Source organism: Rosa chinensis, chromosome 5 (genome assembly GCF_002994745.2).
Source record: "Rosa chinensis cultivar Old Blush chromosome 5, RchiOBHm-V2, whole genome shotgun sequence".
NCBI lineage: Eukaryota > Viridiplantae > Streptophyta > Magnoliopsida > Rosales > Rosaceae > Rosa > Rosa chinensis.
Window position 1 is genome coordinate 77,403,031 of NC_037092.1, and position 55,289 is coordinate 77,458,319.

General features: G+C 38.1%; 7 protein-coding genes and 1 long non-coding RNA gene across 12 annotated transcripts; 4 read left to right on the forward strand and 4 right to left on the reverse strand.

The window, feature by feature from the left end:
* The first annotated feature begins 4,858 nt into the window (after window positions 1-4,858).
* LOC112168185 lies at window positions 4,859-6,847 on the forward strand. The gene is made up of 2 exons (XR_005800919.1): window positions 4,859-5,167; window positions 6,090-6,847. It is a non-coding gene; the product is annotated as an uncharacterized LOC112168185 (long non-coding RNA).
* A 1,426-nt stretch (window positions 6,848-8,273) lies between these two features.
* Window positions 8,274-11,792, forward strand: LOC112164116 (cation/H(+) antiporter 24). Of its 3 annotated transcripts, XM_040507110.1 has the most exons (4): window positions 8,274-8,655; window positions 8,729-9,536; window positions 9,645-9,736; window positions 10,397-11,792. In XM_040507110.1, the coding sequence occupies exons 1-4, from the start codon at window positions 8,332-8,334 to the stop codon at window positions 11,585-11,587; spliced, it is 2,415 nt and encodes an 804-aa protein (XP_040363044.1). In that variant the 5' UTR covers window positions 8,274-8,331; the 3' UTR covers window positions 11,588-11,792. The 3 variants fall into 3 exon arrangements, with proteins under 3 accessions (XP_040363044.1, XP_024156124.1, XP_040363045.1); XM_024300356.2 differs by having other exon boundaries at window positions 8,729-9,736; XM_040507111.1 differs by having other exon boundaries at window positions 8,398-8,527; window positions 8,729-9,736.
* A 3,112-nt stretch (window positions 11,793-14,904) lies between these two features.
* LOC112201611 (SWR1 complex subunit 6) lies at window positions 14,905-16,423 on the forward strand. Of its 2 annotated transcripts, XM_040506738.1 has the most exons (6): window positions 14,905-14,920; window positions 15,004-15,041; window positions 15,162-15,296; window positions 15,376-15,478; window positions 15,870-15,976; window positions 16,063-16,423. In XM_040506738.1, exons 3-6 carry the CDS (start codon window positions 15,192-15,194, stop codon window positions 16,264-16,266), a joined length of 519 nt encoding a protein of 172 aa, XP_040362672.1. In that variant the 5' UTR covers window positions 14,905-14,920; window positions 15,004-15,041; window positions 15,162-15,191; the 3' UTR covers window positions 16,267-16,423. The 2 variants fall into 2 exon arrangements, with proteins under 2 accessions (XP_040362672.1, XP_024198283.1); XM_024342515.2 differs by having other exon boundaries at window positions 14,918-15,041.
* A 349-nt stretch (window positions 16,424-16,772) lies between these two features.
* On the reverse strand, window positions 16,773-19,542 carry LOC112201609 (laccase-3). Its single transcript, XM_024342514.2, has 6 exons — window positions 19,110-19,542; window positions 18,850-19,001; window positions 18,522-18,766; window positions 18,254-18,382; window positions 17,217-18,176; window positions 16,773-17,129 (listed from the first exon to the last, which is right to left on the reverse strand). The coding sequence occupies exons 1-6, from the start codon at window positions 19,227-19,229 to the stop codon at window positions 16,999-17,001; spliced, it is 1,737 nt and encodes a 578-aa protein (XP_024198282.1). The 5' UTR covers window positions 19,230-19,542; the 3' UTR covers window positions 16,773-16,998.
* A 1,217-nt stretch (window positions 19,543-20,759) lies between these two features.
* Window positions 20,760-30,869, reverse strand: LOC112164962 (N-terminal acetyltransferase B complex auxiliary subunit NAA25). 2 transcript variants are annotated; one of them, XM_024301332.2, is made up of 19 exons: window positions 30,591-30,869; window positions 30,338-30,494; window positions 30,138-30,256; window positions 29,963-30,037; window positions 28,013-28,106; window positions 27,758-27,876; window positions 26,689-26,759; window positions 25,978-26,119; window positions 25,629-25,804; window positions 25,017-25,219; window positions 24,436-24,566; window positions 24,202-24,278; window positions 23,903-23,977; window positions 23,539-23,731; window positions 23,045-23,164; window positions 22,799-22,937; window positions 22,387-22,427; window positions 21,978-22,232; window positions 20,760-21,807 (listed from the first exon to the last, which is right to left on the reverse strand). In XM_024301332.2, the coding sequence occupies exons 1-19, from the start codon at window positions 30,735-30,737 to the stop codon at window positions 21,136-21,138; spliced, it is 3,006 nt and encodes a 1,001-aa protein (XP_024157100.1). In that variant the 5' UTR covers window positions 30,738-30,869; the 3' UTR covers window positions 20,760-21,135. The 2 variants fall into 2 exon arrangements, with proteins under 2 accessions (XP_024157100.1, XP_040362355.1); XM_040506421.1 differs by lacking the exons at window positions 28,013-28,106; window positions 30,338-30,494; window positions 30,591-30,869 and having other exon boundaries at window positions 30,138-30,171.
* An 8,296-nt stretch (window positions 30,870-39,165) lies between these two features.
* Window positions 39,166-43,550, forward strand: LOC112202616 (sorting nexin 2B). Its single transcript, XM_024343617.2, has 5 exons — window positions 39,166-40,556; window positions 40,647-40,856; window positions 41,057-41,317; window positions 42,047-42,133; window positions 43,013-43,550. The coding sequence occupies exons 1-5, from the start codon at window positions 39,465-39,467 to the stop codon at window positions 43,091-43,093; spliced, it is 1,731 nt and encodes a 576-aa protein (XP_024199385.1). The 5' UTR covers window positions 39,166-39,464; the 3' UTR covers window positions 43,094-43,550.
* Window positions 43,551-44,094: 544 nt separating this feature from the next.
* LOC112202617 (PRA1 family protein B3) lies at window positions 44,095-45,073 on the reverse strand. Its single transcript, XM_024343618.2, has one exon. It carries the CDS (start codon window positions 44,955-44,957, stop codon window positions 44,316-44,318), a length of 642 nt encoding a protein of 213 aa, XP_024199386.1. The 5' UTR covers window positions 44,958-45,073; the 3' UTR covers window positions 44,095-44,315.
* Window positions 45,074-48,913: 3,840 nt separating this feature from the next.
* On the reverse strand, window positions 48,914-49,513 carry LOC112164117 (uncharacterized mitochondrial protein AtMg00810-like). The gene has a single exon (XM_024300357.1). It carries the CDS (start codon window positions 49,511-49,513, stop codon window positions 48,914-48,916), a length of 600 nt encoding a protein of 199 aa, XP_024156125.1.
* Between the last annotated feature and the right edge of the window lie 5,776 nt (window positions 49,514-55,289).

A 55,289-nucleotide genomic window follows, 5' to 3' on the forward strand; every position in this document is an offset into this window, starting at 1 on the left:
CCGTGTCTGCAGCGTTCTAAAAGTCCACCCTCTAATCTCCCAACGCTGGGATCCTAAAATCTTCCTACTTTTTATGCCTCCATTTGTAATGAGCATAAATAATCTAATTTAGAAAATTTTGACTGCCATTTGTCAAAAAGTGAAGTTTGAAGTCTACTTCAAGGAAGACACTAAGATTCAATAATAGCATTATATTTGTTTATATTATAAATTCTCATGACTTTCATTGGCAAATGAGCTGGGATTGTGTTGCTCAAGACTGGCAAATTAGAGATATGAGTAGGTGATCGATGTCATTCAAATTCTTTTGATAAATATGGGATTTATATGGCCTTTAATTTCAGTTTTCTGACTTTTTTATGTGTTTAGTAGTTGCAACTAAAGTTATTAGGATCGTTGATTACTCACGTGACATGCGTACCAGATTGTCCGATCTCAATCGTAGTGCGTCCGCGAACGGGATCGCTATTCAAACAATGAAGCAACATGTATTAAAGATTGCTCTTTGGTGTTATTGAAGAAAATCGCTGTCCTCTACGGTTAGACTGCCTTCGTCTTCCACTTCGTAGAATGGTGATCATGCTTATCAACTTGCCATTGTTTATCTAATTTGACAATCAGTTCTTCACGTCTCTACTTTTTGGTTTTTCAAATTTTGAAGGCACCAGCTGCCTCTCTTTAATTCATTGCTCGGTAAACTCTTTTTAATTGTTATTATTTGCCAAACCAAAAATTCCTTTTAAATGGTTTTATTTACATTAAAAACTTCCTTATTTGTAATGATCTATTTATTTCTTCAAAACAAAAAATAATTTTAAGGATGTATTTATAAAATTAGACAAAATTAAATTTAGAAGTCTACCCCTATCGTACCGCGTACGTAAGTAGCTAGCGTACTACATGTACCCTTATCTAAACGACCCGCGATCCAGGTAACACTGGTTGCAACTTCCAACTCTTTTTTAACTATAGATTATCAATTTTTATAAATTGCGCAAGAGTATCATTAATACTATCGATCGATAAAGACATAATCGCATATGGTCGATAAATCAATTTTGTACTATTACAATCTACGTACTTATACTACTGTCGATAGACGCATGGTTACTACCAGTCTACTACTAATCCTAACAATTTATTAGTCTTTTATTCACTATAATTTTATGATATTTTACGGTCTATGATAGCATGTAAATCTCAACACTTTACAGTTCCCCACCTAATGAATGGAAAGTTAGTTGTATGAATAAACCAACAGAGAAAAGGATCAATTAAAGTAGTATCATGCATAGATTTGGTTTTATAAGAGAAGGTCAGTAAGTCTGTAAGTGGTCAGAAAAACAGCGAGGAGGAAGAAGAAGATCGAACCAAAACCAGGACCAGTACACGAAGGTATAGCTAGGTAGGTCGATCCTGATCTCTGAAAAGGAATAAATTTAAAAACAATAATGGTGAAAGACACAGTCACACAGATCATTGTTTCAGGTATAATTGAATGCCAATTGAATTCAGTAGATGCAGTTCGGTCAGGGCTCCAGTAATTAATCCACAGAGAGTTTTGAAAAGTAACTAAATATTTGAAAAACAAAACCTACATGCTATTCATGTATGTATGCCCAGCTAGCTAGCTGCCTGGGTTTTCTGAGGCAAGAGAGTATGGGGGGCCTGATCGATCAGTCTTCTGCAAACCACTGTACTGCTGCATTATATACTGATAAAGAAAAAGTAAAAGCTAATCAGAGAAGGTGGGAATGGAGGTCTAACCTAGTCTCTAAAAGAGAGCCGAAGAGAGGGCATGGCCGGGTGGTGCCAGTGCCCCGATGCAGTTATGTGAAGGTACATCTTATTCAGAATATAAATTTGTACTCGATAGGATAAAAAAAAAAAGTTATCCCACATTGGAAAAATATGATCTTCCAATACGTGAAGATTCAATCAATATTAGGAAACAAAGGTTCTTCCTTTAATAATAGTACATATAGATGTTGAACACGTTGGGATGCTCGAACTCATTTTGTGATGCCCCAGTTGCGCACGCGTACAAGTACTCGATCTCCAAATACCAAAGCACCCCACGAAGGGAAATAGATTGTGGTGTCTTCTCATTTCTGGGTTCCTCTGCACCAATCTGCTCCCCTGTTCTCTCAAGATTAATACAATTTCACAGTGCTGAAAATGAGTACTATTTGATAGATATTGACTATAAAAGCACATACATAAGAGTTGATGTTATTTCGGTCTTTTCAGTGGAGCATGCTCGACCAGATATAGTCATATAGTCATTAATTTCCATTCCGGCCAGTAGCTCGTTATAGTGTGTCTGTTATATATATTGCTTGTCCGTCATAAAATGGTAAACGCAGGAAAAGAGAAATAAAACAGATATAATCATTACTTTCCATTACGTTTTCTATCACATAATAACTGAGCAACACAATAATTACTCGTCCATCAGTCAAACTCAGGAAAGTGAGGTGATTACAAGCTTAATGAGTTTTTAATATTTCAGGCATAAATGTACTTCTGTAGGTCACAGAACAAGGAAGTCAATCCATCAGTCTGTTGTGTTATTTCACTAGCCTAATCAAACAGATTTGATTAAAATGGAATGAAAGTTATTAGTGGTTTGAGTTGCCGACTCTGTTGAGATAGTTAAGTCATGATGATCGCGTTTGACGGATATACAGCGGGCCGGTTGGAAAATCTTCTCACAAGTGATGTTGGGATAGTGAAGAGCATTCGTTTGACCCTTTGATACAATGGTTGACCCACTCACACATTTAACCAATACCTTTTTCGATCAATAACTAAATTAATTTTTGGTTCCAAACTAAATTAATACATAAGCTATCATTCTTACAAATCAATTTAACATCAATGAGCATTCTTTTGATCCTTTGATTCTGATAACGCTCCAGAATGGATTATGGATGTGTTACGATATGACTGTAGTTATCTCTATTAAGTTTATTCTATAAAATTATTTCTTTGATTTAAAAAAAAAAAATTAACATCAATAAGTGAAGATACATTGATTTTCAGGTTATTAACTCCATCCCAATTTTATTGTGAATTTTATATTTTTATTTATATTGTTATTCTGACAAAACACTTTAGCGAGAAAACACTACTCGATGTATTATCGATAAGAAAAACACAATTTTCATCACACTTTCACAAATACAAATTTCTTATGCTAATTTCTATCTCATCCATATCACTTTACCTTTTGAAATTTTTCGGACTTCAAAATAATTAGAATGAAAAATTGTCCGCCCAATTGAGCACTGTAATACCTATAAAGATCTTACTCTTAGTAGCTAACTCTTCTTCTAGCTCCGCAAAAATAGGGGAGAACGAGGGTTTAAGAAAAACAAAAGTAGCGGTGTGGCCTGTCCGGCGGCGCCCTCTCACTGACGGTGGCTTTTAGCCTCGTCGGCTCTTGAGGGGTGCGGCTGGACGGGTTGGTGATTGGTTTGCGACAGGTGGTTGTTGGATTCTTAGGATGCTGTGGAACGCTTTTCCTCTCTCTCAGATGGTTGCGATGGTTAATCGGGGCCTTGCTATATGTGCCAAGGGGCTCAACGCTAGCGGAAGACAACGTAGTAGATATGGGTACCATATGTTGTCCGGCGTGTGGTGGTGGGCTGGAAAGATAATGATGGAGCTGCAAGGTTTGGCCCGCTTTTGGGGAAAGATTTCGACACAGCTTCGGACCTTTTGTGGCGGTGCCCGGAAAGCCGGAGTCGACTTTGACGGATATGAAAAGGGTTTGTAGCAGTCCTTTACGTTTATTTATTAGGTTTTTAGTTTTTGGGTTTTAGTTAGGTCTAATAAGTCCCTCCTCAATTGAGTGAGGGTTTGGTTGTCTTGGATTCGTAGTTGTGCCATTGATATGGTGTATTTCCTGAGGACGATTTGGTTCAATTCTAGTTTACTTTTGTTGTCAACTTGCCGACGAGCAATCCTTTACACGTAGTCTGGTACTTTTTGGACGCGATGTTGAAGTGAACGACGTTTTCTTTGCTATTGACTACTGGGTATTATTGGGACTTTCGAGATTGGAAAGGGGTGTTTTGTGGTTAGATTTTGGGCCCATTGGCCTAATGATTTATGTAACCATAGTTTCTTGAGGTATTGGCTTATGTCTCCCGTGTATGCTTTCTGGTTGATTGAATGAAGTATTTAACTTTTTCTTATAAAAAAAAAAAAAAAAAAAAACCTCTAAAGATCTCTATGTTTCTCCTTCTTATAAAAAGAAAGATATAAAACTAGAGAAATCAATAATTTTTGAGTGACCATTAGTAGATCTCGATAAGCATTTTTGCTATCCCAACAAAAAATATAGTGATTCGTATGAGGTGATGGTATTAGCTAGGACTTGCCAAATTGCTACCTCCGTCAAAAAAAGACAAAAACGAAAAAAAAAGGTTGAAGGCATAGATTGGGCAAAGTTGCAATAGTGGAGAAATCAAAGGCCATTTTGCATTTACAATATTATACCAAAAAATCTCAGTCCAATGTACGTCCATATATCCCACTTTCGTCGATCGACTGCCGTTTAAATTCCCCGAGTAATTCGTAGTCGGCCGCGTATAAAGTGAGCAGCACATAAAGCAGTTTATGTTCAAAGCAAACAAATTAATGACAAAAGAAAAATCACATATTTACAATATACTAAAGAATAATTAAACCGTCCCTCCACACAAAATCCATGGTTTTACTTTTACCAAGTCCAAGCCGTTCCCTGCAGCTAGAGAACCAGTGAAATAATTAATATATGTCCCACTTCCCTCCTCCTATAAATACACCCTCTTTCCTTACTTTTCTTGCTCACCCACCATTTCAAAATTAACCTTTGGCCTCATTCATACACTACTATACAGCTACCGATCTGTTAGCAGTCAGCTGCTTGCTTAGGTTTAATTTTGATCTTGAAGGAGCTAGCCTTTGATTTTGTTTATATCAGAGTAGGGTAGAATCTGTAAAGCTCAGGAGGGATAGCGCCATGAAGAACAAAGGGTCTTAATTGTAATTTGTTATTCATTGGCGCTATCCATCCTGGGTTTCATCGCTTCTTCTTACTATCTCATTCTCATCGCAGCTGGTGCAGTATTCTCTCAACTCCTGGAAACCCGATCTAGCTTCGTTGTCTGCAGTTCAAGTAAATACTATACTACTTGTTTGCTTATTTAGTTGATTTGCAGTTTGATCTTTTACTTCAACACGTGTTCATGTTCTTCGGTCATCTTCATGACTAGCTAGCTATAAATTAAGCTGCGCGTTATTGAGTAAATTTATTCTCTCATTTCTCTGTAACTTTTAATGAAGGAAAGTGTAGTAGCTTTTGATTCTGAGATTCTTTGGATCATCTTTTTGCCGGGAAAAATGTTTGGGATTCTGGGATTAAGCTATTCTTTTTCGTGCTGGATGATTCTCAGTTCCATGGAATTATTGATTTTTAGCTGATATATAGCAGATTTAACTGTTAGTTAGTTTTCCTTTGAAATATTTGGTATATCATCTTATTGATTTATGTTTTTCGTTAGAAACCCTAGTGATCGATCTGTGGAGTAAACCTTGTAATTCAAAAATTGAAATTTAATAGTAGTGTGCTGAATATTTTCACTGAGGTTTATTAATTCAACAACTTTAATTCTCTTTCGTCCCTATGTAACTTTGCTGTTCTGCTTTAGCTAGATTGCTGGTTTATTTGTTCTTTCTTTAGGGGTTTGTCCCTTGTTTCCCTTTTGGGTTGGTTGTTCTATTTAGAACTTTGCTCTTGTTGCTTCCCAGTTTGTTTTTTGCTTTCTGGGCGTTCTCCTAAATAATTTTATATTAACAAAAAGAAAAAAAGAAACTCTAATTTCTCTTTTGGAGTACTTTTCCAATGTTGGACCGATTATGCTTTTGGGGACTACGAACTAGCTTACTCTGATTCCTAAAACCCGAGTTAGCTAGTCATCTTCTACATAAGATCAAGCTAGCTAGCCTTGTGAATCATGACGAGCTAGCTAGTGAGAATAGCTAGCAGGCTAGGGTTTCATGCTTTGATCGATGACTGAAACTTTTTGATGTTGTTGCAGGCTTCGCCGCTTTTTCAATAATGAAGTTTGGAGAGGTCAGTCACTGTGGACGTTGACTAGTTTCCAACCCCCTTCAGCTCACGGTCTCGTCAGTCATCGCTTTCTTTTCTAAAATTCTTTTAACTTCCTCATTATCATCTTCATCATTCTCTCTCCCTTTAAAAACGTCTAAATCCTTTTATTTAATGCTTGGTCATTATTATAAGGTAGAATTAACCATCTCAGTCTCGAAGATGATGATGCCAATCGAAGTTTAGAGATGGGAAATTTAACAGATTAATGTAATGCGTCTCTCTGTTCTATACGCAATATGAGTCATCTGGTTGGCCATTACAGATTTACAAGCAACGGGTACAGCTGGGATGGATTGTTTTTGGGTCACGGAGAGAAACTTGATCTAACTTTAGGGTACAAAGTGTGTCTTGTTATTTGGGGACAAAGGAACCAACTTACCCGATAACTTATTTGAGATCCCCAACTATGGCATAGACAATGATGTTGAGATCTTCATCTTGGAAGAAGAAGATATGTATAATGTGCTTCAACAGCAACCCCCACCTATGTTTGCCTCTTTATAGTTCCCTTACCTCGGCCTCTAAACTATGCATATGTTTATTTAACTTCCATGTGTATAGGCTGGCTCTAAAAATTTGCATTTGTTTTCATTCAAAGCGATATCCAATTTAATTGTAATCCGATATACCATTAGACAGTCATATATATGCATACATTTAATGAAGTATACAAATTCAATCTAATTCAATTTGAGTTATAAAGCGAGTGTAAGAGCAAGTTTGTTATAATTAGCGCTAGAAGCCACTGATAAGATTAAAATCATTGGTACGCATTTGAAAACATATCCTTAATTGCCTAAATTGAAGTGTAGACCAAAAATACCATAGTAGAGATGAAAATGTAATCAAAACTATATTGGATTGGATCAGTATCTAGCGAGTTTAACTACCTAAGCCGGACATGCAAACCAATTCAAGTTTCAAACTTTAACATCTAACTCTAGGGTTGTAATAATTAAAATTGGATTTGTTTAGCCACATTTTGTTAGGATCTCGCATACACAGACTTGACTTTCATCGTCACCATAAAATGTAATTATCTGGCTAAACCAATAGACCTTCTCTAAACAAGGTGGTAAAAGAGTAGAAACGAGAGTGGTGGTCCAATATAAAGAGCACATTGGAAGATGTACATAAAATAGAACATTAAACATGTCAGGTACTGAATTTCCTTCTTTAATTTTGTACCCTGACAATTCACAAATACAGCCATAACCTAATTTAATTCCTTGGATTCGTCTTCGCACGCGGGTTTGCCAGTATGTGAGACAGAGGCTTTATGACTATGATACTACGAGCCCTTCAATATGACAAAATGTTCGCTGGGAATTAATGGATGAACTTGTTATATATGCGCTTCATTCCATTCAAATGGACTGATTTCAAATGTAGAGATTTTAGTTAACTTAATTAGCTTGTGTAAACTACTCTTTCGACTATGTCAAGAATTGTGTTAGAAGAAGAGAAAAAGAGGGAAAGATCATGTAGTGTATTCTCGTTGCAACAGTTTATCGATTAGGTTTTGAAAATTCTGTACTTATTCGGTTATTTGATCCCACTCATATAGCTTAATGACGTTAATTAATTTTTTGTAGAATTTCTTTAAAAAAAAAAAAATCGTAGAGATCACATGTACAGAATATAATAGGAAAAAAAAAAATTTGGATCATGCGAACACGTATTTTGTTATGAAAAACAAAACAAAAGGAAGATTGCTATTATCCCTCGATCAATCCCTTTACAACAATTTCAAATATATGGTGTGTATTTAGTGATATTACATACATTGCGTCTAATGTTTATCCAGTACGTATAACCCAATACAAATTATCAATCCTACATATCCAAAAATGATCTTAACTCTATTCTTTTTGCTCAAAGCAAAAAGACTTTATACGTAAGTTTCTACGCTGTATTGAAATTAATATTGTATTCATTTAAAGAAAAAAATATTGTGTTCAAGTTTTAGGGACAACGGTTATCGACAATTGTATCAGCAACCTCACAAAAAATTGAAAGAAATTATGAAAAGCGGTGAGCCAAACAACAGATCCATATGGACCAAATCCCCTTTTAACGCAAATCCACAACCCCCTTATAGCCTCCCTACTCTCTTTCTATCATAGTTTTTTTTTGCATGGTTAGGGTTGCAGGTCCTACTATTTTGCATGGTTAGGGAATTCCCACTGTACCGTCCCCCGGAGCCCCGCTCTTGGGACCAAAACTACTCTAATGTATTTCAAGCCACGGTGAAAGCTCAGGCCGCCCCCGGCGGCAGCAAGCTTGGTTTCAACAATGTCTACCCCGCAGCTTTAATCAAATGCAGACCAGCTGCAGGGTCACATCCCTTGGCCTTATATATTGGTGAGAGCCCCTTGAAAACTCCCTTCACACTCGTGTTGCTAGAGATTTTATTGGTCATCTTCGCCACTCGCATTGTTCGTTTTCTTCTCAAGCCTCTCAGACAACCTAGAATTGTCTCGGAAATCATTGTAAGTTGTCTCTTGAATATGTTATAAGTTTCTATGACTATCTTGACCAACTTAGTTTGTATCATTTCACTAGGGTGGTATATTCATCGGACCGTCGATATTAGGCCGGAGCAAGAAGTTTACCGCCGTTGTGTTCCCGGAAAATTCCCAATTTATACTTCGAAATATCGGATTAATGGGGTTCATGTATTTCGTTTTTCTCTCCGGAGTGAAAATGGATTTCTCCGTGGTAGCAAAAACAAAGAAGAAACAGATTGCCATATCCATTCTTGGAGTGCTGGTCCCTATAATAATGGTAACAATTGTTGGATTGATTTTTCGCAAGTCAATGGACAAAGAGCTAGCAAAACTCTCAACAATCGGTGGGATTGCTGCGACTTTGGCCCTGCCATTGTTCCCTGTCCTCTACCCCATCCTAAAAGAACTCAATCTCCTTAGCTCGGATATCGGACGGCTTGCGCTGTCCATATCGGTGATTAGCGACGTGGTCGGTATCACCTTTATGGTTGTCTTCGAGGCAACTAAGCAAGGGGAGGGGAAGCCCATAGCCGTGTTGTGGTACGTGATTTCTTTGGTATTTATTCTGGCATTCACTGTACTTGTGGTGAGAAAAGCAATGCAGAAAATTATTGATCACACCCCGGATGGTCAATCCGTTGACCAAGCTTATGTGGTGGGGATTTTGCTGCTGGTTATGGTGATGGGCTTTTTCACTGACATGTTCGGTGTGGCCATTGGTAATGGGCCTTTTTGGTTGGGCCTAGCGATTCCAGATGGGCCCCCGCTCGGTTCGACACTGGTGGAGAGGAGTGAGACGTTAGTAATGGAGATTTTGATGCCATTTTCATTTGCTCTTATAGGTCTTTTCATTGATGTTCAAGGTATGATTATGATTGGTTGGGAGGGGATGGCACCATTGTTTGCTATGGTTGTTACTGGTTATGTGTCTAAATTCATAGCTACTTTTGCTACTTCTATGTTTTTTGAAGTGCCATTCCGAGATAGTGCTGTGCTTAGCCTTGTTATGAGCCTAAAAGGTCAAGTGGAGCTTCTGCTTTTCGCCCATTGGATGGACAAAAAGGTAAGAACCTTTACGCGACCGTAAATACGTTGGGGTGTTATAATTTACCCACTCTTTATATTTTCTTGATGGTTGGGAGTGGTAGACCGGCCAACTCTACACAATTGTAGATTAGCTTATGTATGAGATTATCTACCGTTGTATAGAGTTGGTCAATTAATATATTAGTATACTCAACCATTGCCAAAAATCTGAGTTTTAATACACCAACTTACTTAAGGAATACCCTTTAACTAGTTCCAACACTCACTGATGATATTGATGATAACATCTCTTTCCAAGTTTGTTCGTGAGCCGGAGATACTCTCAATGATATAGAATATACATATAGTATATAATCTATGAAGTGATCTGCGTAGTGGTATTTATAAAGTTACAAGTTACCGTTTGTCTTGTAAATATTAGGATTTTATTTTTTATTTTTTATTTTTTTATTAATTTTTTTCACTTAACTCCACCCTTTGATGTGGCTCAAACACATGTCCTTCCAAATAGGAAGGCATTGTCGCACCCCACCAAACGCTCTCACCCAGAATATTAGGATTTGAAAGTAAGAATGGGATTATCCTTTCTGTTTGCTTCAGAAAATGTGACCCCTAGTTCTATAACTTTTCCTCATCGAAACTAATCAGATGCCATCTCTTTTGCTTATACATACAGATGGTACAGATACCAGGATTCACGATGCTTGTGCTACTAATAACAATAGTGACTGCATTAGCCACACCCTTGATCAGCATCCTCTATGATCCAACAAGGCCATATATGGTTCACAAAAGAAGAACAATCCAGAACACCCCAACCACAGACGCAGAACTTCGAATAGTTCTCGTCATATACGATGAAGATAGCACAGCTCCCCTCATCAATCTTCTTGAAGTCTCCAATCCAACAACAAGCACCCCATTCTCAATCTTTGCGATTCGCCTCATCGAGCTTGTTGGCCGTGCTTCTCCTGTGTTTATAGACCATCAAAAGCAAGAAGACGAGGCTGAGTTGAAATACGCAGTGTCTCAAAACATCCACAATGCCTTGAAATTGTATCAAGAAAGCAAAGGTGACTATGTCAAGCTTTTTAATTTCACAGCCATAGCGCCAAACAAAACAATGTACCAAGACATTTGCGAGCTAGCACTTTTGAAAAGAGCCACACTTATGATCTTACCTTTTCACAAGGAATGTCTGGACACTCTTGGAGGTACATTGACAGAAATGGTGACAAGTGGGATTAGAAGTGTCAACGCAAATGTTATAGCACATTCGCCTTGCTCGGTTGCTGTTCTAGTTGATAAGGGTCACCTCAGACATCCACTAATGGCATTCCGAAACTCCGAGCTACACTTTGTGGTGTTGTTTTTGGGTGGCGCTGACGCGAGGGAGGCTTTGTGTTTTGCTGATAGGATGGTTGGGAATCCTAACGTGTCCTTAACCGTGATTCGGTTTCTTTCATACAATTTCGAAGGGGATAATGAGATGGAGAAGAAAATGGATGATGGGGTTGTCACATGGTTTTGGGTTAAGAATGAGAGGAATGATAGGGTTTCTTATAGAGAGGTGGTAGTGAAGAATGGGGCAGAAACAGTAGGAGCAATTCGAGCTTTGAATTATGGGGAGGATAATACTTGTGATGTTTGGATTATGGGGAGGAAACAAGGGATCAATCCTGTTCTTCTGGAAGGGTTATCAAATTGGAGTGAGAATGAAGAATTGGGTATAATTGGGGACTTTGTTTCCTCTGATGATTTTGGTGGCACTGCTTCTGTTTTAGTTGTACAGCAGCAAATGTTGAGAGGTCAAGGGACAGGTAAAGCTGGAATGGAAAAGCTTACAGCTGGCCTAAATCTATGTTAGAGATGGTGAATAATATAATGGTAGCTATTCAAGTCCATGGTGTGTATAGATCTCAAGATTCAGATGATGAATAGAGTTTAGGGTTTAACTTCAGTGTGTATAGTGATTTTGTTCATATCTAATACCTCCATATGTAAATTATGTATTCATTTGTACAGTGATTCTAACTTCAACCGAAAACATAAGCGACCATACATCCTCTTAATGCCTTGGAATGATACACACTCTCTAAACACCATCATGTATATACAATCACATATGACAAATCTCTCAATCGATTTACTCTCACTTCTTATGTAGGAGGTAATTGCCAACAATTCGGTGTCGTCTAGAATTACCTATACTAAAACTCTACTTCTTATGAACAATAACGTCTATATTGATTTACTATTTTACCCATATTTGTTGTTTTATTACGACTATGTCATTTAACCTTTAATAGTAAACAGTAATATTTGTGTTATTTTACTATTTTTGCCAATCCTCTAAGATCCACCACCCGCTACAATATATGCACATAATTTCGGCCTTAATCTATAACTCACACACCATTCAAATAGTGTGTTGACAATTTCTAGTTTGTACTAAAAACCATTTCCTTGATGTTGATAAAGGTTAGTGCACAAAGATATTTGACCATGGATCCTGAAGCCTAAAAACACTTTCAAATATACCTAGAGATCGATGAGGTTATTTTCCAGGGCTTTACACAATTTAATATATCTAGAGTATCTGTTAACCCAAAATCTTGAATTTCATTTTCAATCTAATGAATAGTATTATTTTTGTTCGATGTGAGTACTTTGATAGTAAAATAACAAACCACCCTTGCCCAAATTCTTAAGTTATCTGGCCATCGTCAACTTGAAAATGATTTTGCACGTGTGGACATGCTACGCGGTCACTTTCTGAATCGCGCATGTGTCATTTGAAATTCACATGTGCCATAAGCTTCGAAAAAATACACGAACCTACGGAACACTGAAATATTGAATCAATAGTTTTACGAATTTTCTTACTTTTTGACTTTGAAAAAATCCTAAAAATAGAGATTTAAGTATTCAGTCAATTAAAACACATTACAAATATCATACTTAGACAATGTTGAGATTAAGAAACAAAGACAATTTCATGAAAAATGAGGCTTTTAATGGTTTGAAACATTAATAGGTGTTACGAGGGCACCTGCGAAATGCAATGGCATGTTAATACATGTTAAACTTGTGAACAATATTTCTTCTTGAAACCTCAAACAAATTTTTTATTTTTATTTTATGAATTTAATTTTTTTTTACTTTAGAAAAGTCGTCAAAAAAATGTACATTTTCAGTTCCGTTAGAGACGTGTTCAAAAACCATCATTTAAATGTGAAAAAAATTTGATGAGAAAATAGCAACATCCGATTTTAGCCATAAATCGTGTGCTATAGTCCACAGTTCTGGGTCAAAAATCATGGTCATAGATACCAATAGTTGAGATCACGTTACATAACATCTAGTATCATTACATTAGGTGCACTGTAGAATTTTCGATCATTTTTTTTTCCTAATGTAGTCTATAGCTATCTAAGGGCAATATTCGAAAGGGTAGGGCTAGCTATTTCCATCCCACCAAATACTTTGTTCACCATATAATTAAATTTTTATCTTAAAACTTTCAATTTCACCCTCAAATAATTTAGATAAAAAAAGAAGATATCACCATTGAAAATGTGAAACTGGAAAAAAATACTAATAATAATAATTAAGCATACCATCGTGCTGCAATCTCATGCCTTCTAGTTTATTTTTACTCTTTCAGTCTTTTTCCTCTTCTCTATCTTTTCCCTTCATCAACTACTGTGACATAGAATCACATGAAGTAGAACAAAATAATACTAACCAACAATTCTTTTTACTTGTTTCTATAGCATGAAAATTTCATCTAACTAATTGTTTGGTAGGCTAGCGATGAAGAAGCTGAGATGATAGTTTTTTTTTTTTTTTTTGGGTACAGAAAGTTAAGATGATAAAATGAATGTTTATCGGGTAAAGTTTTATTTATCGATAAAATTGATTTCTTATTTTCATTTTTTTTTTTGTTAATAATTGTAGTTAAGAAACGAGTGTTAACAATAGTTCTTATTTTCTGAGAGGGCAAAATTTGAAGCAACTCTAGAAACCCTAGAGTCTGAGTAGAGAGAGAGAGAGAGGCAGCGACAGATTTTGTCAAATCTGGCTGAGATGAGGATTCTCGTTGTTGAGGGTGTTCAAGGCAAGGCTCCAGAAGACCTGGTGCGCATCGGGGAGTTTGGTGTGGTTGCTTTTGTCCTCGGACTCAATTCGAAGGTCCAGGCGGTCGAGTGTTGTCTGGGCAGAGAGACGTGGTTGAGGAGCCGGCAGGCCGAACTCAAGCAGGCTCTTTGTGGCTCTGATTGATGTCGTTGTGATGTGGTGGAGGACTGGCTGGCCGTTGGAGGGCCTGACGACGGCAGAGACGGTTGAGCAGCAAAGGTTCAGGGCTTCTGCTTTGTAGGTTTGGGTTTGGGCTTGGGCCTCCGAGTTTGGACTCAAACTCTGACCGCTGGGTTCAAGGGCCTACAAGGAGGGTGTCTTGCCACCTTTTTTTTTTTTTTTTTGAGTGGAAGACGTCAATAGAACCAACACACACACCCATGCAGTGTATCCCAGCATAGCCAGACTAATCACTGCACCGCAGACGCACGAACCATTGGGTGTTTTAACTAACCCAGGTCCCTCAAATCTGCTGGCCACCTTCATTTCTTACTTAGTGATGGGTGTGGGCCTGGCCTGAGAGGTGGACCTTCTTGGGCATTTGGGTCAACATATGGTCCATGACTAATCATTTCCGGATCAATACTGCTATGGGAGTTGTTAATTATCTGGAATAAGATTGTTGTTCATTTTCAAGCGGCTTATGGATAAGGACTTGCTCCTATTTATTTGCTAAGAAGTGGCTCTGTGTTAGTACAGCAATTGCGCGCCTAGCTAATGATGATGCTAGTCAATGATTTTGTCCTAAAAGACACTCTGTTGTTTTTTATCTATGGATTCACTTTTCAAATTAAGCAAGCTCAAATTGACTTGTAATGAGTTTACTTTACTTAAATAGAAGTTTGGTTGTTTCTGTTTCTAAGTGTATGTTAGACTGTAAATTTTTGGTTGATCATCTAATGCAATGAACCTTTATTTAAAAAAAAAATATTGTAGTTTAGAACAACTTTGAAATTTCAAAAAAAAAAGGTTTAGTTACAGAGTAACACGATGGAAATAGCCGACTCATGGAATATATTTGTGAATCAAATTTTGGATGCGGGGCGTGCTAATCTAGTCTATCTGACCAAAGAAAAAACAAAAAAACTAGAACAGAAGCCGAAACAAACCTTCGCTGCCTTTGCCACGGCCCTGTTCAGCTTCAGCCTGCTGTGTTCTTAGAACTCGGCTGGGAATTTGAGGTGAGCCACTCACAGTCAGAGCTCTGAACTAAGCTGACCCAGAAAGGTTGCTACTTTCATCTCCATCCTTCGAATCCCAGTGTTAACGTCATTCCCTTTTCTATTCAAATTCGCTAAAAGGAGACACCTTTACCTCTATCTACACCCGCCATGGACGATGACGTGTCCGCCCCCTTCCGCCGATCCTCGAGTCGGAATCGTAAGGTCGCGTCGAAAATGGCTGCTGCCCTTATGAGCACTGATAACCGCACCCAGGTAAATTTTTTAGTTTCATAAAAAAGCAATTTTTTTTTTTCTTTCTCCTTTAGTTTATTGGATTATGTGGATGGTTTAGGCTGCCCTTGCTAGGCTTGAAGCTTTGGAAAACGACAATGCTGGGTTGGAAACTGTGGAGGTTAATGACGACGATGAAGCTTCTCTTGATGATGAGGATCAAGGTTTGTGTACAACAATGTGTTTCATTTTTTTGGAATAGATTTTTAGGCCCTGTTGGTTCTTTTGGGATGTATATGATTTTGCAGTCCATGATTTCAAGATGTGTTTTTGAAGCTTCTTGGTTGTTGGGTTATGCTAATGTGCTTATTAGCTGTGCTGGGAAATGGTATGTGAGAAAATGAGAGGTTTCTGATTGACCCCCTTGTTGTGTTTTGAGATTCGTTCACTAAGTGGCTGCCTAAGGCAAATGTAGATTAGTCGGGGTGGGATTTACTGATGTGTTCTGTTCGAATTTGGTTGAGGCGGATAGCCAAGCAGTTATGGCAGTACTGCTGCAATTGTTGGTGATGTTGGAAGGAAAAGGAATAATAATAATATGAACTCCTGGTGCAGGATATATACAAAAGAAGCAGCCTAAGGGCACCAAGCGTAAAACCCGGCAGGCTAAAGCTCTTGAGGCCAGGAAGGCACCCAGAACATTCCTTGAGCTTTTACATGAGGTAATGAGCAAATGCGACCTGTATATTGCTTTGGATATTTGAATTGCCTCTATAGCTTTTCTTACATAAGTTTTCCCATAAAACAGGCAAATCTTGAATCTTTGCCACCTCATGTCCCCTCCTATCTGAAAGCAGCAGTGGGACCTCCAAGCTCTACCTCCCGCCGCCATTTCTGCACTGTTTGTGGTTCGGCTGCCAACTATACATGTGTGAGGTGTGGTATGCGCTTCTGTTCGTGTCGTTGCCAGAATATACACAATGATACTCGTTGTCAGAAATTTGTTGCCTGATCGGTTAGTGTCTTGAACCATCAAATTTTTCTAATTTTAGTGAAACTGGATGCTGGCTGGCTAGATAAATCTTGTTTCTGTAAATTTTCTTAACTTTTGTATTTAGTTTGCCCAAGAAGTAGGTGTATCCATCATTTATCCAAATTATATTTTAATGTGAATGGTACTGAAGAAAGATGAAAGAAACGTGTTTGTCCAATTGTGATTATGAGTTTAACTGCAATCGAAGAAATTGCATCTCGTTACCCAGCACCATATGCTGCTGCATCATCTTGACACCTTCTCATATCATATGCTTGATTCATACTCCATATTTTGGCTACTCCAACAACTTTTAGCAAGTTTTTTTATTTATTTATTTATATATTTTTTATCTGTGCTTCTACTTGACTATGGAAGCCGAGTCATCATTGTTTTCATCCCACATTGGGAGCTGAAATTGCCATAGTCTGACCATGTGCTAGCTATATTGAGCTGATATTTGTTTCTTTCGTGTTTTGAGGTATCAACTCTGTGATATGCAAATTACGTCAAATCTGATATTCTTTTCTTTGAACTTGAAAACAATTCATACACATGATAACTTAGCTCCTTGCTAGAGCACTTTCAATCCTAGGAATGACATCAACTTCACCCAAACCAATACTTAGTAAAACTAAGATTGCAAGACGATAGTGAATCTTGCAATTCCAACTACTAAACACAAACAACTACTGATGTTTTGTTGATAACTTAACATCGGGGTAGATCTGCTGGGGGTGGTATGACAGACTGCAGTGGTCCATTTCCATTCTCTACTAGAAAAGCCATTGCGAAACCCAAGACGAGATGTGCATCCAAGTGACAGTGCATCAGCCAGACACCTATTTTGATCATCAAGTCAATAATATCAAAATAGTGAATCTGATATTGAAGAAGAAAGCTTATTATTTGAAATTTGGAATAATTACCTGGATTATCAGCCACAAATCGAATAGCTACCCATCCACCTGGATTTGTTCCAATGGTGTTCCTCTGTGGTGGGTCAATGAGGTTAAATTTGGCTGGATCTGTTCTGGGGTTGAAGTTGCCAAATCCTGATCCAACCACATAGAAATGGTACCCATGAAGATGCATAGGATGGTCCTCAGTTGTGACAATACTTGTGTCCTGCAACACAATTTGTACACTAGAACCGTACTTCAACTTGTAGAGCTTAGTTCCACGACTAGGTGTCCATAGGCCCCGGCTCACATTACCAGTATAATCAAATTGCACTGGAGGAACTGGTGGAAAGTCTGTGGTGAAGACACCAGGTATACCATTATAGTAGGCTTGCATTAAGGAGGTGGTTCTTGGGAATACAAAAGAAACATTGTTCATGCTAGCTGTAAAGCGGGTATTGTTTGGTCCTTGACACCGAGGGCTGTTAGGAACTGTACAGTTAATTAGTCCCAAACCTACAATGAAAAATAGGTTATCGTCGATCTGTGTAGGGATTTGGACCCGGGAAGGGCTCTTTATCTGAACATTATATGCAGTTGCGGTTGCTGTGTCATTGAAGGCCGGTAATGATGGCAGTACTGGTGCTGAAAATTTCCCTTTCTTTGAATCACAAGCAGCAGCAGACTTGTATTCAAGGATGGCAGTGGTGGTGGTGTTGTCGAAGGGTGCATTTTGAGCAGTCTGATAGACACGTGCAGCAGCATAGTAGTGAGCAGGGGGCTGATCAGCCGTGAGGAGGACATCTGTAGTTTGGCCAGGTCCTATCATAATGAGTCTGGTTGTGAAAGGTTTGGTGTAGGCTGCATCAGCACTCACAACAGTCAATCTATGGTTGGCAATGGCGAAGAACAGTTCTTGATTGAGTGCAGAGTTGATGATTCTCAGGAGAATTGTCTCGCCGGATTCCACTGGAATTCTCACAGTTTCTGCATTGTATAATTTTTGTTATATCATCCACTGGATGTTACAATCTAGTAAAGCAAAGTACAGAGTAATGGCAAACCTTGTTTGGAGCATCTATAGAGATCACCAGGCTGACCATTTATGGTATATGCATCAGAGGCATTGGGTGCTCCTCCTGTGAATTGTGCCAGCCTCTGGACATCTAGTGGGTTCCTATCCCACCATTCACCTGTATTATAAGGAAGAGTTTTAGTTACCATAAAACACCATGGTATTAGTTGGGAACCAAAATCGTAGGAAATCATTCTGTGCATGTAGTTTTACTCAAAAACAAAGAGGGAAGCTTGAAAGGGTTTTTGGGATATCACCGAGAAGAAGGGGAAATTCTTTCTTGGGCATTGAGAAGGGGTATGGAGAACCCAATCTAGGATAGATAATGAGGGCTCCATAGACAGTGGCTCTAAGCCATTGGCTGTGTGCATGCCACCACAAAGTGCCTTCTTGGTCTTGAATTGTGAAGCGGTATGTGTAAGTGGCTCCTGGCTGGATGGGACACTGTGTGATATATTCAGGTCCATCTGCCCATGGATTTCTTAGCTGCCTTACTCCATGCCTGAAAGGAAAGTTGTTAGCACAATGAAGATGACTGTATAACTGCATTCTATTTGTGAAGGTTTATTGTATTATGATAAGTACCAGTGGATGGTGACATTGTATTTTGCTCTGTTTGTAACTTTGATAGCAAGAGAATCTCCATTTCTGACTTCCAAATTTGGTCCTGGGAATTGGCCATTGACTGTGATTATGGTGTGGGTTCTGCACAGCCTCTTCACTGGCTTTGCTTCAACCTATTTCAATCCACACAAAAAGGAAAACCAAATGTTTATAACCAAGTCCATGTTATTCTGGGATTATAAAAGGAAGGCATGATGAACTGAGAATAGAAGAAGACATACAACAAATTCATGGTAGTGAGTTTCAGCAGCGGCAAAAGAAGCTAGGAGAGTCAAGAAGGTGAGAAGGCAAAGGAAGAGGCAAGAGCTCGATGGTTTGAGAGTAAAGCTGGAAGCCTCCATTGCTTTCTGAGCTCTTTGTTGAATGAAGTTTACAGTAGTTGTGTGTTAGTAGACTAAGAGAGCAGCTATATATACATTCTGGATTAAGCGGGAAATGGAACAATTATAGTTTAATTTTAGTTCATTTTGAGATACTGCCTATGTAAATTAGGTTTCGAGTCAACAGGGATGCTATTTTCTTTTCTCATAGAACATATTAGTCCAACCATAAAGGGAATTTGGTGCACCCACTTGTTTGAGCAAATGGAGGTGTTGTGCTTTATATTGTTAGAGGGAACTGGTATTCCCACTTCTTTTACATCCAAGTTTGTGACCCATAAGGGTCATTAGTGTTTGTAGTGCCTTGTCTTATTAAGATTGTTCTATATCTTCAAGTCTTGACCAAATTTACCAAAGGATAGAGATTTGGTCAACTCAGTGAGCAATTGAAAAACTCAAAAGGTAAATAAATAGGATGAATGTGACATGTACTGCATTCGAAATCACAATACTAGTAGAGATGTCATCCATAATAATGCGTTCAATACTTCTGTCACTCCTGATTTCCATGGTTTTAGATGATAATCACTAGTGTATTTCAAGATCTCCCATGAGTAATTTACAAGACTTACCAGCATTTGTCATGCGGTTAAGACCAAGCCATTTTTCAGAGTTTAAGGTCACTTTCAAAATTTGTTATTTCCACATTCCGTTGTAGAACGGGTAAAAGTGGGGATAAAATTTTGGTTTGGTTTGGTAGGGGGAAAGAGTAGGAAGTATATCTTTCTGCTTTAGTTGACTATTTTTCCGTTATTATGATGCAACAAATACCACCTAAGCTTCGATGGATAGATGACCTTAATTCTTAGGGAATAAACATATCCTCCCACATCAACGCCACCATATCTACCAATTCCTTTCTCTTTTTCTTGTGTAAACTATTGAAGAATTTTCACTTTATTAGTTAGTACAACACAGCTTTGAACAGCGACTCCATCTTCGGCCGGTGGCTGTGCCTCATGGGGCTTTGGTTTGTGATCGATGGATAGGGTTTGCACTCGGCAAGTTTCGCCACCCGATACTTGTTACATAAGCATCGTCAGAATCTCCCTTACATGCTGTATAAATAAGAACAGTTGGTTAACCAAAGAAAGATAAACAAAGTACATTAGTAGATTGATTCAGTTGGCTAAGTTTGAACAGCTTCACCAATATGAAAACTACGTGCTGTGTTGTCAAAATGTAGTATTGTTTAAAACATGAATCAGGCACTGATTAGCATAAGAGTACTTAAGTAGAATATAATATTTGGAACGAAGCTGGTTTGACAGGTCTACTGTCCAAACTTTCATTCTAACAAGATGATCCATCAATGGTACTTGCAGCCAATTGTTAAGGTGCTTCTAATGAATTAGGTGGCCTGCCAACCGACTCACAGAAATGAAATCGATCATAATTTTTTGGTTCCTATTTTGAAGCTCAAAAACACGATCCCTAATCCACTTTATCTCATTCGAATTCTAGTGTATTATGAAGAATATACTAGGCAGATGCAAGCAAAAACTGGAATTCAATTAGCAAGAAAATGGGATGATACACTGCAAATACAGAAGTTACAAGCCTGTGTAACGATGAAACACACCGAGGAGAAAGTAAAGAGAAGTGATAGCTATGGTACAAAACAAAATTTAAGGCAAAAACTGCAAACAAAGCAGCAGCCAAGCGTAACAAACCCCCCGCCTGCATAAAATGGCAAGGAAAGTCCCCAGATAATGGGGGCAAAAAAACAAAACAAATAAAAAAAAAAATCAGTGACTGAGAAGAACAAATCAATCTTCTCTTGGGATGCTGGAACACAGATATTGGGTGAGACGCTACGTTGGAAGTACAGAACCAGTACAAGCAGCCCCAACTTCAGAATCACTCTTTAGGCTTGAGCTATCTGCTGTTTCAGTGCTTGAAACAACTTTGATTTCGAATCACAAATTCGGAGAAACTCGGACAGTACTGTACACTTCCCAGCAACTATCTTCCTTGCAACATCAACATGACTCCAAGACTTCAATGATTGGGAAATTCTCTCACCAAGCTCTGTGTCATGTATTGATGAGGTAAAAGTTTCTATAATCTGGAAAACCTGTCCAGGTCCCTCGATCTGTTCTTTCTTCCGCAAAGAGGAAAGTAGAGTCTCCATATTTTCATCCTCTGGCCTGTTGATCTGTTCTTTTAACCATTTCCTAACCTTTTCTAGAGTATTGCATAAAGACAAGACTGAATCACGGATACGAGACAAACAGGACTGATCTGCAAATCCAGTTTTCTTCTTCTTCTTTCCCGATGGGAAACATGAACGAACACAAGATTGAATTACAAGACCATGCCAGGCCAACGATTCTGTAACTAACTGTACCAAAATTGGAAGATCAACCCAAGGAGAGGTAATTAGAGTCTCCATGGAGCTAACTTTATCTGAAACATACTTCTCCAATATAGAATCCGCACAACGGCCATTTGCCAGCCCAATCTCATGGGAACTCAAGTTCCATGCATTCAGAAACACAGAAAAGTTTATCCAGTCAATCAAGTCCGAACCAAAGACCTGAAAAAAATGCTAACGTTATTATTCCCCATACCCTTGCCTATAGTGGTTTTTACCGAATTACGGACATGCATGTGGTCCAATTCTTCCAAGATTCATTTATAGTAAACCTTCACAAAGTACAAAGAAATGTAAGCAAATGTGTAGTCAGATCGGTGGTGCAGTAATACCTCAAAAGACTTTTGGCCACCAGAAACTCCCAAGACCATTTCTATTGCATCAGTGAATGAATATCCCAACATCTTTGCATATCGCTCAAGCAAAATCTTCAGCTCTGAGGGGATTTTAGGGTCAGACACTGACCCATTGACTTCCAGATTTTCCTTGAGTGAAGTTGAAGCACTCTGTATGGACAGATAAATCATCCGAGGAAGAAGAGATTTCCTCTCAATTATGCTCCGTACATTTGCCTCCCTTTCTGTCATCTAAATTTGTTACCAGAAGAGAAGAAAATGTATAGTTAGAGGCAATGAAAAAGTTAACAGAAAGACGTAGTGTTCTTAGTACAGAGTAACTTCGTGGAATCATCCAACATATGGAATTATTGTTATTGCGAGGATACAAGAAGAAATTTTGTACCGAGTTCTCTCTGGGATAGTATGATACTCCTTCATAAGGACCTGACAAAATTCATAACTTACAAATTAGCTCAGGAAACTATTAGCGCAAACATGGTAGGATGCACACAAAATAACATAATCTGAAGTAAAAAACTTCAAAATGATAGAAACTAATGCAGAGGTTGAACAAAAATCTGAAATAAAATTTTAGATTTGGAGAGATAATAATTGCCCCACAAGAATTTGGAATATGATCAGTCTTTAACACCACAGATAAACAAACTTTTTGAACATTGCCTTAACATGCCATGCAATATTGTTGGTCATATTTTTTTTCTAGCAAGGTGAAAATAACTTGCAGCTGAAGTAATAGCTATGGTTTACAGTTTAGGTTTGGAAAAAAAAAAAAACACATTTGCGTGTTTACTGACCTAAAAGATAGTTTCTCTCTGAAGTTGGTGCCCACCAGGGACGTGACTGCAAATCTTCATTGAAGGTCAGAGACTTGGATCCAATCTCATTAGAGAGTTCAACAAAGTGAATACCACATTTCAAGCTTTCAAGAACCGCCTACAAGAAATCAAGATATACTATTAAACCAGAAATAAAATAATTCAACAGTAATCTGTCCAATCAAAGCAAAAGCATCAACTGCAAAATATAGAATCACAGATTACCTCCTCCTCTTCAATGTTAACTGCATTCTGCTTTAACTGAAGAATGGGTCCTTCAACCCTCGCCACTAGATACTGATTAGAATGTTGTAGTCGCTCTTTAAACTGGACAAATTCAATTACCTGCAATAAAGAAAAGTCATAATTATATTAGTCATTGCAAGCAAGACAAGCACTCCCTCCCTATGAGTGTGTGAGACAATTAAAACTTCTGAAACCTTGTTGACCGCATAATATATGACCTGAGTTTTAACAACTGTATCAAGTGCAAAAACGGACTCAACACATACATATATGTGTTTATATGTAATACGTGTCTCCAGGATGGAAGGATCAACAAAAGAAAGTATGTGCAACATATAAAGGAACGATAACAGATATTTATCAAATAAAAGAAAGCACATTTCAAGTGTACCTGGAATTATGTGTTGCGAGTAATTAATGATCACAGTGACTATAAAATGAAGATACGCACATTAACATAAATTATAACGTACTTTTGAGTAATTTCTATGGCGATAGGCAAGAAACGTAAGATCCGCTGATTCTCTCAAATGGTCATCCATAAACTTGAGATAATCCTTTAGCAGATTATTTATATCTACCCAGAGGGGAGACACCAGCATCTGGGGTAAAATGTGGTGTGACACAGTTTCCATCAAGATATTTTTAACATCAAGTGATTTGAACCTAAACAGGAAACAGAAGAAAAGGTAAGGCACCAATATAAATTTAGGAAATGCAACAAAAAAGATAAAAGGTCAGTTGTAGCTACTAATCAGCAATTGATTCTCTTGACATACTTGAATCAATAAGACAATTTACTATTGCTCAATGAAATCAAGTGTTATAATTATTTACCATTCATATGCTAGAGAAAGGGCACCCAGGTGGGAATACAAATGCAGCAACAAGATCTTGTACTGCCATACATGTCTGCCAAGCAAAGTGTATTAACCAATGTTACAAAGAGAATAGAATAAAATCACTAATCCGATCTATATGTTGCTTAGATTGAGCTTATAGTTCTTAAGTATCTAAAACAACAAGGAATCATTACTGATAACTTCATAATGCTTGCACAAACTTTTATCTATTAAAACAAAACCATGCATAGGCAAAGAATAACATTACAAAAAAGAAAAAGGCAAAGCCATCACCTTCGTATAGTCAAGCCAAACTCCAACAACATGATTGCCTCAACAAAGTAGCCAACATTCCTGGTGCGCCAGTATAACTATACCAAAAGGCAATATTAGTCTTGGACTGGCATAAATAAAATTATATTTATCAATTGAAAAGTAAAAACTTGCAGACTGAAAATGGGTTTACATACAAACACAGCCAAGAAAAAATGCCATGTACATGCAACAGAGTAAACTCGATACACATACCTGAATCAATACATTGCAAGCTAGTGATAGCAGCTCTTCCCCATGCATACTCTCTTGAGAATCCAAGTCCTTTGAAAGTGGTAGGTTTTTACAGTACATCTCCACCATCTGCACAACAGAGCCCTCAAGTTCTGAGGAATAAGAGCTGAAGTTAATACAGTATATATCAAATAGACGGCTCATTAGCATAGTTTACTGTCATCCCAAGAAAGAGGCAAAGGCAATAGCTCCATGACCACAAAAAAGGGAAGAAACAATAATAAAGGACAAAGTTAAGACCGTCCGCAGAGAAAATGAAAATTTACTGAAGAGCATAGAGCATTAAATGAAAATGATCATGATTATGAAAATAGAACCTCAACACCAGCTACCTGTTTCACAATTGTTATATCTAGGTCATATACGATATCAATTAATTAAATTTTACTAGGCATATCCACAATGTCAATATATCAGGGGAGTCTTTTTTTCTACATATGTATAAAACAATAAATTAATCAAGCAAGGATAGCACTTGAAGCAACATTAGCATCATAAGATGGAGTTGAAGATATCTAACAAACGCAAGAGTCGAGACTCACCAACAACAGTAAGCTTGGACATGTTTCCGATCAGTTCTTGAATTTTAAAGAGTGTTATTGACTGCCCAAGTACTTTTGCTGGCACAGCTGAAATGGAGGCAGAACTTTCCCTTAACTTCCCCAAGAGTTCTGCCTTCTTATCAGGAGTTAAGACTTCAAGAAACATCTCAACATCAGAAGTGAAGCAGGCCAAGTGACCAAACCTGTGTTTGTGAAAATAAATCAAATACTAAAAATGGAACTGTAGACTGTAATTACATTTGTGATTTCTAAAAAATGCATGATTTTGGCACTCCACTTCTAAGTAGTTAAAAGTGGAGTGCAAGTGTTAAAATATGTGGAAATGTGGACTGCCAAAATCACTCCCTTTTGACAAAAAGCAAAGGTATTGATCATCATAAATTAGGTTATAGTAAAAATCCAAAAAACTAAAGCTATATAAATCCAATAGCTTAGTTAAATTTGATCATTATAAAAAGCCATAATGGGCAACGGAAGAGATAGTAATAAATGAGTAGTTTATTCACATGATAAAAGGAAAAACTTTACTCAACAAAAACTTTATTCCATCAGAAAAGAAAGAACAAAGAGAATGTGGGAGTGGTAATGTACCCAAAAAAATACTGGATTAGAGCCTCCATTAACTTGCCATCATCCCCCTTGCCATGTAAGCACTTTCTCCTTTCAATTTCAATATTTGCCAAGTATGGACACCTTGCAAAATTATTGCCAGTATTTCCTTGTAACTTTTGTACAAATTCCGATGCATTTGACATACGAGAATCAAACTGCATTTCAATTGAAAAACAAATCAAATTCTTAACAAAAGCAAATTTCTGATATGCACATGATAACAAGGAAACACAGAAAGCCAGTGCAACTAAAGTGTGAACATGCACAGCTTCAATTTTCAGTGGTAGAGAAAAACAATAAAAAATCTGAAAGCAACTGTAATTTCTACCACTTCATCTGTCAAGTTTGAAATCTTGCACTCGACAAATTTCGGAGGATGAATTGGATCTGTTATGGCCCTATTGCACCAATTGCTGTCATCCTCCAGCAAACATCCTAGATAATGTAGGAAACATTCCCAATCATCAGGACTGCCACATGAAAGAAACAATATGAAAGTTTGAGATCAGTAAATGCTAATAAAATGATTAGAAATAGACATCAAGGATCCGGATGGAAGCAATCAATAATTGAATCACTTAGGAAACCAGCAGATAACTAAATATATAAGTCAATATCCTGATGCAGTACAAAATGCCAGTAAATACTGAAGCAGTACCTACTGATGCAGTAACAAATGTCGGTTAATGAGGTAAAGCATCTTATCTATGACCACTAACAAAGAAAGTATAAAATACTGGAGAATAAGGAATGGGAGGTACCATCTGGTATGCCTTCCATGCATACATAGCATCACTAACCGGAAAGGAAGGCATAGAAATCCAAATCAAGCAGTTTTAATAAAGCAAAAAAAACGCAAACTATACAATCCAGTCTGCACAATATCGACACCCTCCATATAGGCCAATTCAAGGCAGTCAAGACTCGAGAATTAGAGTCCCATATCAGATATCCCACACTTGGGGAAGCAAAAGTTGCTGCTCTATGGAATACTAAGGAGAAGATTATGTTTACTACAGAGAAAGGTTTCCAAGCATACCATAGTTCGAGAATTTTTTGAAATATTATGGCAGCAGCAGCGTAGTCACCCACCCGAGCAAGCAGCCTCCCCTGTCAACTTAAAGTGAAAGTGGACAAGTTGATGAGAAGAAAACATGTGAAGGCAGCAACTATAAGATTTAAAAATTATGACAAATTGAACAAGCTCAAACATAGTAATTAATTACAAGCAATGTTATTCATACTTCATAGTATCCAATAAAATATATTTTTATATATATCATATTTCACACGTAGAAACTGTGCAAGACAAAATCCTCACGAAACAAAGCACGATATGAACTTCTATAAATTATAATGGGAATTTAGGGTTCATGTGTATGTAAATGTAAAGAAGCTATTTCTTTATAGAACACTTAATAAGTATACTAGATTATTCGTTTTGTAAAGAACCAAGTTTGATATTTCAAGTTTTATATGTATCTAAAACTATGTTCATTCCAAGTATTCAAAGTTTCAAACATACTTTCCTAATGAAAAATGCATCAATGTAGTAATTACAGAGTTGCTGCCTTACAAGCTTGTTTCCTAATGATCTCTTGCTTGGAAGTTGAAGGAGAAGGAAAATAGGAAAAGGGATACAAAGATATGTACTTTTTTAGTTACAAGATTAGCATCCAATAAACATTTGAATAATTTGTTTATATTGATACTGCATAGATATCAAAAGCTTTGCATGAGTCTTGTAGAGTACGATGGTCGATACAACAAATCACACCATGCTTCTGAAACTAATCTTCCAGAGCAAAATAAATTCAAATTTACTTATATATGTGTGTGTGTGTATTCTAAGTATGCTTATTAGTCTTTTCTCCGACCTTAGTGAAGGACATCCATATCTGTCCTACCTTTCTTCTTTCACTTTGAATGCTCTTTTTAAAAAACATTAAACTGATAACAACAATAATAAATGACTATGGTGTGTTCTTTCAAAAAAAAAAAAAATGACTGGTGTGTGAACATATTTGTTTTTACAGTACATAAGTATTTAGATTCAAGTACAAGCTATTGATTACCATTTAAATTAACGTTGAAGCTTCAGAAAGTACCTGTATGCGTAGCTTATCAACTTCAACTAGTAAAAGCGATCCTAATTTACCAGAGAGAATCTCCAAAGCATCCCCATACTTTGCTTGTTGTTCCAATATGGAAATATAGACCATGAGAGCTGAGGCATATTACAAGCTCTTAGAACATCAATAAATTTTTTAACTGAGCTTTTATACATTATTTAATAATATACAACAGAACAAAAGTACTGTTCGAGATGGGCAATGGTTTATAGTGAAAGAAAAAATGTACACCTTCAGGCTCATGCAAACTATGAGAGGCAACATGCTTCTTCACTAAGCCTTCTGCTAAGAGTAGCAGCTTTTCTCCTCCGTTTCCACAAAACACCTATACGAATTTCAAGCCCCATAAAAATAAGCTAGTGCATAACAATTTTTTTCCTCTTTCCCTTTGCTTAACAAGAACCATTCTGATGTATATCTGATAAGAATTCCACTAGAAACTGATTTTTTTTTTTTTAACAAAACAAAAAAAATTATGTTCCTTGCTAGAAAAGTTTTGTTTTACTGATATTTCTTCTCATGTCTATTTTAATTAAAAATTATACCAGATATTAACACTGATATAATACCTCGGTGAAAGGCCACCAACAATTGCAGGCACAACAAATTATAACTTATAGCATGCCAACTCCAACTAGATAAGGTGAAATGAGTGAACAGTTAATGACTGACGAATAGAAACCCTACAATTAGATACCTTTATCAATTTTAATACCATAGTTAATCACCAAAACAGACCTCATACTCATTCACTAGAGACCATGTTTTCTATCCTGTTATAACCAGGGACGCAGCTTTCCAAACCTGAAAACAGACTAGTTAACCTCTTCAACCATCAAGAAGTTTTATCTCAGCTTTAGAAGCAACTGAACTGCACGTAGAGTATCCCAGTAAAAAGAAAGGTTTTTATTTGAAAAGTCTATACATAATATAAAATTGTTCTCCCTTTCTGTCTTCCAAATGTCATAACTAATATGAAATCCAGTAATTGTATTTGAAAATGAAAGTTTAACCATAGTTATGTTATCAGAATCTCACTATGTCGTCCAAACACCTTAAAAACTTAATTAGTCATGCCCGTTTTGGGTTGAAACGTCAGTACGTATGGCACTGGTTGATTTGGTGCCAGCTAAAATCTTAACAGTTTCTGTCAAAGTAGAATCGAAGTGCCCCTCGTTGATCACCCGTGAGCAAATAACTTGCAACTTCTACCACATTTTAGATGACATGATAGTATGTTACAAGTCATAAGAACTAAACCAACAAAACATGTACAGATGGAACAGATTGAGGCCTATAATTTATTAGTTGGTTCTATAACTTATCGGTTGGTTCCATGAAGCTCTGACTGTTATTTACTCATTCAAAGTTTGCTTTCACCAGGGGCAAAACCATAATTAATCAGGCACAATGGGGTCCAGACCCCTCCCATAAGTACTTGATCAACTGATATGGCTTAAAAATTTATTGAACTTTGCCTTAATTCAATCGTTTCCCCCTACTTCCATAACCAATAGGCAAATCATCTTGTCAGCACATAATGATGAACACTTGTGCTCAAAATACAAGTTGGTTTTTGGTCAATTTGTTATGGAATCTGATTGGTCTCCCAACAAAATTTAATACTAATCAATGTGCATTACCAATTTATAATATGGAATTATTGCCTAGAAATAGAAGGTTTCATAGAAAAACTACAATTGTTAGGGAAAAAGTATCATAGTTTACAGAATAAATCTATTATTTCTCTTATCATTAACATTACTGGGTTTGTGATTCAAATTCATTAATTTGAAAATGAAAATGTCTCCTATAATTTTTATTTTTTGATCAAATGTCTTCTATATAAGATTTTTAAAAGAAAAAAAATATTGCCGGAAATTTAATTAGAATACTATAACATTGTGACTTGGACCCCCCAAGTGTCAAATTCTAGTTCCGCCCCTAGCTTTCACATTTTTAGTAAACCTGAAATCACTATAAAAAAAAAAAAGTAATATTTTTAGCCTATTTAGGCAACGGAGTGATTTCCACTTTACACAAGTTTGGCTTTGAAGGCAGCATGACGAACCATGAATTACATACTCTTATTACCAACATCCATTCTACAAAAAGAAGATTGACAAAGTATGACCAAAAGTCCATACAAGAAAAGAAGAGCGCAAAGAAAGCTGGTGTTACCTGTAACTGGATGCTACACACAGCCCAGAGCAAAAACCTCTCCTCGCCAACAAGTTTGTACATTCTTATAGCTGTCTGTCATAGATAGATGAACAAACACAGTAAAATTACATAACTAAACTCCAGTAAAACAAAGATACAGGTAGGAAGTTAATAAACAAAGAGGCAAAGCAACCTGTTGCTGCTTGACAAACGAGTATTCGCGAACATAGCAGTTAAAGAGCCCCATCATCAGCTCCAAATTGCTCGGAAATTTACCGCAAGCGTATTCGTAACAACTGGTTGCCATTTCCACTGATTACAAAGAAAACACTCAGACATTTGACAATGCGAGCCTTCCGAAAGAGACTAAGACACACACACACACACACTTACAGTGATCGAGGCGTTGGAAGACGATTTGCAAGGTGCTGAGAGTGAGATCGTCCATCAAAACGGAGTCGTTTTTGTGCAAATGCTCCTTGGCGTTGAGGCAAAGCGACAATGCTTCTTCCGATTTCCCCATCCTTTCCAGGATGAGAGCTTTAAGCGCCTGCAGAATCAGAGAGTAAAAGTCAATCTCAGCTCAAAATGCAAACCGACGTCGGATTAGGGAGGGAGGGAGAGAGAGAGAGAATTGATGAATTACCAGACAGTAAGGGGAATTGGGAAACTTGGAGAGGAGAGCGGTGACGAGCTTGAGAGCGTTTTTGAATTGGCGAGAATCGATGGCGTCCCAAATGGGCCGGACCCGCCGCTCCGGTATCCCGCCGGCCAACCCGAACTTCGACGCCATGAGAGGTTTCGGTTTAGGGTTAAGTGAAGGCTGGAAGAGAGAGGGAGCGAGAGAGTGCGAGCTTTGTTTCAGCTTGGGACACTGAGAAGCTTTGAGGAAGAAGAAGAAGGTAAACGAAAACCTAACAGGAGGCTCCGTTTCGATTGTAGACCAAAACCGAAGACTCAGAATGAAGGCCCAAAACAACAGAAACTAAGCCCATCTCACTCATGCTCTTGGGAATTCTTCAAGTCCCAACTTCATTATGGATCGTAAAAAAAAATTAATTAATTAATTAATTAAATTAATAAATAAATAAAAGGAACTTCATTAGTTCATTATGGATCAACTCTGCATGAATGAACTGTTGGTTATTCGGAACGAAACTACGGATTCCAAAATGCAATCCGGCAACTCTTCCATTCTAGCTATTTCTTTCTTGGTTTTCAGATACCATAGCTAAATCTCCGCTTTGATTCATTGGCTTGGCCCTGTAAAGAGGTGGAGATTGATTACCCATGTAAAGAACTTAATTTGACGTGAGACTTGAGTTGATGGTTTTTGTTTGCAAAAGTTATCAGAGATAAGGTAATAATAGAGTGACTAAACAGGAATAGGAAATATAGTCAAAAGATCCCTAGTCCCTAGCTAGGACTTGTTTCCTTGAAAAGGGAGTTGTGTAAGGAAGTCTCTTTCTTTTTGTATTCTGATATGATCCAGCTCCATCATATGTGTCTGTGCACATATAGTCTGATAATTAAGCCGCCCGACAAAATTCACAAGGAATAAAATGTTCGAAATCAATAAATTATATGAACGTGAGAATGAGCCTCCTAATTTGACTGGATTTCAAACCCCTTTTCAAAAAAAAAAAAAATCGAAATCAATATAAATAGTGATTAAAACAAGCAAGGAAACTACCATACTTCGACATATATTGATCCTATTGTCATTAAGCTATAGAAACAATCTTCACATTACGCTAGAATGCTTAACCCCATGTCTTGAGAGAAGATACTCTACACACTGTCAAGACTGATTCTACGCTAATTGCTTAGAAAGGCTGTGCTTGAATTCTTTGGTCTTGCTCGATCAGCAGGATTTTGTGAAACCAATTAATTGCCAGTAGAATTCAATGCCGGTTGAAGAAACACATCAAAATAATGATCACCGCCTGGTAGAGAGGTCTGAATCTTCACCTGAGGCACATGTGGAACAGGTACTCACTTTTCCGGTTCAAATTTAATCTAAGTTCTAAACCCTAAATTAGTGTAAGTTCTTTTTCTATCTTCTTCTTTCTTTCTTTTCTTTCAGAAATATTTATTTTCTGGTAAGGACCACCGGTTGAGAATTCTAATTCGAGCATCAGTTTTTACTTCCTTTAGTTTTTCTCGGACAACAGCTCTGTGTCTTCCTTTTTGCCAGGTTGAATAATTAAGCTCAATATAATCACCGTCACCAAGGTAGCGCTTCCAATTGGGATCAATAACCATTATCTCAAGGTTTGTAGTATTCTTTAGAATCCAAATAGCAAACTCTATCTCATACCAATTACCTTGGATCCCATGCATCTTAACTTTCTTCAATTGGTTGTGTGTGAATCCACAATCAAGGTTCCTTATCTCTTGTTGATCAGTCTCATCAAACTCCCTTTGTCCCTCTATCGTTATTGTGAGCTCTTCCAAAAGGGGTGCAACCCTGAGGAGGTCCACAACACATCTCAGATGAATAGGGATGCTATTGTAATAACCTCTTTCGATTTGCAAGTTCAATTGCTTGAGATTTCCAAATGTTGGTAAGCTACCGATTTGGGGTCTTTCGGCACACATCTGTAGATCAAGCGTCTCAAGTGCAGGGCACGATGGAATTAATTGTCTTAGTGTTTGAGGCAACATGAGATACAATAATTTTGCTAACTTTGGAGTGTTGACGAAAACAATACTTGATGGAGGATACACGATTTTAGCAATGTATTCCAAGGAGGCAAGATTTGGTGCAGAAATCTCGATCTTTTCTAGCTCAGTACAAGAGATCAGTTTGAAATCATTCAGACGACCAGAAACAATATTCAGATGTGAATAGAAGTACTCCCATGTGCAATTCTTTAAGGTCAAGCGTTCAAGGAAAGAACAAAGAGAGAAGAAATGTGACATAAAAATTCCATCAACCTTAACCGAATGCAGACAAAGAGTAGTGACCTGATTGAATCCGTCAAATTCAGGAGGAACTCTTAGACGAAATCCTTTCAAGGACAAAGATTTTAGCTTTAGAGGAGCAACAGCCTTCACTTGTTGTTCGACACTTGTAACTGGTGAGGGAAATCATCATTATACAAAGGACCAAAATTCGTCGGCATAGGGAGACGAAGCTCTTGAACACCCTTTCTAATTGCAAAACCAATCCATTTACTGACAACTTCATGCAGCCATGGTTCCTTATTAAAGTTATAGTCTAATGTGAAAGAGTCTACTTTGTCACCTTGGTAACGCTCCAAAAATTGATCCACACGTCTTACAAAGTCTTCATCATCTTTTCTTGGTCGTCTCCAACTTCCGTAAATGTTTGGAACATCAAATACAAGATTGCGCCTTGTTTGTATTGAATTCAACCAAACGTGCTTCAACCCTCGGAAAATCATGCTACTCTCCATTGCATCTCTTAGGGGGAGCAATGAAACTATGGATTCCAGAATGCAATCCGGCAACTCCTCAAACTTACTTCTCTCCTGGTTACAAGATACACTAGCTAATTTTAGGCTTTGATCCATTGCGCCCTGTGTAAGTACATTGGACTATCCCTATTCAACACATGACTTTCCCAAAGCCACAAGGAAATCAGAAGATACAAAGGATTAGGAGAATATCTCTCTTGCCTTTCCGGTGGTTCAAGGCTATAAAGGAAGATTGTAGAATCGGATCATCCAAGAGGAAATCAAGGAAATCATGCTCACTGATCTTGATAAGATGGTATTTTTTAATACATATCATTTTGCATGATTCTAAATTGATTTGCAATGCTTTCAAAATACATATCTTATAAAGATTTGATTGCATATTCAAAAACAGTTTTTAAACCTTTCCATATTTACCTTATTCGGTGATTATGAAAAGATTTGTTTGAGGGGGAGTCTTGCTCCTCTATAAAAGGTTTTGAAACTGCATTTTTGGATGTAGAGTTTTGGTGTTAAAAAGGGTGTTGCTTGTGTTGCATAGTCTTCACAAAACGTTTTCATAAAAACTCTCCATGCTTTATTATTGTGTGTGTTTTCTTTGATGAACTACATGAGATCAGAAGGAAAGAACGTTGAGATAGTGCAGATTGCTTTACTACTATAGATCAGTTTGTTCTTGTGTAGAATAAGTTGTGCAAGGTGTAAACAAGTTAGCTGATTTGCTTGTAATGTGGTTGTGTTAAATACCACAACTTGTTTCTTGTAAAAATCTGATTTCATAGTGGAGTGCTTTATATGTGTGGGCTACAAAAACAGCCTTGCAGTGATGTTTCCTCAGTGGTGAGGTTTACACTGCGTTAGCAAGTCTTTGTGTTGTGAGTTGGTAAATTTACGCATCTTTACTCAAAATTGTTCCATCTAGTATTTTCACCCTGTAAAAAGTTGAATCTTGATTATGCTATGGAAGGAACTTTGACTTGAGCCTTGAGTTGATGTTTTGCTTTGCAAGAACTTCTTATGAATATGGATGAACTCTTTGGCAGAGGCCAGGGTATAGAGAATTCCTATAGCCAAAACAAAGGAAGAATTTCTAACATAATAAAAATCGGATCATCTTATTCTTGATCGAATGCATATAAGGAGAGTGTACAGTGAACCAATTCAAACTAGGATTGAGAAACTATTACATACATATATATATATATATATATATTATGAGCATACTCAATCGATTGAGAAACTATATATAATCCAACTAGGAATAGAAAACCTATTTGATGAGGAAACTCATATAATCATGAAACTCAACTGAATATAGCTTTGCAATACAGGATGTAATTTGGAACATTCCATAGAATAAGGCATTTATGGAGAACATAATGAGCCAAACTTGCTAATCAAATAGGAATATGAAATATAGTCAAACTATGATTTCTCATCCTTGTTTCCTAGAAAAGACAGGAAATTTATGTGCACATCAAGTTTCTAGCAAAGCTGCAAAAAGAAAGTCTAACATAAAGAGGAAAACTTCAATATTTAGGTGCTGTTGTTGAGTGCCTCATGGGGAAACTATTTCTATGGTTGACACTTCAGTCTATATCAGTCATTCTTTACAATGGTCTCTACAATATTTAGATCGATCATATATAGATCCACCTTGTTTGAATAAAGCTGATTGCAGCAGTTATTGTATACACTGATATTCTTCAAGGACGACCCCAGGATCGTTAAGCTAGGCCAAAAGGCGCCAAGTACAACATCAGAACCTGCATACTGAAAATCCCATTTCAAATTAGACATAATATTTGAAATCGATCAGTATAAGCAGTTATCAAAAACAAGTGGAGGAACTAACTGTAGAGCCAAACTTCCTCATAGTCAACATATATCGCACTAATTTTCCTACAAACAATGTTATTCACAGTAAGGTAGAATCACTAGAATGCCTGAACTTTCAATTGCAAGTATAGTCCAACTCTAAAAGAATAATAGAAGCTAGCTAGTTAAAGTTATAACATATATGAGTCCCTAGTGTAAGTCAATACATTCATATTGGTAACAAAACAGTAGACAAAAACAGCCAGTGACCGTCACGAGGTCAAAATCACCTTAATTTACTGACTTGCCTTAGCACAGCCATATCCTTAGACTTCCGAACCTCGTCTTGAATCTTTCCAGAGATCTATGAAATATTGTGAACAGATCGACTCGTAGTTGCACTGAACACGGACATTATTGCAGAGATTTCTGGCACATGCAGCAGGGGACCCTAATACAACCTCTTCAACAATAACACCTTTGGAGACATGCATGACGACACTATTGAATAATTTTGTCCAACATGTCTAGACTTCCGGCGAAAAGATTAATCATATTCATTCCAAGCGAAGGAATGATTAAATAACGTACAGTTGGTTTGATCCCACAGAATTTGCCATACTTCTAGAAGTGATCCAAGCATCTAGATGTTATATGTACGTTGATAGGTAGAAAGAAGGAGTGTATGGTGCATGATTACAATTGATCAAGTCCCCCCATACCACATTTCGAAAGTTTACAATTCAGCCTCAATAGCTCTTTACCATCAAAATCACAGAAATCGAGAATTCGAAACTGAATGTACCAGGAGCAGCCATAGGGTTATAGGAGTCCTTAAAATATCGGCCAACGGCTACCACATTGTCTCCGGGACAAATCTGATCATGAAATGATTCTGTGCTACTTGTACAGTTGTACCCATCTACACCAATGGAATAATCTAAAATGCTACTTGTACCCGGGAGCAGAAGTCAAGATGCCATTGACCTATGTGCCATGATTATTACCAGATGACGACAATCTAGAATAGCCTGGTCCATGGGCTAAAGCTTTTCAATTTTTTGTTTTGCAATATGCGACAATGGCATCAGCTGATCCAAAAAGTGAAAGAGATGTGAAAGGCAGCAGATTGTTGAGAGTGAGACCGGGTGTCTTTTTGGAGGCTCTGGGAAAACCTAGCAAAATAACAATATGATGACAATCACGAAGCCCTTCCCTACGCCAACACCAGATGCAAGCCAGGCTAACCGTGTCTATGCTAGATTGTTTTTGAATCAGGGAGAAATAGTATATTCATCACAAGTCAGAATAGGCCGTTACATACCATTCCGCTGTCATTTAAAGGCATAGACAAACAAGAAGATAGTGGTAATACCCACAAGCCACAAGTGGTACACAGAAATAGAAATAGAAATAGATCTACTCATTATACATTCAAAGATGTAGAGGTAGCGGAGACTCTCTTTCAGTACTACTCCAGAGGCGCTAGAGATACATAGAGTGCACATCAATTATTAGCTTCCTAAATATAAGGAATTTATTGTAATTAGACAAAACTAAAAACATAAATAGACTAGGGCAACAACCCAACCCAAATTACCAGCCTACTAGGCCCAAGGGGATAAAATCCCAGAGCCAAAGTGATGGGTCCAAACCCGATCCCAATTCACCACCTCCCAGCACAAGTGCAACATCGTCGTCGCCGCCACAAGACGGCGACCATATGGTCATGACTTCATCGCAACCTTGTGCAATTGTCCAAATCCAACCGGAGTTGGAAGAAAACCAGCGCATACGGAGTTGGAAGAACATCTTCCTCGATACCACCCTGCCACTGTCACCGCCAACTAGAGCAAAATTGGATCGGTCTCTGATCTAACCTAACGCCAGTCACCGCCCTTGCGTCGATGCCCAAACCCAAACTTGCAGTCGAGAAGCTTTGAACCAGATCAAGAGTGAACCACCACAATTATCTCCAAGCCATCCATCCCAAAAGCCAGGGAAGATGAAATACCCGTTCGGCAGCTAACCCAACGGCAATGCGACACCGGTGCTACCATTGGTCGCCGTCGGACAGAAACGCTTTGGTGAAGTAGTCGCTCTCTCACAGTTCTAGGGCTAAGAGAGAGAACGCTTGTTCAGTATACAAAGTCCATGTCTATGCTAGATTAAGCACACAAAAAAATATTATATTAATTTCAAATTCCATGGGAACCAACTTCAAATTTTGTCAAAAATAAAAAATTTGTCCTAGACAATGACTTTCTATCTAAAGTTGTGGATTATAACACATGATTTTTTTTGTCAAAATCGCATGTACATGTTCTTATATTCTCACCAAAATCTTTGCACCCTAAAATCATAATTTTTAAATAATTCTAAAATTGATAGACCGCAAACAGCAACTCCGATCTATTTTCTTTTATAATTTTTCGGAGTTAGAACCCAAGGAATCATAATAAAAATATAAAAAACCATTAAAAAAAAACAAGTCAAGATTTTGGTGATCTGTCACTCGGAGCAACTCCTAAAATCAATTTTTTTTTTTTTTTACAATAATGAGATTATGACTCACAAGAATTTCAATAAAAATGAGTGTTGACAAAGTCTGACATATCAAAATATGTCATGGCATACCACAAGTGCTCCAGTGACACCTCCAAAGTGACAAAGCATGTTAGGCTTATAATCTTATCATTGATGAAGTGTGATTTTTAGAATGAGTTCCAATTGACAGATCTCAAAAATCTCGACCTGATTTTTTTGGTTTTCAAAAATTTGAAAAATCATAAAAGAATACAGAATTGCTAAAGTTTAGGGGTGAGAGGATTTTGATGAATAAAATAAGAACATGCCTTCAGCCATAAAACCACGTGCTATATTCCACAAGTTTGGATAGAAAATAAGAATTTTTCTCGTATACACATCAATCCAAGAAATCTCTCTCTCTCTGAGAAACCCTAAAGCCAGCGGCGGCGCGTTCCGATTGGAAGATCGATCTCGTCTGGCAGCGCCCAGACGTCTGGAAAGGCCTATGTCCACGCTGACATTTGCGTTGTGCTGCCGGACGAGTATTTGCTGCTATTGCTCGGGCGTTTTTGGGGGGAGGTGTGTGGGTTGAGGTAGGGGCAAGATGGTGTCGAGGAGCAAGTTTCCAGTGGGCTATCTTTGAAGCGCCGTGGTCGTGGTGTATGGCGGCAGTTCGTGGTGGTAGAGATTTTGTGGTAAGATGGTTGGTGTCGGCATGGTTCGCGTGGCGCTAGACCATGGAGGCGCAGGATTGAGGCGGTGCAGATTGGGGTGGGGAGACGGGTGCGCTTGGACGGCGCAAGTCGTGGAGCGACGCAGGTTGTGCCGGTGTGGGAAGGGACGAGCTCAGCCTGTGTGTATGATCTGTGGGTAAAGAGATGGACATTGGGCCTGTGCCTGATCTGTTTTATTGGACTTGGACCTGGACCTCTTCTTTAGAACTTTGTTGGGCTTCTAATTAGTTAGGGTTTTTTTTTTTTCTCTAAATAATTCTCTACTTTGTTAGGGGACTATGTAGTAGTTAATAGTCTATAGACTCCCTGTATGAGCAGGGAACCATCAAATGATTGGATATATCACTGTGCTACTACCACAAACTCTTTATCTATCCATAAATGATAGAGGGAGGATATGTAATGATCATTTCTGATCTGAGTATTAATATATATTGACATAATATTCTTCAAAAAAAAAAAATTTGGATAGAAAATTATTGTCTAGAACTTTTTTTTTTATATATATTTTTTGAAATTTTATCTTAGTTATATGTCGTATCTATTGATGTACCTAACTTCACTTGCATGGACACGATTAACCTCACTTGAATCACCACGCAGTTACATGGATCTTTACGTGCCCAATACTTCTCTAACCGCATTCAAACCCTCAACAAAGTCTCGAAAAGCTATACAGTGATTCCAAGCCAAGCAAGCCAAAACAAGCCTGCAAGTTTCCAAAGGCAAAGATATCCAATCCCCCCCAAAGATCCAACTAACTAAACCCATCGCGTTTTTCTCGTCTTTACTAAGCACACCCCCCCAACAGGCCATGTGATTCCTTCGTCTTCTCCGGCTAGCTCTGCCCATACCGGTCAGTCTTCCCCTCCTCCTCCTTCTTCTCCACACTTCAACACCACCACAACTCTTACCGAATGCTTCAATCTTCGATTAATCCAATTGATTGCTGATTTCGCCACTACTGATTTTGATTTTCGAGCTGGTGGTATAACCATGATGGGCTCTCAGAACCACCAGGACCATCGATACGGTGGTTCGAAAGAAGAGATGGAGAGTCTCGTCCTCGACGACCCGCCGCCGTTGAACAACGGCGGCGCCAGTAAATCGTCGTATTCGAATTACCGCAGCGCCATGTCGTCGCTTTCCGACACGCACCACCCGCTCTCGTCTATAATCGTCTCCACGACCCCGGCCCCGGCCGAATCCGATCCGCTTCTGACTGCGCCACCGCCGTTCCGCGATCTCCGAAACCCTAACGGCGCCGACAGCTCCGCGTACGTCGACCCGCCCTCTTACGGCGACGTGGTTTTCAGTCCGTTGGATGGCGAGACGATCGGCGAAATCAACGGCGTCGAGAGTCCGAGCAAGAGCTCCGACCATTCCAGCTCTTATTCGCTTTCGCGATCTTCGTCTTCCAGCTCCGACTATATCAAAATCACGGTTTCGAATCCTCAGAAGGAGCAGGAGTCCACGAATTCAGTTATTCCCGGAGGGAATACTTACGTCACGTATCTGATCACGACGAGGACGAACATTCCGGAGTTCGGCGGCTCGGAATTTGGCGTCCGGCGGCGGTTTCGGGACATTGTGACGTTATCGGACCGGCTGGCGGAGGCGTACAGAGGGTTCTTCATTCCGCCGCGGCCGGATAAGAACGTGGTGGAGAGCCAGGTGATGCAGAAACAAGAGTTTGTGGAGCAGAGGAGAGTGGCATTGGAGAAGTACTTGAGGCGGTTAGCGGCTCACCCTGTGATCAAGAAGAGTGATGAGTTGAAGGTGTTTCTGCAAGTTCAGGGGAGGTTTCCGTTGCCGATGACCACCGACGTGGCGTCGAGAATGCTGGATGGGGCTGCTAAGCTGCCGAAGCAGTTGTTCGGCGAGAGTTCCCCGGTGGCTCCACACGAGGTGGTTCAGCCGGCGAAAGGCGGGAGGGACTTGCTGAGGTTGTTCAAGGAGCTGAAGCAGTCTGTGGCCAATGACTGGGGAGGTTCGAAGCCGCTTGTGGGAGAGGAGGATAAGGAGTTTATGGAAAAGAAAGACCACATGCAGGAGCTCGAGCAACAACTCAGCAATGCATCCCAGCATGTAATGTCTACTGAATCGAAAACTATCTAATTGTTTGTTGTATATGTCTAGAGTGATTAGTTGATTGGATTTTCATGTTCTGGTTTATAGGCTGAATCACTTGTAAAAGCTCAACAAGACATGGGAGAGACTATGGGAGAGTTAGGACTAGCATTTATAAAACTGACTAAGTTTGAAAATGAGGAGGCCTTGTTCAACTCTCAAAGAATACGTGCTGCTGACATGAAGAATGTGGCGACTGCTGCTGTAAAAGCCAGCAGATACTATCGAGAATTGAATTCTCAGACTGTCAAACATTTGGTAAGTTATACCTTCGTCTTTCATTACATTTCCAACTGTAGAGGTTAATTTGTTATAATATAAGTAGCAAATTCTCTATGAATGGATTGCTTGACAATGGTATAGGAAGTTGAGTTTTAGCCTCATTCAGCCCAATCCTAAGTGTTGATTTGGATCGAAATCAGTAACCTTAGTAATGATTGTTTATACAATATTTCCAGGACACATTCCATGAGTATCTTGGGCTTATGTTATCCGTCAAAGGTGCATTCTCGGATCGATCAAGTGCTTTATTGACTGTTCAGACTCTTCTATCAGAATTGGGTTCATTGCAGTCGAGGGCTGAAAAACTTGAAGTTGCATCGAACAAAATTTTTGGTGGTGACAAATCAAGGACTCGCAAACTAGAGGAGTTAAATGATACCATAAGAGCTACTGAGGATGCTAAGAATATAGCAATCAGAGAATATGAGAGAATCAAGGTACCTTTGAATTCCTGAAATTATTCTAATGTTCTGCTAGTGAAATTAATTTGTCTAGCATGTGGACATAGATTTCTTTCCTAGGTTAGAAAACCTCATGATATTTATCTAAGCTTCTATCCAAAAGTTTTGAATCCCAGTTAGTTGAGTGTTTTGTGTCACCCCTGTTTTAGTTCTGTGTCATTTCTTTGTTTGTTTTCCAGTTTTTCTTCCAGATTATATGTAGTTGTCCAGTTCTTGCAGTGCCTTCATGCGAGTCTGTCTTAAGTTACTTTCTGAATCAGAGGATCTGCTGTTATGTCTCTCTTTCACAATAATATTCATATGCCTGCATTCTCAACCTATAGTGTGATTAACCTCTCTCATCCAAAGGAATTACCCCAATCTGATTAGATATATGATTAACTTATGGCATTGAAGTAAACAACAAAAGTGTACTCATGATATTTAAATCATCTTTACATGTCTTGTAGCAAAGAAATCTGAATAGAGTGACATAAGTTTTTTTGGATATGTGATGTATAAATTTCAGTTTCTAGTCACGAATGATTGCATCTTTTTGGTCTCCTCTGTGATAATTATGTAATTGGCATTTACTTTACATATTGAAAATTATGTTACTGTTAGACTTCGTTGGCACTCTCCCCTGTTGCTGTTGCTGGGTTTGAATTGTCTCGGAATATATCTTCATCAGAACTTAGAGTTGATTAATTTTATGATAAAACGCAGGAGAACAACAGAAGTGAACTTGAGAGGCTTGACAGCGAGAGGCATGCTGACTTCTTGAACATGTTGAAGGGGTTTGTTCATAATCAGGTACTTGGTGATTGTGCTCCTGTTAACGTAGAACGGGTATAACTAGTAAAAAAAATTATGTTCCATTCCCTTATAGTCTGCATATGAACTGATTTTCAGTGCTTCCATGAGTTCGTCTGGGATCGTGGTTTATAAGATGAACCTGACCCTGCTAGATAGAAATTTTGCTTGTGCATGTCTATTTTACTTCTCATAGTGACTATTGAGAATTAATGGCATCTGCCATTTGTAGAGACTTGAACCGATGCTTTGACTGATGATATGAGTGGAAGAGAGGCTAGTGAACAGTAATATAACTTGTAGGTGACTTAGCCAAGAGTTGATTTGCTGTTGGGACTGATTGTTACATGTGAACTCTTTTGGTACTATTGTATTCTGATCAGTACTGACAGCCTCAGCCCTTCCCTTTGAGCGCATTTTTGGTTTTTCACACCCCACCCCCGGGACCCACCCACCAAAGGAATCAAACTATAGGTGATTCACAGAATTTGAACAGTCACATAGGTGGAATACTGACCTTCCTGCTTGCTATTTTCGCTCGAGTCATGTGAACAGTGAATTTTATAAAGAATATAATTTTTAATTCCAAATTTGTTTAATGTTGATGTTTGTAACAATTTGGTAGTGAGACCAAACTGACAGTAAGTTTGATCTTTCCCTGTGCACTGTTTACTGCTTTAGTTTTCCACTTATCATATTTGGGAGAGACAAAGGGATGTTAACATCCCTTATTGCGAGCCAAGAAAAAGCCAAATGTTTTTGTGCTTCTACATGTTTCAGTGTAGTGCTTAATTTACTTTATATGATCCTTCTCATTATCTTGTTCCTTTTCCTTCCATCCTAACGCGTAGAGCATTGTTCTTTTTGTCTGATCAATAGGTGGGATATGCCGAGAAAATTGCAAATGTGTGGTCCAAGGTTGCCGAGGAGACCAGTTCGTATGCACGAGAGAGCTCTTGAACCCCTGTGGCTGTAAATCAAGTTTTCGCCTTTTCTTTCTTTCCTTTAGATTTAATTGATACCACTTGAAAGGAAAATTACATTACATTCATAAGAAATAACCAAAGAAAAAGGGAACCATTAATAGTTCATAAGTTTATGTTTCCCAAGGTTGTATCTGTTACATAGTTAATTACACGTTTTTAGAGTTCATACTGTAAATTGCTGCTCCTTATTTGATATTTGGTGGTTCTAATCTGCTGAGTTGCGAAAAATGAGCTATGGGGAGGAGATCGTGGTGTGGGATTGGATTGCTTAAGTCCTTAGAATGAGTGTGCTTTAATTGTTTGGTAATTCTTTCCTCATGCTTTAAGATGGCCAGATGGGCTTTGCATTCTTTTGTTCACTGCAAGGCTCATCGGCATGTAATTACTTTGTTTAAAAGTGGAACATTCCAAGTTTCCAACTGATTGTTCTATTTCACTTGCATGATTAAGCACAAAATCCTGATCATATCCTTTGATAGTAAATTCATTGACTTGATTGTTCATTGTTGTACATGTTTGTTTTAACCTTCTGCAAGTCAAGGAAAATTCTTGTTTTTAAATTATGAAATGATCATTGAGCCTAATCAATATAAGAGCCTGTAAACTCGTACTTTTGTGGTTCAAAGCATTGACCTTTATACTGAAGATAATTTTAGATATACTACCTTGTAATTTTTTTTATTTTTTATTTTCGAGTACAAATGAGGTCGATACCGCAGATGATTTTAGATACTATCTTGTAATTGATTTTTCTTTTTCTTGTTTGGAGAGTATCTAATCTTGTAATTGATTTTTTCCCCCAATATTCTCCCTCGCAACAATCCACCCTAATCCTATTTGAATTAGGAGCCCTAACAAACTTTCACAATAACAGTAGCAACTAGATTCAGCATTAGTTAGTATGGATGGTATGTAATTTTCTCATCTTCGTGGAATTACAAGAATAAAAGATAAATCATATAGAAATTCCAAGAATCTGATAAAACCAAATGTACAAATCAATGAATTTCCAATAACAAACAATCTCAGCATTATAGATTTCTTCAAATAACAACTTAACAAAATATGAATAGAAAAAATGAATATCTTGGTCAATTCTAGATCCTCTTCTTTTCCTTTTGGTCACCTAGTAGTCCTCACCCACCGGAGTATGATATACTCTGTACACCTTCCGAGTTCCGAAGAATATCAAAAACCTAGACACGTGACACCATGCTGGCGCCAGCAGAGGAAGCGGCCCCACTGAACATCGAAGCGAATCCAGAACCCAACGGCTGCGATTCATCCAAGAACAGATCCTCAGGATCCCTAAACGCGCCGTGAGCACAGACGATCCCGACCCCCACCATCAGCGCCGTTATGAGCAGCGACAGCACGCTCGTCATCAAGATCGCGATCAGCGTCACCAGGCCCAGCCCAAACAGCACCTGCGTGTCGGAGTAAGTCCGGCCCAAGATCACGAGCGGCTGATCCGACTGTCGGTGCGAGTAGAGGAAGATCCACGCGGCGGCGAGGCCGACGAGGGTGAGGAGAGTGAAGGGGTGGGAGAGGAGCGAGTAGGCGAGGACGACGGCGAGCACGATCAGGTAGTTGACGCGGAAATAGGCGGCGTTTTTCCTCACGCGCGAGGCCGCGTCGGAGAAGGAGGACGGTCGAGTGAAGGCGGTGCGGTCGACGAGCTCGGTCCAGGGGCGTTGGTTGACGAGCGCGTTGCGGGAGAAGCGGGAGAGGCGCGTGAGGATGGATCGGAACGGCGGCAGCGGAAATGAGCGTGGCTGTGTGGACTGTTGCGAGGAGGAGGAGGAGGAGGACATCGGGATCGAGGAAGACGAGGACATTGGTGGAATTATGGGAGAAGATTGGGGGCTGCGATTGGGAAAAAGATTTGGGGCTGAAAATCGGGAGACTTCACGGAGAAAAGGACTCTTGGAAATTTCGGGTTGAGTCGATGACTCTGAGTGAGGAGGTTTTATATGGAAAGGGGGTTGAGGATCAGGGACCGTTGATCATGGAATGGACGGTGATTATTTATGTGGGGGGCATGTGATTTGCTTTGCTTGCATAAGGAGATTGGATGGATGAGAGGCCGAAGGAAACGGCGGCGTATTGGTGGTCATAAAGCAGTCTAAATTGGAGGATTGATTTATTTTATTAAGGGTATGATTTGATCGTGTGGACGCATTAGATCGAGCACAGATAGTGCCTGACCCCACCTTCTTGGTTTCTTCGAGTTGGATTTAATTACGATGCGATGCCATCTTTTCGGAATAGGGTTGCGATTGTTGGAGGTGGTTATGGCAGGTTGAGACTTGAGAGTTCAATTTTGGCGGGTCATTTGAGCATTTACATAAATTAAGGGTAGTAATTGATCCATAAAAGAGAAAAAGTTAACGCCCTGCAATAGAAGGGTCGGTCGGTCGGTTCATATATAAAATATCGAAATTGTCTTTTCTGATTTTACTAGTTTTGATATTAAAACATTATATTTTAGATAATTTGTGTTATGATCCAGATAGAATAAAATGGTAAATATAACTACTTTGATAATCAAATATGCACCACACAGATAACACAATAATTTACTAACGCAGTGTAAACCTCTTCACTGCGTGGCTTGTAACGTAGCCAACACGAGAAAATCAATCCACTATAAGTCAAATGAGTTTACAGTATACAAGTAGTGTTGTTCACAACAATCACTTTCACTTAGCAACAAATGCTAACTTGATTTATAACTGATATAGCTTCTTACTTAATCACCACACTATCAATATAAGCCTATCTTCCAATCTTCCTGTTCTCAACATCTCATTGATCTTGATAATGAAATACGCAAGTGACAGAGTATGCAAGGAACCGAAACATATAACATGCAAAGAGAGTTTTTCATAAAATGATTTGTGTAAATATTTGCAACACAAGGAAACAACTTTTGATACCCAAAAACTCTACTCTCATAAATCAGTTTGAAAACCTTATATAGAGGAGCAAGACTCCCCCTTAATCAAATCTCTTCTTAACACCCAATAAGATAAATATGGAAAAGTTTTAAAACTGTTTTTAATATGCAATCAAATCTTTTCTAACCGTAAGCAATCAATATCTCTATCTGATATGCATGTTGAAAAACCTTTTAATGCAGATGAGTATATCAAATCAATCTAACTGATATGCATATCAATTTAGAATCATGCAAAATGATATGAATTAAAAGACACCTTTATCTCAAGATCAGTGAGCATGATTTCCTTGATTTCCTCTTGGTGATCTGATTCTGCAATCTTCCTTTATCGCCTTGAGTCACCGGAAAGGCAGGAGAAATATTCTTCCAATCCTCTGCACCTTCTGCTCTCGTAGTGACCTTGGGAAAGCATGTGTTGAATGGTAATAGCCCAATATACTTACAATAGCCCCCTTTGGGCATTCCTATTCAACACATGACTTTTTCATCTTTTTACCCTGCATATTAGTTTTCATAGATAAATACTAATCACGAACCAAGAGGTGCTACTTGGATTTAGGAATCAGTTTCCATCCTTTTCCAGATCCAAGCTACCAAAACAAATGTCAAATAAAATGGTAATACTAATAAGCATCCCAATACTCTGTGCTTATGCACTTACAACCCAAAAACCAAAGTAATTATTTTCCAACAAAAATAAAAATGCAGAAATAGAAATAAAATAAAAAGATGAAAAATTCTTTTACTTCTCCCCCTTTGAATGGGAAGGCACATCAAATTCCTCAATTAGCTTGGTCACGGTGTCCTGGAACTCCTCGCTGTCCATGGTGGCATCGCTTTCCTCCTGTGCATCTTCCTCCATGATAGGCATGGACGATCCAGGATTGCCTACTGGTCTGGGAAACCCGCCGGGGGGGGGGGGGGGGGGTGACTTTGCATGTTTCAGACTTCCTTCCTTGACCAGGGTGGTGAGGGTGTTGTGAGTGCGGACAAGTAAGGAGTGCATGTCATCCATGTCGTTGGTGAGATAGGCGATCCTCCAGTCAGCCACCAGAATGCCATCACGAAGAGAAGAGTGCATGACCTCAAGAGATTCAGCAATGCTGGACAGAAAAACCGGAGGGCGAGAGGCATCAGGAGTCTCTCCAGTTTGGGTCTGAGGAGACTGATGAAGATGAGGAGGAGGACTTCGGCTCCGTTCACGATGCATGCCAGGATGGAGAACGCCGGCTCTGGTGGCCCTCCTTGGGAGGAGGAAGACGTCGGTGTCCACCAATGCGAGAAGTGATCTTAATGCGAACCATGATTAAAAGAAAAGTTTTGGAAAAACTTGCACACTTAGACAAACCCGAGTGAAATCCGAGAGAGATATGATATACATTATATATATCGGACCAGTAGGGTTAGAGAAATCGAAGAGATACGCCAGTTGGAGATAGCGTCTCCAAGAAGGAGAGAATTAATTACAAGTTATGGTTCCTAGATACACGCATGAAAATAAAATCTCCCCCTCAAATCATGCTTACTCGGTAAGGAAATTAGATTCAAACAGATGGCAGTCAAGGAGAGAGACCAAGAGAAATATGGATTCCCAAAATCTGCAATTATATCGCACAATATATTCCTCCGCCAAGTATCGAAGCATTTAATGTATTTGGCATAAAATGGAAGGAGAAAATATAGCATAGTTGAAGCACAGAGAGCACAAATCAATTAGTGAAAGGAACATATTTCAAAGCATCAACCATGATGTATTCTATCAACAATTAGGATTGGTACTCAATGTTAGACCTTAAGGAGTAAACCTGTGACAAAGGTGATTATAAGCAGTACATGGGGCTTAGAAACAGGTTTAGAGAAAGAGAGGAGAAGTCTAGGAAGAGAACTGAACATATGAACTGGGCTTAGGAGATCTCATAGGAGAGATAGGAAACATTGTTCCTAAGTAATTATTTTAGTTGATTCAATAGACTTCTTTATTTTGTAACAGCAGGAACTCATGTAACAAGACACATCTTAGTAATTCCCAGACCAGACGATCTTAGGGTACTAAGCATAACAAGGATGCTCCATAGAGAGTGTCTCGAGTTGTTGTTTGTATTTTCACAATTTACGTACATAGGCCACCAACCAACTCGTTTCTTGCAAACCTTGGAAAGTTCACCACAACCAGGGCCTGATTACTTTGAGAGAAGGGATACATTTAACCATTCTCATTTCTTACAAATCTTAGAAAGTTCACCACAACTAGAGCCTGATTACTTTGAGAAGAGGGAATGAAACATCTGAGCATTTTAGGTAGATCTCCTACTTTACCGATTCTCTCTTAACAAGAAACAAGGAACATGCCACCACGTAAGCTATAAGTGACAATGCATAAGAAATGTAACTGATTAAGAAACTAAACATGAGTACACAATTTTTTGTCCAGAATAAGGCATGGCAACAAAGGACACATAACTGAAGATATGTGCAATCCACTAAGGATAGTGGTCAAAGTACACTAAGATCACAATTTTCTCTCCCAACAGTGGACAAACATTATAGTGCCTTAATACTTAGAACATATTCCCAAAGAATTTCTCAATAGTTCAAACCTCACAGTGTCTAGTGGCTTTATGAACAGATCAACTAACTTATTGTCAGTGGGCACAAAGCTCAACTTGAGTATATCTTGTTCAACTAAATCTCTAATAAAGTGATATCGAAGATCAATGTGCTTTGTTCTAGAGTGTTGAACATGATTTTGGTGATGTTAATAACACTTGTGTTGTCACAAAATATGGACAACTTATTTTGAGAAATGCTGTAATCCTTGAGCATTTGTTTCATCTAGAGCATTTGAATGCAGCAGCTCCCAGCAGCAACATATTCCGCTTCAGCAGTAGATAGAGAAATGCAATTTTGTTTCCTGCTATGCCAAGCAATAAGATTGTTCCCAATGAAGAAGCAGCCTCTAGAAGTGCTTTTTCTATACTTCAAGTTTCCTCCCCAATCAGCATCAAAATACCTTGCAATTTCCACGTTAGTGTCAAAGGTATAGAAAATACCATAGTTAACTGTACCGGAAATATATCGGATGATTCTCTTGACAGCTTCCAAGTGTGATTCTTTGGGATTTGCTTGAAATCGAGCACACACTCCCACACTGTAGGAAATATCAGGTCGACTGGCAGTGAGATACAGCAAGCTACCAATCATGCTTCTATAGAGTGTGGAATCGATTGATTTCCCATTCGGATCTTCGCTCAGCTTTGTAGTGGTGCTCATGGGATTGTTAACCACCTTCTTAGATTCAAGGCCAAATTTCGTGATGAGATTCTCAGCATATTTGGTTTGAGAGAGAAAGATACCTGCATCAAGTTGCTTTACTTGCAGGCCAAGGAAAAAGGTTAGCTCACCACACATACTCATTTCAAATTCACTTTCCATGACTGATTGAAATTCATTAACAAGATATTTAGATGTAAAACCAAAAACAATGTCATCAACATACACTTGAGCAATGTTAAGATCATTTTTCACTTGTTTTACAAATAAGGTTTTATCAATAGATCCCTAGTGTACCGTTTTCCCACAAGATAAGTGGAAAGCTTTTCATACCAGGCTCATGGAGCCTGCTTCAGTCTATACAAGGCTTTCTTGAGTCTTTAGACATGGTCTAGATTATGTGGATCTTTGACACCTTGAGGTTATTCCACATGGACTTCTTCTTGCAATATTCCATTCAGAAAGGCAATTTTGACATTCATTTGAAACAGTTTGAACCTGAGATGACAAGCTACAAATAGGAGTAATCTCACAGATTCTAATCTAGCAACAGGAGCAAAAATCTCATCAAAATCAAGACCTTCAACCTGTGAATAACCCTGTGCCACTAACCTAGCTTTGTTTCTGATTACATTCCCTTTTTCATCACTTTTATTTCTAAAGATCCACTTAGTACCTATTACATTACATTACAATTTCCAGGTCTTGGTACCAGGTACCACACATCATTCCTAGTGAATTGATTCAATTCTTCCTGCATAACACTAATCCAGTCATCATCCAATAGGGCTTCCTTGACATTTTTTGGTTCAATTAGAGAAACAAACCCACACTGAGATATGACATTCATAGTGATTAGATTTTCTATGATAAAACAAAGCAAGGCGTTGCCTCGACTTACCTCATCCAAACTTACCTGTGAAGCAGCTTGGCTTCTAGTTTTGAGGCCATCTGAAGATGGAAATTGGCAAATTCAAAGAAGATGGAAATTGGCAAATTCAGTTGAATGATTCTGTTGGCGTAAGTTTCTGCTGTAATTGTTGATTTGTCAGTCAATGGCTTTCTGGACGGAGACGAGATAGGAAAGAGGAAGCATGTAATGAATTCATCAAGTGGATTGGGCTGGCATCATTTGACCACAAACTAAAGTTTTGTCATGAATGGGTTTGATCAAATGGATTAGATTAAAATTTTCTTCAAAAAAAAAAAAAAAATTCAGATTACAGATCTCAAAATGAGAGCTCAAAACATGAGCTTGGAAGCAAAACCCAACAACAAAGATGACCACCCAGAAATCTTGAATGCCCATATTTGCACAAACAAACCCAAAAGCCTTCAACTGTGAACATAAATCAAGAATGTACGAAGGTACAGATGATTGAAATGAAGAAAACTAAGAAAGAAGAAACGAGAAGCAAGTAGGAGGTGATGATCAAAATTCTTCTTTTGCATTCCTGATCTTGGAGTAGAGGAAGTAGTCTACGAAGGTATGGCACTGACTGGGGGCGCCAGAGGTGGAGAAAGTCTGACATTCCCAAAAAGCAAAAAAAAATTATTATATGAAGTAAACTAAGGAAAATAAAAAATAAGGGTAAATTGGTCATTTACTGATCAAAATATGACAGCTGTCAGCTTCTGTAACGGAGCTAACGGCTCCAAGTACCATTCTTCGGTCGGGGTCAGAACCTCAGGTACCGTTTTGATATTATTTGAACGTGAGGTACTGAAGTTTAGAATGAGGCAAAGGTCAGGTACTGTACGGACAATTTTCCCTTTAAAATATATGTTACCGGTTTTGTCCGTTGGGATATGTTACCAATGAGTTTCTTCAAAAAATTACCCTTTTTTTTTGACATAGTTCAGAAAATGACCGTTGCTATCACAAATTTTTAGGGTTGCTATCATGGAATCAACAAAAAAATTTATTCATTTTTTAAACTGAATGAAGAGACTTGATACCATTATTTAGGAATTTTTTTATACATATATGGGTGTGGTCCCCCTTGCATGTCGGGCAATTGGGAAGGCAAGAGTTGCCTCTTGAATTGGTTGGGCAGGTGGGCCCCACCACCTTGCCTTAGACTATTTCAACCTGTTGCATTGGATTTTTTGCCTAAGTTGACCAAAAGGCAGCCTTTTGGTATTCACTTTGCCTACTGCTGCAGATGCTCTAAGTCTCTCGTCAATATAACACTGTACTTATAGAAAAGTTGTCGCTTGGAAAAGAATGATAATCTCATGTCTCTCTAGAACAAATTAATTAGATAATGTGGATCTTTGTATAACCTCATGATGAGCGTTATAGGGCTTGTATAATTTTCCCTTATAGGGAGCTTGAAATATTGGACTTGGTGGATATATTCCACATAAATTCACGTCATTACAATAGTGTTTCCTCCCCTTAACGGCGGGAAGACTATCTAGTTTGACCATTCGCAAAATGTGCAATAAAAAATATTGGATTTATGATATCCACTGGGGGGTGGCGAGCCTAAACCAAATTTTAGGTCAAAAAGATAATGAATTGAGATTTTTTATCAAAATTAAAATGAGACATGGTGGATAGATATCACACACATGTCGTTTTTCATAAACGATATTGCTCTCCCTAATGGTGGGATGATTGTCTTATTAAAGTGACAACTTGCAAATATGCGATAAATTATAACTTTCTTGTTAGGAAGGTTTGCAATTATTGTTGTATTATATAACAATGTAAAGTATGTAGATGAGTCTACATGATATAGTAGATAAAACAATGACACATTAGTCATGCCAAAATAATTTTATTTGGCTCAATGAAATTTTTAGTTCATGATGTAGTATATAATAGTATACTCATAGTTGATTAATACAACTAAACTAGGTGGAAATTTCATCATCAATATATGCAATGGTATTCCATAGGTAACATAATACGAGCTCAGTTGGAGCCATCAATCAAGACCTGCAGCTCTTGAAATGATTGTTACTTTAGCTTTCTGAAGCATCAATTGTGAAAAATTATTAACAATTGCAATGGATCATGTCTATAGTTGCATTCTAAGAAAGACAAATATGTTTGTCATTATGTTTATCATGAACATTCATAGTTTAAATTGAGTTTATTGATGAACACGTGGTTCATATTATTGTTTGACACTGAAAACAAATGTCAAAATTATATACTCAAATTTTGAGTTTAGGACAGTGGTCCATATGGGTATAAGCATATACTCTAATAATAATATAATGGAGGATCATAGCCTCATCAAATTTTATATTGTACTTAAAGCATTGGGCTCGAGTCTTCACAATTAGAACCTTGTTATAAAAGTGGAGTGAACAGAGGTTCACATATACTCATAAAGAGAAGGGACAAAAATCCAGACATAATTGGAGATCAAGAAACAAAAGGTTTTGATATATTTGATTGTATAACAATCAGTGGAGGAATTTTAAGTCCACATGTAATTGGATCAAGAAACATGTAGTTTCGATCTCATTATAAATTGACAATTTTATATCAAATTATCAGATAAGATAATAAGAGGAGATCAAATTAAAGTCATCAAACTCATGAAAATACATACCTCTATTATGTTGGAAACATAATTGATGTTGTTGATACCAATATGTGAGTACCATGTGCCAAAATAGAGAGATATTCATATAAAGTCAATAATTGATACATGCATTAATATAATAATGTAACAAAATAATCAAAAATTTGTTGTAGTCTAGTTGGTTAGGATATCTGGCTCTCATTCGAGGGACCAAGGTTCAAATCCTGGTAATAGAATGTATTTTGTAATTTTTTCATAAAATAAAATAAAATAGTATGGGGTATAAATCATTGATTGTAGACATAATTAAGAAAAAAAATTAGGTATTCAAGTAGCTGATATGACAATCAGGCCAAAATAATCTCAACAAATAAATCGTAATAAAGATAATTAATGTAATTAACCTTAATAAAGGATAATTCATAATTAAATGGAATATGTAATATAATTAAATGATTAAATAAAATAAAGATGGATAGAAATTTTAAGTTTAAAATTAATCGGTGCCAAGAACACCGCCCCTGATCATGTCATTATTTACAAAAAAAAATCAAGGACATTGAGTTTGCTATCTTCACTGACAAGTTCTCCACATAATTTTAGTTGGGAGGTAATCCGATGCATAGCGGAATTGAAATAAGTGATAGACTTGAAGTTCTGAAGGCGCAAATGCGTCCATCAATATCGTGCTCTAGGTAGAAAAATAGTTTTCTGGTGAGCAAATCGATTAGCTAATACTTGTCAAAGCTCAAGCGGATCTTTCAGAAAAAGGTACTCATCTTTTAGGCTCTTGTCAAGATGATGACGCAAGAAAATCATAGCCTTGGCGCGATCTTGCACACATGACTTATTATCAACTTTGATGACATCTCTAAGATTGTTAGCCATAAGGTGAATTTTGGCATCAAGAACCCAGTTCAAATAGTTCTTGCCAGAAATTTCAAGAGGATCAATGTCCAAGTTTGTCAGATGCGTCATCTTTCTACAAAGACAAAAGACGAGATATATCAGGATCATAGAACAATATGTTCTATGAAAAATGATAGAAAAATCATATATGAAACAGAAGTTTCGAAGTGTTCATAAATATGAACAATGGATCCCATACGGAAAACACGAGAAAAATATTCTTGTGATGTCTATAGAGCCATAGGTCTAAGACTACTCGGTCAGCGGACTCGAGTCTTGACTATTGGAACAATGGTTCTCAGAGTCGAATATATATGAAACATAAATCTGAACAATTTCATTATATAAAAGATACATATAAATATATGTAAATTAATGATCGCATAAAAAAAATTGATGTTCATATGTAATAGGAACAAAAATGATAAACATGAAACACATATTCCTGTTATGTGATAATATAAGATATCTATGTTATGTATGAAGCAATTCTTTGAGAATGAGAGAAAAACTCATAGATCATTAGCTTTAGTCATAGGCAACTATGTTGCACTATAAGGCTTGCGGATCATCATCGAGTTCAAAGAAGAATGAAGAAAAATAAAAGCAAATGTGTGCTGATAACGTGTTATAAACTAGAGAATAAGAGAGAGATAGAAGAGAGAAACAGAATATGGAGGAGGTAAAAGTGTGTGTTTCATTCTCATTAGACCCATTTATATAGGGGTAGAGTTTACATCATAAGGACGTAACTAATGAGTATTTACAATGGACAACAACATATATATAATATTTACAACAAAATATAATTTTTTTAAATTTATAACCAAGATGTACTTACATGAACATTTGCCAAGCATAATTAACTATAATGAGCCACGCTCATGCTATCGCCAGCGGTACCAACTCCCACCAACGGAGTGACCTAAGGAAACACAGCCAAGCAGGCTACCGCCTGAGCCCCGGCTCACCCCCAGATCACCGCTGACGCGCCGCGCCAAGGTAGCATCAGAAGCTTCAGAAGCTGAGAATTGAAACATATCAGTCCCACATCGAAAACATGGAAGAGGTCAGCCTCTTCTCCACCTATAAAAGGTTATCTCCTCTCGCCTCATTAATTACGCATTTACTACTTACCTACTATTATTCTGTCAACATAAATACATTGGCTAACTCAGGCATCGGAGAAGAGAAGACCGCCCAACACGGTCTCCCTTTGATGCCCTTTGTATTTTACTTGACAGGTGGCGGAAGTATCAATTACACTACAACTAGCGGTCCGCCCATTGGACCAGGGTTAACCAAGGTTTAGCCACCACTGAATCTTAGACATTAACACAAGATATGCATGTGCTTTGACAATAACACAACAGGTAAGACTGGATGGTTAATGACAACCCCCCACCGCATAATTACATTGAGATTAACTACAATATATGCATCAATTTCGAATGAATAGGAGAAGGTTGTCGTGGGTGTGGTGA

Excerpts from the sequence above, each read along its gene's own strand:
- LOC112202617 (XM_024343618.2), bottom strand. The coding sequence starts at position 44,957 with ATGTCCTCGTCTTCCTCGATCCCGATGTCCTCCTCCTCCTCCTCCTCG.
- LOC112164117 (XM_024300357.1), bottom strand. The coding sequence starts at position 49,513 with ATGGAAAGTGAATTTGAAATGAGTATGTGTGGTGAGCTAACCTTTTTC.
- LOC112202616 (XM_024343617.2), top strand. The coding sequence starts at position 39,465 with ATGATGGGCTCTCAGAACCACCAGGACCATCGATACGGTGGTTCGAAA. Across the intron at positions 40,557-40,646 it reads TCAGCAATGCATCCCAGCAT|GCTGAATCACTTGTAAAAGC; the intron begins GTAATGTCTACT and ends TCTGGTTTATAG. Across the intron at positions 40,857-41,056 it reads CTCAGACTGTCAAACATTTG|GACACATTCCATGAGTATCT; the intron begins GTAAGTTATACC and ends CAATATTTCCAG.
- LOC112201609 (XM_024342514.2), bottom strand. The coding sequence starts at position 19,229 with ATGGAGGCTTCCAGCTTTACTCTCAAACCATCGAGCTCTTGCCTCTTC. Across the intron at positions 18,383-18,521 it reads AGAATTTCCCCTTCTTCTCG|GTGAATGGTGGGATAGGAAC; the intron begins GTGATATCCCAA and ends CTTATAATACAG. Across the intron at positions 18,177-18,253 it reads CTATAGATGCTCCAAACAAG|AAACTGTGAGAATTCCAGTG; the intron begins GTTTGCCATTAC and ends TATACAATGCAG.
- LOC112164116 (XM_024300356.2), top strand. The coding sequence starts at position 8,332 with ATGGTTAGGGAATTCCCACTGTACCGTCCCCCGGAGCCCCGCTCTTGG. Across the intron at positions 8,656-8,728 it reads GAATTGTCTCGGAAATCATT|GGTGGTATATTCATCGGACC; the intron begins GTAAGTTGTCTC and ends TCATTTCACTAG. Across the intron at positions 9,737-10,396 it reads CCCATTGGATGGACAAAAAG|ATGGTACAGATACCAGGATT; the intron begins GTAAGAACCTTT and ends TTATACATACAG.
- LOC112164962 (XM_024301332.2), bottom strand. The coding sequence starts at position 30,737 with ATGGCGTCGAAGTTCGGGTTGGCCGGCGGGATACCGGAGCGGCGGGTC. Across the intron at positions 24,567-25,016 it reads GTCCAAGCTTACTGTTGTTG|AACTTGAGGGCTCTGTTGTG; the intron begins GTGAGTCTCGAC and ends CTTATTCCTCAG. Across the intron at positions 23,978-24,201 it reads TTTGGCTTGACTATACGAAG|ACATGTATGGCAGTACAAGA; the intron begins GTGATGGCTTTG and ends TTTGCTTGGCAG.
- LOC112201611 (XM_040506738.1), top strand. The coding sequence starts at position 15,192 with ATGGACGATGACGTGTCCGCCCCCTTCCGCCGATCCTCGAGTCGGAAT. Across the intron at positions 15,479-15,869 it reads TCTTGATGATGAGGATCAAG|GATATATACAAAAGAAGCAG; the intron begins GTTTGTGTACAA and ends CTCCTGGTGCAG. Across the intron at positions 15,977-16,062 it reads TCCTTGAGCTTTTACATGAG|GCAAATCTTGAATCTTTGCC; the intron begins GTAATGAGCAAA and ends CCCATAAAACAG.